A 63,034-nucleotide genomic window follows, 5' to 3' on the forward strand; every position below is an offset into this window, starting at 1 on the left:
TATCAGCCAGAACCATTAGTATGTATATTTGAACATTCGATGAAAATCATGATTAATAAAACATCAACACATAAAGAAATGGTCAAAATTGTTTTTTTGGAGTACTTTTGATTAAATATCAGTTAGCGCCATCTACTTAAGTTTTGGAGTATTAGTGTCTTCGGAAGATATGTCAAAAACATAACAACAAACAACTTTGTCGAAGAAATTTTTTTGATACGAGGCTTCTGTAAAAAGATAGAACTGATCTAGATCAGTTCTAACTTATCTAGATCAAATATCGAGTTACCAAAATTTGGTCCACATTACCCCAAGCCTTTTTGTAGAAGACGCCAAACCTCTAGGATGCATATCCTGTCTGTCTGTCGATAATGGCATCCTGCCCCAGTGTGTCACGTCCAAATATCTCTCTCGGTTCGCATCAGTACCACGTACTTTAGTTTCGTCGTCGTACCTTTCGTCGTCGCGCCGGCCAGAATCCGGTAAAATATGCCACATTTTGGTGCCGAAACCCGGGACGTCCCGGTGAGCTACTGTGTTCCCACAGAACGAAAAACTCGCCTGGAAGGCTTTCAAAAGTTATTGCCGTGGTACAATCCGCCATTCCGTGTGTATAATACAAGACAATCGGCTATTGTTCTCCCCCCGCTGGGTAGCATTGTTAGAGTGACCATTATACGAAGAATAGCCACATGGCTCAGTGAAGTGCGTGTTTGATTGGAGATTATTTGCGGATTCTGACTTCGATCAATTCGTACCAGCTCTCCGTCCGTGCTGCATTAGTCGACGATCTCGATGTTGTCCGACGCTTCCGACGCTGCAGCTCTACCGACGCCCGACACATTCCACCACAGACCACGCCGTTCCGTAGCGATCGTTCAGGTTAAGTACGGTCGAAGCAGGTTAGTGACCTCTTTCTAATATTGGGATAAAATGGCAACCGCCACGCGGAGTAAAAGAGCTAAACAGCTCAAGCAATTACACTGAACGAAAACCCCCGCCATGAATTGAATGATTTTTGCTTCATCCGAGCCCCATGCTTATTTTCAGACATGATTCGGATGATTTTCAGTTGACCCAGCTTCTTTTAAAATAAAAACAATTTGAAGGATGAAAATCCCAAAAAAGGATGAATTTCATTGCTTTTCTGAAAGATTGTGTTCGGACTAGGAGTGATAAGAAAACTTCTCTGAAGCGATTTTTGAGATTTCGCTCAAAGCTGTAAAGGGATAATGTATTTTAGAGTTCATTCTTTTTAAGGTTAAGTATAACCAGGTCTAACATTAATTTTCCCCTTCCAGACAAGTTCACGCACGAGATTCAGGCCGATGTCTTATCGCAGACCCTACTATAGATAGTTTTAATATTAGCACAGAGAACAGACGTCTATCTTTGCTTTCTGCCTTGTGTAAAACTTTGTAACGGTCATATCAGAGTATGTGGTTATGCTCCCGTTGCGTGGCGCTAGTGTCCCATCACTTACATTGTTGTGTTGTCATTTTTGTTTCCAGTGTTCGCCGTTTTTGGCCGTTTGGCGCTCGTGTCGCTTTGTGGGCTAGTGTATTTTAACGATGAACACTGCCATCGTGGGGTCAAATCGACTTTTTATGTGGGGCAGTCTCCGTTGGTGGCGTTGAGGTACACTTAAATCTTTTACACACGATTTCGACGAATTTTTGTTCGAGCTTAAATGTCTGTTCTCTGTGATATTAGGTTTAGCTAGTTTAATAATGAATTTTGTAGACTTACAACGTATATGGGTAAACGCACAGAGAACAGACGAACATGCTCGAACAAAATTGCTTTAAAATCTTGTGTAAAGAAAAAACAAGCTCAGTAGCGACATCGACGGTGACTTTCCCACTCAAAAACTTGTTTCGACGCCATGATGGCGCTTTCTGAAGAATTATTTCACTAGCGCACCTTTAAACTTTCCTACTCAGATTCTGAGCTATATTTGCTTAAATAACAAGATGTTTATGATTATTTCACTAATCTAGCAACAAAATTTGAGCAACCCATTGATAATTAGTTTCATTATTTTCAATAATAAACAAGTTGAACAAGAATTCAATTATTGTTTTCCAAGTAAAAACAACACATTCTCTTGGTGGAACTATACTAGGGTGCACACTTGGTGACACTAGCGCCAAAAGCTAAAACAACGGCAAATTTGTACCCCGATTCAAAATGTGACAGCGCCGCGTAATGGCCACATTCCCAGTTGTTTCAAAACAACCGTTGCAATGCTTTACACAACTGCACTACATGAGCTTGGACGTCTGTTCTCTGTGGTAAACGTATGGAAACGCAATAAAGGTATCTCATCAACTATCTGTAACCTAATCTAACCTACAGCACAGAGAACAGACGAACATGCTCGAACAAAATTGCTTTAAAATCTTGTGTAAAGAAAAAACAAGCTCAGTAGCGACATCGACGATGACTTTCTCACTCAAAAACTTGTTTCGACACCATGATGGCGCTTTCTGAAGAAATATTTCGCTAGCGTACCTTTAAATTTTCCTACTCAGATTCTGAGCTATATTTGCTTAAATAACAAGATGTTTATGATTATTTCACTAACCCAGCAACAAAATTTGAGCAATCCATTGGTAATTAGATTCATTATTTTCAATAAGAAACAAATTGAACAAGAATTCTATTATTGTTTTCCAAGTAAAACCAACACATTCTCTTTGTGGAACTATACTAACGTGCACACTTGGTGACACTAGCGCCAAAAGCTAAAACAACGGCAAATTTGTATCCCGATTCGAAATTTGACAGCGCCGCGTAATGGCCACATTCCCAGTTATTTCAAAACAACCGTTGCAATGCTTTACACAATAGCACTACATGAGCTTGGACGTCTGTTCTCTGTGATCATGGTGTCGAAACAAGTTTTTGAGTGGGAAAGTCACCGTCGATGTCGCTACTGAGCTTGTTTTTTCTTTACACAAGATTTTCAAGCAATTTTGTTCGAGCATGTTCGTCTGTTCTCTGTGGCTCTACGTTCCCACTGGAGCTTGGCCTGCCTCTCTTCAACTTAGTGTTCTTTCAGCTCGAACAAAAATACGTCGAAATCGTGGTGTACCTCAACGCCACCAACGGAGACTGACCCACATATAAAGCCGATTTGACCACACGATGGCAGTGTTCATCGTTAAAATACACTAACCCACAAAGCGACACGAGCGCCAAACGGCCAAAAACGGCGAGCATTGGAAACAAAAATGACAACACGCAATGAAAGTGATGCGACGCTAGCGCCACGTAACGGGAGCATAACCACATACTCTAATATCACAGAGAACAGACGTCCAAGCTCATGTAGTGCAGTTGTGTAAAGCATTGCAACGGTTGTTTTGAAATAACTGGGAATGTGGCCATTACGCGGCGCAGTCACATTTTGAATCGGGGTACAAATTTGCCGTTGTTTTAGCTTTTGGCGCTAGTGTCACCAAGTGTGCAAGATAGTATAGTTCCACCAAGAAAATGTGTTGTTTTTACTTGGAAAACATTAATTTAATTCTTGTTCAACTTGTTTCTTATTGAAAATAATGAAACTAATTATCAATGGGTTGCTTAAATTTTGTTGCTGGATTAGTGAAATAATCATAAACAACTTGTTATTTAAGCAAATACAGCTCAGAATCATAAGAATCATAGTATTCATGCAATGACAGGAAATGGAAGCCCTTCAATCACAGAGAACAGACGTCTATCCACAGAGAACAGACGAACATGCTCGAACAAAATTGCTTGAAAATCTTGTGTAAAAAAAACACAAGCTCAGTAGCGACATCGACGGTGACTTTCCCACTCAAAAACTTGTTTCGACACCATGATGGCGCTTTTTGAAGAAATATTTCACTAGCGCACCTTCAAATTTACCTACTCAGATTCTGAGCTGTATTTGCTTCAATAATAAGATGTTTATGATTATATTACTAATCCAGCAACAAAATTTGAGCAACCCATTGATAATAAGTTTCATTATTTTCAATAAGAAACAAGTTGAACAAGAATTCAATTAATGTTTTCCAAGTAAAACTAACACATTCTCTTGGTGGAACTATACTAGGGTGCACACTTGGTGACACTAGCGCCAAAAAGTAAAACAACGGCAAATTTGTACCACGATTCGAAATTTGACAGCGCCGCGTAATGGCCACATTCCCAGTTATTTCAAAACAACCGTTGCAATGCTTTACACAACTGCACTACATGAGCTTGGACGTCTGTTCTCTGTGCCTCAATTAGGGATTTTATCCGCAATTGTAAAACTTTTTCTCGAAAATCCCTGGGCTTGACTTATATCACAGAGAACAGACGTCCAAGCTCATGTAGTGCAGTTGTGTAAAGCATTGCAACGGCTGTTTTGAAATAACTGGGAATGTGGCCATTACGCGGCGCTGTTAAGTTTTGAATCGGGGTACAAATTTGCCGTTGTTTTACCTTTTGGCGCTAGTGTCACCAAGTGTGCACCCTAGTATAGTTCTACCAAGAGAATGTGTTGTTTTTACTTGGAAAACAATAATTGAATAGGAAGTAAGCAGCTGCGCCTATGATAAAGTGCCGGTAGTGGCGCTTTTCTGATAAATGCGGTAAACGTGATAACAGTGTAAACAAGCAGAAAAGTTTGCGCTACGGAATCATAGACGGCGCTCGTGTTCCATGTGTTTTTCACATATACAGCGGCGCCGCCTGGCACCTATCCACTCAAAACATCATGCGCAACACGGGTGAAAAATGCCAGTCAGAAAAAAAGAAGTAAACAACTTGAAATTTGTATGGTGATGTAATCAATTCTCTGTTACTGCAATGAATCCAGAAGAAACGCGTAGGGATAATGATTTTGTTTCTAATTTGCAACTTTTTGCCCCAAGCCACAAATCGCTGCGATGCGGAACAAGTGCAAGCCAGCGATTTGTCCATACAAGAAAAATGATTTTACTTTTAATGTGGTGGCGCCATCTCTGAGAAAAACAAGCTTTGATTTCCTACTATTCTTGTTCAACTTGTTTCTTATTGAAAATAATGAAACTAATTATCAATGGGTTGCTCAAATTTTGTTGCTGGATTTGTGAAATAATCATAAACATCTTGTTATTTAAGCAAATACAGCTCAGAATCTGAGTAGGAAAATTTATAGGTGCGCTAGTGAAGTCGCCCTATAAATTACAGATACACGTATTTCGACTACCACTTGTAATCTTCCTCAGTGTCAGTTATCCACGAGTGGATTCGAAGAGGGTATTCTGCTTAGAGGGTTCGAAAAGTCGATACAAGATCAACATTGTTGTTACTTCGTAAAATGGCTCATAAACGCATGCATTCTTACGTGATTATCTTTGAAAGAAACTGGACTTTTACGTGTCGCAAAAAATCGGGCATCAACAGCGCCGGTAATATGGATTGGATAAAATGTTGAAATTCCAAGAAAGCTGATTTCTACTGCGCAAAACATAGCCAGTAAGTGGCTTTGTTGTTAAGCTAGATAAGCTATCCAGCCTAAAAGAAAGATAGTGGAGCAAAGAGAATTATCGTGTGCTTGCCACATGCAGAACACCGAGTAGAAAAGCGTGCTCTGCCCACTTTTCTCGGAACGTAATGCCAACGGAAAAGAAAAGAAGATAGATAAGATAAGATACCTAAGCTAATAAGTATTGATAACTTGACTTCGATAATTTGGCAAGTGCTTTTGACAGTTTTGTGAAGACAGTTGCAAAGAACGTTTGTTTGGTGCAAGTCAGAGAAAAATCTGGTGGAGAATTCAGCTGACTGGAATTCGGACTCTACAAAGATTAGCGTCGAAACTAAACAGTACCTATTACATGTAAGTCGAGGAAAACATTGTCCATACCAGAGTTGTGATACAGATCCTGAAGACCTTCATCCTGTTGCCATTCATACACTGAACGGATGCTTGATGTGAAAATTACTACAGTCAGTTTTTTTTTACGCGGGGGATACGTACCGCGTAAAAATACAACTCAGTTCAAAATTCAAAAAAACCGCGTAAAAAAAGTCTCACCATTTCTCGACGAATCATGCAAAAATGAGACGATGAATTTTTTTTTGTATGGAGTTTTCATTTACGCGGCCGCGTAAATGAAAACCAGGTAAAAAAAGGCCTGACTGTATTCTGATGGTCAATTTAAATACACAACGCCATTAACTTTGTGCAGACTGAGTTTCGTTTCAATGGACTACCCGCTTGGCGCACACCCACAGTTGATCAGCAGGAGTAAATCCATTTGATTTTGTATGGTGAAAAGCATCTAAACTTGAATTACTTGAAATGGAGAGCTTTTACTGAAAAAATATTTGGTAGGCTTAATAGTAGTCACCATTGTGCACAACCACTGCCAAATATTTTTTCGAATAATGTATTCCACTTCGATAAATTTGCCTTTAGATGCTATTCGCCATACAATATTTTTGCGATTTACTTTTAGCAATTTTTCGCGCATAGAAGCTAGCGCCACATTGGTCGATGCGGAGAGTAGGAAAACAGCCGATGTAGTTAATTCATTGTTTGATAATACAAATATTTTCATTTGTCGAAATTTTTGACAGTTTGTTAAAACAAACAGAGATATGGTATTTTCAACATGAAATAATGGATTGACTCAAACGACTGCACTTTTGCCACTAACAAACCCGGAACGTGACTGTATTGGTGACTGCGGCAGTTCGGAAATCTATTTTTAGAGCGTCGGTAAGCGGATGGGGAGGAGAACGACTAAAAAAAGACAAAAAAGGCGAAACCGATCAACTTTTTGTGGATGCTGTCGTGAGTACCTGCGCGTTATCCATCACGGCCAAAGCTGCACTTGGAAGTTGGCGTGATGGATTTGCTACATCTTCTTCGTTGTGGCGATGTTGGGGTAAGCATTTTATAGCTGTGTGAGTGCTTTCGGACCATTTTTATGGTTTATATTTTGTTGAAACCAATGAAATTTTTGACATTATATAAAATGATGGTAATCGGTTGTTTTTATCGATAAACTCTTAATGAAAACAATTAAATATAACTTTAGAATAAGTAAATTCTTAGTTTGAAAATCAACCATGCGTTTTATTGTTTTAAACAAACGCCATTTTTCTGCGTGTTGTTTGCGTATTGCCCTCTGCTGTACACCACAAAAAAATATGAAAATTAAACTGCACGTAAATTGAAGATCTACTGTAAATCACGAGAATTTTACGTCAGCCGAGCATCCCGCTGCAGATCTGACGGCTCGTTTACAGATTTTAAACCATATTCGCTTGAAATTTACATGCATCTGCTGTAAATCATGCCAGCCACTCTTCGTCGCAGCAAATCGAACGGCTGCTTGCCTGCTCGCTGCTATGACGTTTGCTCCAGTTGTCTCTCTCAGTGCTCTCTACAGCAGCTAACACACGGCCGAGGCGGGTCGGCTATTTGTTCATTATGGTAGAAGCAGTACTCCAAGGATCCGAGTTCGATTCTCGCTCGGAACTCAATTTTACTTTTCATTTTCTAACAGACACCTGCAATGTAATTTTAAGACCGTCCTTTTGTTACATTTGATTCGTCATAAATTTACAGGTTTTGTTCGTACTGTGTACACGCTTAAATTATTATGCACACTGGATGTGTTATCCTCACACACTTTCCTTCATCGCCTGCAAAGCTGGCAGAATGTGTGAAAAAAATGTGTAAGGCAAGCTCATTCAATGAGTTGATGGGACCCACGTATATGACATCCCTATTCCCACCCAATAGGATTGTTTGCAGCCAACATCAATTGGGTTCCCCCATTGACAATGCATTTGAGTCACAGAGAACAGACATTTAAGCTCGAACAAAAATACGTCGAAATCGTGTGTAAAGGATTTAAGTGTACCTCAACGCCACCAACGGAGACTGCCCCACTTATAAAGTCGATTTGACCTCACGATGGCAGTGTTCATCGTTAAAATACACTAGCCCACAAAGCGACACGAGCGCCAAACGGCCAAAAACGGCGAGCACTGGAAACAAATTTGACAACACAACAATGCACGCTAAGAAAATGTTACTCTAAAATGAGTAAGATTCACACAAAACTGAGCTAAAGTGGGACAGCTCAAAAAATGAGTAAATTGCATTTCCAGCGATAGCGCTGGCCCAAGTGAAAAAATCCAACTGGTTGAGGCCGTATAATATTCTTCGCATCATCAAGAATATTATACGGCTTAAACTGATGAGATTTTCGCACTTGGGCCAGCGCTATCGCTGGAAAAAAAAATTACTCAATTTTGAGTTGTCCCACTTTAGCTCGAAAATGAGTGAATTTTCTGACCGTGTGTAAGTGATGGGACGCTAGCGCCGCGCAACGGGAGCATAACCACATACTCTAATATGACCGTTACAAAGTTTTACACAAGGCAGAAAGCGAAGATAGACGTCTGTTCTCTGTGTTTGAGTTCCCTAAACATTGGTACAAGATGCGGGAATCGAAAACGTGACGTCATCGCACCCTGGTGATGGGACCTTACTCATTTTTGTGCAAGCCGTCTGCAGTTGACAAACACTTGAAGAAGAGATTTTTGTTTACAAAGTTGAGTTAACCCTTTAATACCCAACCCCGCCTTTAGAAGGAGTAAAGTTTGAGCATTTTTGTAATTTTTGTTTCGTGGAAAATCAAAATTTTTATATTTTTGGCTGATATTTACGAGTATATCTCAAAATGGTTTTTGGTGTTTTTAAAGCGTATTTACTAGGCCTGTCCACCTTTTCGAAAATGTTCTCTGATTCTCAAGTCCACCCCCATATTTTGATTGACATCCTAAAAGAAGTAACTGGTCAAAATTTCAGCCAAATCCATTGAAATTAAGAGGTGCATCAAATCAATTTTGTTCTTTTCGACTATTTTTGAACTTCAAAAAATCATAACTACACTAAAACCTGTCAAAACTTAATTCTTTCGGCAGAAATTGAAAGATATACTTGTTTGCTACAACTTCTCCGAACAACGTGTGCCAATGAAATTGAAGGAAACATGTGTAGTTATCACATTTGTAATCAGAAAAACCTTAAAAAGTCGATTTTTTGATAGATTTTGTTCTGGAACACCCCAATATACACAGTACGAACAAAATCTGTAAATTTATGACGAACTGAATGTAACAAGTTGACCTCCATCGTGTTCGATATAAATTTATGTGTGATCTTAAAATTAAACTGCTGATTGCTGAGAGAAAAGTGTTAATTAGGCCAGCGTTTCTCAAACTATGGGTCGCGACCCACTGGTGGGTCGCAGGCAGATATTTGGTGGGTCGCGAAAGCTTGGCCGACATCATAATAAATGTGCTAATTAACTTGTGACAGCTAATATTGTTAGCCATTTTCAAATTTACAAATACTCTCTTGGAGAACCGACGGAGTTATTCTAGAAATTAGGTTTCTCCTTAACTTTTTGTATTGTTAATCTTGGTGTGGAATATATCAAATATTGAAACTACTTTCTGTGCTCTGAAACCAATTTTGAAACTATGAGTTTCAATTAGAAGATTCTCGTAAAATTTTAGTTTTTCTTTGTGTTTTCTAAAAAAAATGACAACACTTGATGTTTGCAATTATAATTTTTCATTACACACCTAGTTCAGCAGTTAAAATTTCAAAAAAAAGTTTGAAATATCAAAAATTCAACAAATTTCGACAAGAAACCAACAAACGTTTGGTAATATCCACCATTTTTTTGTTTTAACAGTAAAGCTTGCCTTATGTTTAATTTTTCTAAATTTTGATAATCTGACCTTTAAAAGAAATTAGAACAAAGTGGTTTCAATAAACACCGTGAATAAAAAAAAAGTAATTTCAACTTGTTTTGTTTGAAGGAATAATTTCTTTATCCTAGAAAGCACGATATAAAATGCTTGATATTGTAATTTTTTACAGATATTATTAAAGTTCCCCGAGACATTGCAATTATATTTTCAATAACTACCTTTGGGCTCTTTATTTAAAAAATGTGTGATAGAACTTCTAAAATTTGTGGTGTTTTCGTTTTGTATTGTTGCAGAACCAGACTTTTTTAAATTTGTATAAGAAGCTTGCAAACGTATTTCAAATTCTTAAGACAAAGAGTTCACTGAAACTGATCGTTGCGGCACCTTAACTTTATGTTGACTTAAAAAAATGAACAGAGCGAAATGAATTAGAAAAACCAAAAAAAATTTGCTACATAACGTAGTTTTATCAAAACTTATGGACCCGATATAAAGTATTTATTCATAAAATCATCCCAAATTTTCTAAAATTACGTTTGTTATTAAAATATGTGCTGGTGGGTCGCCAAATTCAATGAAAATCAAAAGTGGGTCGCAAGCTGAAAAAGTTTGAGAACCCCTGAATTAGGCCACAGAGAACAGATATTTAAGCTCGAACAAAAATACGTCGAAATCGTGTGTAAAGGATTTAAGTGTACCTCAACGCCACCAACGGAGACTGCCCCACTTATAAAGTCGATTTGACCTCACGATGGCAGTGTTCATCGTTAAAACACACTAGCCCACAAAGTGACACGAGCACCAAACGGCCAAAAACGGCGAGCACTGGAAACAAAAATGACAACACGACAATGAAAGTGATGGGACGCTAGCGCCACCCAACGGGAGCATAACCACATACTCTGATATGACCGTTACAAAGTTTTACACAAGGCAGAAAGCAAAGATAGACGTCTGTTCTCTGTGATTAGGCATCGACTTTTCAGAGAAACTTATAAACTTATATGAGAATCGAACTCAGATCTTCCGTTGGTACAATTAAATACCATCGGCCTAAAAACACGCAATAGGTAAAAAAAGCATTATCGATTACAACAAATTCCGGGAGGACTGATCCCGGGAAGGTCACCCGAAAAAACGCTGAAGGCGAGTGCACCTTTTTATTTCCTTTCAGGGTAGCCTCAGATAAGCGTTTACAGTCTAGGATAGCCACATCAGGAATTGACCTATTCTTGATCCGACCACAGCCGGTCTTGATGTCCTCACATGTCAGCGTTCCGTCGAGGATCTTCCCCTCCACCTCCACTTCTCCTGCTGGCACATAGACCGCATATCCAACAGAAAACGATTCGTGCTGAGCAATTTCATTTGCAGCTTTGTAGCTAGGTGCGGTAACACTCAGCTTGGATTCTTTCACTTGATGAATAACGGTCCCAGGATACTTAAGTGCCCCACACAATGCATACGTTTGCGTGTGCGTGACAGTAGTTTGACACATTTCCCATGGGAAAACTGTCAAAAAAACGCAAACCTCGACGGAACGGATGCTATGTGTTCCAGGCTTTATACGCGTCAGCTCTCGAGAAATCGAAAGCATATTGAATGGTTTGCATTTGCGCCACAAATAGACAACGCAACCCAAGGCCCAGGCGAAGATGGCTGATAAAACCGCGCCATGAGATTATTGAGAGGCGTTTCATCTCCAATCGAATCGTCCATGTGGAAGCAAATTTATGCAAAATATGTCAAAAGTGCAGAAAAGGAAGAGAAAAACCTTAAGTATTTACAGTTCAGTTTCTTCTTTAGGACAAGAACTCTTTGGTTCGGTCAACAATGTTAATAATATACTAAAAATTAAAGAAAAAAAAAACATGTGCTAATAATATAGGGACTCGATTCTTATTTTTATTTTTATCTCACTGAGCCACTCTTGCCGTTCATCACAAATACAATCACAAATATCTGTCACTTCGCGAAACCCACGTGTTTTTGTTCTGGGGCGGGAACATATTTCCTTTTGTTTTGCCTTGCGAGTGTCACTGTGACTGTATGCCTTGGGAGATTACGACCGCCGCAAGACCCTAATAAAAGATAAGCGCGACAATATCAGTGGGGAGACACATCTCCCTCGGTATCGCCGTTTTTTGGGTGTGTGGCTCGTGTGTTGCTAGTGCTTATCTCGGAAATTACACATTTCAAGCGAAATTGTTGTTTTGATGATTGTTTCTCTTTCTTTATCACCACTTTGCACGATATTATATGTAGCAGCGAAGCAGTGTCGATGTTTCAAGCGCATTTTTGTCATGAATAAAGCAATCAAAACAAAAACATTGGACGCCATGTTGAATCGAATGTTGGGTTGCTGATTCTGGCCCTTTGTCATCCCCCTGGAAAATATTTATCACAGGCAGGCAGATGGTGTAGCTGTCCGTCGCGTCTGCCTTCGCATCCGTCGCCGCCGTCCTCTTCGATGACGGAGGGGCTGATGATAGCGATAATGCTTGACTTCTGGATGCGATAATTTCTTGACCTTGCAAGGCCTTGATGCACGATGCTGAAGCAGCTCGCTTCCCGAGTTGCGCTGGATACCACCTTGCGACACTACACTTCGCACAAGCAGGAAAACACATGATATAAAAAACCTTCCGCTCATGCGGGGGAAAAACTCCACTTATACGAGGTCTATCGCGTGGTGAGATACACTCAGAAATAAAAGTATACATCGAATTACTATTATTTATTGGTTTTGATCTGCTCGTCGCATTTCGTTCGCGTTTGATTTTTTTTTTCTTCGCGATTCTGCTGACGGTTTGGCCGGTGCTACGCCATCCGGATGGCTCTTCCACGGGTGAGAAAGTGTGAAATATCATTTTCGAGAAGATTTGTGTTCAAACTTGGATACGTGTTACTGGAGCAGCTGGCAGCGCTACACCATCCGAAAGAGTTTTAGTGTCTTGTACGTGATTGAATACCGCAGCCAGCAGGCAAGTGGTGCCGAGGTTCGTATAGAAAGTGTCGAAATAAACCGTCAATCCCGCGTGTTATCATTAAGTAGCTTTTCTGTTATAAAATAGTTGCGATGTAATTTTGTTTGGTTATTGCCGACTACATCCCAAATTGGACTATCACACTTTTTTTGATACGCCTAAAAAATGTGATAAAAGTGCACATTTGGTTCGGATCGTCTCGACGTCTTCGGTGCACTTATTCCTCTATTTACAAGGAATAAGTGCACCGAAGACCTCAACTCGATCCGACGTGGTCCTGCGCTGCAATCACACTTTGAAGGTCTGTGCACACTATTGTGTCAGTCCAATTTGGGGTGCAGTCAGCAATACTGTTTTTTCGTAGTATTTCGCGTTTTTCGCCGATATTTCAAACCGTCAGATTTGCGAATCGATCGGTACACCACGCTATCAATGATTCGCGAGTGGTTCCAGAATCAAACAGTGTGGCCTCATATTCATAATTATGTGAGAGGTCAAGTGACATGTGTTCTAATGGTGACTGAATGCGTGCGCGATGGTGGTGAGACAAGAGCATGCCGAGGAGCAGCCGATCTGCGCTGTTACGACGTTCCCATGGTGATGGCAGCGCTACCTTGGATGGAATGTTCTGATTATCGTTACTACATCAAATTGAACTAAATACGCGCCAGTTTCGAAGATTACCTTTGAATCAGGAAGTGTGTTTGCATTATCATTATCCATTTGATAATGGTAATGCACACATGGTAATGGTATATACACACACACACACACACACACACACACACACACACACACACACACACACACACACACACACACACACACACACACACACACACACACACACACACACACACACACACACACACACACACACACACACACACACACACACACACACACACACACACACACACACACACACACACACACACACACACACACACACACACACACACACACACACACACACACACACACACACACACACACATCGAATTACTATTATTTATGCATTTTGTACCCGCATCTCTCTCACTCTCTTTCTGTTTTCATGCTATCTGCCGTTTAGCCTGGGTTGAAGAGAAGTGTTTCGTCAACCCAGGTGAAGCACCAGATAGCATGAACACAGAAAGAGAGTAAGAGAGAAGCGGATACAAAATGCATAAATAATAATAATTCCGTGTGTACTTTTATTACTGAGTGTACGGAGCACACGTCCGACTCGCCCAAATGCACAACAGGGATCGTACTTTTAATTGATAATCTGCTACAGTAGACGTTCGATAACTGCAACATGTTTACGTTTCACTTACCGAATGAAATTCGATAACTGCAACAACTGACAGGCGTCAAAGAGCTGTCAGTTGTTGCAGAATGCAGCGACAGTGCATTCGGAAAACATCGCACTGCATCAAAAGTGCATGTGAAAAACATCGCATCGCTGTTGACATTTCGTTCTGACGGATAGCGGTGCGATAACTGCAAAATTGGTGCACTTAGCGGACTTGCAGTTAAAAAGCATTGCAGTTAAAGCGTTTGCACCGATCGAACGTCTAGTGTATTTGAATTGGTAATCCGTAGTTGACTGATTCTTGAACCGTATCTTTATGTCATACTAGCTGCCTCGGAAAACTTTGTCCTGCCCACTTGTTTTTGGTTTGACAACTGTTGAGGTCATTGCAGCACCCCCAGCTCATAAAACTTCACTATTTTTATAATTTTCTTGACAATTTTGGTGTTTTTTCCTTTTATAAACACATCCACCATGAATACGAATCGAACCGTGCAAGAGTCATGCTGATCGGTTCATCCGTTCGTGAGTTTTGTTGCCTCGAAGAGATTTCAAACTCATAGATACATCAGCAGCGCTGGCAACTGGATTTATGTTTAATCATAATTCAACCAAACTACATTCGGCCGAATGGCATTTGGTTAAATGGCGTTCGGTCATACGCGTGGACATCTAAATTGATTTTAGAGAAATATTTTCATGATTATTAGGGTTTTCGGGGGAATGGTCTTTTCGGGCCGAATGACTTTCGGGAGTTTGGAATTCGCCGATTTTCGGGCGAATGTGACAGAACCATCCACCAAATTTTTGCTAATAAAAAATAAAAAAATCGTAAAAACATGCATTCTTAGAAAAAAAAATTTTTTGTTGCGGGATAATTTATATGCACGACAATTAGTGGCACCTCCTGATAAAAAATATCATAAAAATACGATAAATTTTAATGTTACTACACCATTTTTTCGAAAAATATTCACCATTAAACGTATTGTAATTTACACGCACACTCACCATCACCCCTATTGTTGTATACCATTCGGCGAATGGTAAATGTCACTTTTACAATAAAAAATGGTGGTCGTTATGTATCTTAACCATAAAATTTTGAAAAAAATTTCATACACTTTTTCGCGAAAAACAAAATAATGTATTGTGTTTTTATGAGACATTTTAGGGCAATTTTCAAAAGAAAACAATATATCTTTATATTTTTTCATTGTTCTTACAATACAAATACAATTGATTGAATGGCGTCAAATGAATCGTTGTTACAATGAAAATACAATAGCATTTGTTGTTATTTGCAAGCAGTTTTCCACATATCATAAGTGGAACTCCATAGTCAGAGCGAAGGAAAAAGTTGTATCCTTTTCCAGCACGCGAAACTGTTATATCTTTTATGAAAGGCGTCGAACTGTCATTCATTTTGGTAAACAAACAACATCTGATCCAACCAGTATTCCAGTTTTGACAAAGAATACAGGAACGAAGATTGGCATCTGAGTATGCGCAAAACTAGCTTCTGGAAATCCACTTATTCATTTTGTAATAAATTCATTGAAATCTTCGAAATAACACATCCGAGTTTCACATATCGATCTCCCTTTATATTTAAAGCTAGAAAACGTATTTTTGACTTGAGTTTACAAAGTTTATCACAATTTACGTCATATTTTAGATCTACGAGGTCTTTGTTCTACTTCACAGCAATGAAAAATGGTATACATGCTGAAAAACGGCAGGCATAAATGTTATAACGCATTTGACATTTCGATGCCCTGTATACCAGCGTACGAACTCGGAAAGGCATCAACTTTTTGACCCAGAGTTCCACTTATGTTATGTGAGTTTTCGCTTTTGAAAATCCATAGAATTTATATTTCTCGCTAGCATTTATATCCAGCATTTACGAGCACTAACGGCCGCTAGAATGATATGCACATTTTATGATAAGTATCAAACACTCTGATGTCAGTCTGGTATGTGTTGCTTGGCAGCTGTTGATAAGATCTATCATCAATCTTTTCAAATAACTGCCAAATATCACAAGTCAGACCTCAGGTCGTATGATCCATACCATAAATCGTTCACAATTCATGTGGCCATTAGTATCTGTAAATGCTGGAGAAAAATGTTACCGAGAAATATGAACTCTTTGGTTTATCAAAGGCGAAATCTGTTTACATAACAACAAATATTATTGCATGTTTATTTAAACATCGGTTCAATTGACCTTATTAAACTAATTGAATTTGTATTGTTATCAAAGTTTACTATTGGATATCAATCGAATCAATTAGTCACTAATAAAGCTAATGTTCACTTATTGTACGAACAATATGGGCTTGATTTCTATTGTAAAAAGTAGCAATATATCTACTATGTGTTTTATTGTGAACAATAAAACTAGTCATATGTTAATAATATTTTCCATGTAATGAATGGTAATTTTTTATCCGGGCCTATATAGTGAAAACAATTATATAAACGAGAAGAGGTTTTTGCAAATGTGACCATAGTATTATAACACATAAAATAAGTCGGGATTCGTGACAGAGGCCCTTGAGAAGTTAAAAACCAACATTATTTCTTGTGAGAAGTATTAGGTAGACTGTTTATAAAAATTAAGCGGAAACCTAACAGGATTATTGAATGCTTCAATTCTGACTGTGCTCAAAAAACGAAATTTATCGCAACCGTTCATTATACTACAGGATTTTTTACCTAAATTTGAGGACCCAATTCATCTAACAAAGAAGAGCCTATTCGTTATGAAAGCTTAAAATACTCAAATCGATATTTTTAACAGCTTCTTTTCAATTTCAGAATAAAATGGCATCCTCAATGGGGGATGTTATAGATCCGGAAACTATAAGCCTTGTGGCGTACGAAAGCAGTATCAAGTCTGGAACTCACGGCGAAGTTTACCAGAAGCAACTGGCCATAGCACTTTTGCTAAGGCTGACACGAGAAGGGAAGAACTACCGCTTAGCTTATGAACTGACATCCGCGGATAAGTTCGATGACGTGGTGCTGTACGATAAGACAGCCAAGCAATGGACTTTTCTACAATCAAAACATGCCGACCGAAAACAATCGAAGATAGATCTCAATGGCTTGCTACCAAAAACGAATCGAGAGAAAGGAGATTTTAGCTTGTACAAATATTTCTATTCCTATATGTTAATTCGAAATAGATTCAAAGGCAAAATCAACTTAATGCTGTTCATCAACAAAAAACTAGATGAAAAGTTGAAAACTGCTGAAGATTGCGTGACGATCAAGAATCGATATGTAGATGAATATCTTCGCTTTGCATCTGATGGAGCAACCCAAAAATTACTCATACCAAGTGAATCAACAATACAATCAATCGTGGAATACACTAACAAAGATTTATATTCCCTGAAGGACGCTATCAAGCAACTTTTTACTAAAGGAATCATTACAGATCAACTTAAAAAGTACAAAACATATTTGAAAGATGTTTTAAAGGAGTCGGGAAACTATCAAATAAGATTCTCAGAAACATTTGACGAATCACTGATTTTCATTTCTGAATTATACAAAAGGCTTCAATCAGAGCTACATACTTTTAAACCTATTGGTAAACCACCAGAACTCGATATCAAAGGAATAGAATATAATTCTACAAATTTGCTGTCGGTGGATTCCAAACATCTAGCTGATGCCATCGAAAATCTTTTTCGTAATGGAATTGTATCTGATTATTTGAAAAAGTACAAAGATCTTCTAGGTTTGATCTTGACAACGACTGCACATGACCAGCTAGCATTCAAAGAAACATTCAATAATAATGTAGTTCCTAAAGCTGAATTGTGTAGAATGCTTAAGGCTGAACTGAGTGACATGAATAAAGTGGTTACATTGAAGCAGAAACTTTTTGATGGAAGGGATTTACGGACCAAACACCATTCAGTATTGTTCTTTGCGGAGGCGTCTGATGTGAGACAATTTTTTGAGCTTCTTACCTTATCTGTGGATCAACCGGATGAGTTGGAACCCTTCATCATCGAAGAATTGCACTTATGGATGAGAATGTGGCTGCGACCTGACGTTTTAGGTAAGCTAACCGAATACCATTATAAAAATGCTGTGAAGGATTTAGATGATTATTTTGAATCAACGCTGAAACGCGACCAAGGTAATTCCGAACCATACCTAGACCAACAATTTGTGTCGCAGTATTGTAACAAGTTACGGTTGAGAATTGAAGATTGTTTCCCAGAATTGAATTATACGAATGAGTTATATATTAACAGAGTGCTAATATTTGAAAACGAGGATATCGACGAACCACAATATTTAAAAGCTTCTCAATTGGATGGATACACAACATCTCTATCTAAAAAAACTTGTGAGAAAATGACAGATATTAAATTTGCAGCAAATCTGAGGTTAAAGTTTTCACAGTACCAGTGTTTAGTTTTGACGGCGGACCCCGGGGTTGGTAAAACAAAACTTCTTCAATACCTTGCCTTTGAACTTCAAAAACTAATGTCAGGAACTGTTTACCTATTTTACTTAAACAGACTACAAGATACTGAGGAAGCTTCCGGCAATGAAGGTGCATCGTTGAATATCCTCAAATGTGTATTATCTGACAAGAATATTTTGCTGATACAAAAAGCTTTGGAAAATAGGTCCGATGATCACATTACAATAATATTTGATGGGTATGACGAAATACATAAAAAAAATATTAACAAAATAAATAGACTGTTGCAATTATTGTTCACATCAAAACAAATTCAGATCATAATAAGTGTAAGAAATTATGAGAAAAATACACTGCAAAGATTTTTTGAGGAATTCAAGATTATTGGCGGATACTTTTCTTTGGAGGCGTTCAGCAAAGAAAATATTGTTGAATACCTTAAACAGTCTTGGAAAGAAAACGTAGAGAGTGATATAGATTTCAAATTTTACTCATATTCCAAATTCTTGGTTGATAAATTCTATAGCTTGTGCAGAGTTCCATTGATGGTTGAAATGATGTCGAAAATATACAAACAGCGTTTCAAGTTATTCAAAGAAACTAGTATGGTCGATGAAGAAGATGAAATAGGCTATTTGGAAAAGGAGTTCTTAGAAGTTGAACACATTTACGAAATGTTCATAGAAAATTGTTTACTAGTAAAGATAGAGGATGCATGCCATGGCATCGGGAAAGTCGATCTGAAGAAACACATATTTGATGGGTTTTATCTTGATCATCAGCTGCTTGCAATAGAGTTTCTTGATGTTGGTGATCTCAAGTTTATCCTCAACAACCCAAAATACATAAAAAAGGGGGAAAATATTAAAAAAATCCATCTGAACCAGAGTGAAAAATCCATTTTACTGAATTTGGTTGACGGTAAATTTTCGTTTTCACATCATTCTTATGCTGAATATTTCGTTGCAACCTTCTTGTGGGATGAATGTATCTATTTTAAAAATATTGTCAAAAATGTTTTGTCTGGTTTCACAGGAATAAGAAAGTTTTTTATTAAAATAATCGAAAAAAACATCGAATTCGTAGCCAAAATCGCCCAAAAGACGTCCTTTGATACAATAGATGTCGTTTTTTGGGCATGTGAAAGCAATGCTGTAGAGTTGTTAAAATATGTGCTTTCAAAAAAATATCTGTTCAGGCCAAGTGAAACCAAAATGTTTCACATTGCCATTAAAAACGGCAGTGACAAAATATGTTCCTATTTGATCGATGACTGTAAAGTACACCCTGATGTTAAGTATCGTGGTGGTCTAGCTCCTCTACATTGGGCTATAATATACGATCATATGTATATGGTTCAGTTGCTGATAGGGAAAGGAGCAGACATTAATGTTCAGAACACAGATGGTTGGTCAGCTCTGCATTATGCAGTTTATCACAAACGAATTGATATTACCAATCTATTGATCGATAAAGGCATTAACGTTAATTGCCGAAGCAAAAGCAAATGGAATGCACTTCATATTGCCTGCAATAACGGTGATGTTGAGTTGGCAAAATTGTTAATAAAAAATGGAGCAGAGCTTCTTATGAGGACAAATGAAGATAAAACAGCCCTTGACATAGCTGTGTCGAGAGGTTACACAGAAATTGCAATCATATTAATAGAAAATTTGATCAACATTTATCCTTCGTACAATGTGGTTGCAACAACATACCGCACTGCTGTTTTGTTTGGCAACCATAATTTACAGGAAGCGCTAATAAGTAAATTCTCCAACTTTGTGGATATCGATGAAACGTCAATTCACATTGCGGCTCGGGAAGGCTTGTTTGAAAAAGCGAAGGAGTTGCTAAACGACGGTTTCAATGTAAATGCATTGAGTAAATCAAAGCTCACAGCTTTGCACCTTAGTGCATCCGCAGGGCACCGACTTGTTGTTGATCTGCTGTTAGATGAAGGTGCAAACATAAACGCTGTAGATGAAGATAATGTGACGCCACTCTATCTGGCATGCCAAAATGGCCATAAAGACGTTGCGAAGATCTTGATTGAAAGAGGTGCTAGTATTGACACACTAGCTCACAATAAATTGTCAGCGCTTCATGCCAGTGCTTCCAAGGGCTACTGGAATATTGTAAATTTATTGCTTAATGAAGGTGCTATAGATAGCGTCGTTGATGAAGATGGTGTTACACTGCTACATATGGTATGCGAGAATGGTCACAAAAAGGTTGTGGAGACTTTAGTTAGAAGAGGTGCCAACATTAACTCGTTAACTAGTGATAATCTGACTGCTCTCCACGTAAGTGCTTATGAAGGCCACTGCAATATCGTGAAATTACTGCTTGATTACGGTGCTGATGTGAACGCTGTTGAGATAGATGAATGGACACCTCTTCACTTAGCATGCCAAAATGGTCATACAGAAGTTGTGAAGACTTTGGTTGAAAGAGGCGCAAACATTAACGCACTGACTGCTAATAAATGGTCACCCTTACATGTAAGTGCTTATGGAGGTCACTCTGTTATAGTGAATTTACTGCTTAACAAAGGTGCCAATTTAAACTCTGTTGTCGAAGGAGATATAACGTTTGGCGCTGTCTATAAACTACGCAGACTCATTTATAGCCATCTCAGAACCGCCCCCACCTCCTCGTAGACAACCACAAAGAATTAGAAAAAAAATACAAATATGAAACGTTTCAGATATATTTCCTAGGAATTTCTACAGGAGATTTTTCTAGAAATCTTTACAAAACCTTATATGTATAGGCGTTTCTCCAGGTTTACCTACAGGAAGTTCTTTAGAAATACGTTTACAGATTGCTCCAGGAATACTTTCAGAAAATACTCAAAGAATTTTAGATCCTCTTCTGAATTTTAGAGATTTCTTCAGGATTATTATTTTTAACGTAACGTCCTCACTGGGACAAACCTGCTTCTCAGCTTAGTGTTATATGAGTGCAAACTGAGAGCTTCCTCTGCCAATGACCAATTTGCATGTGTATATCGTGTGGCAGGCTCGGAGATACTCAAGGAAGTCAAGGCAATTTTCATTACGAAAAATTCCTGAACCGATCGGGAATAGCACCCGTCACCCCCAGCATGGTCATGCTGGATACTAGTTTAATTCAAAAAATCGTTTTTGCTACCGCTTATTGAATTCCTAATCAGATTATATGCCTTCTCCCAAAATTTTAGCTCATTCGGTTGAGATTTGAGACTGAACAAGCCCGTCAAAGTTTGTATGGGAATTACTATGGGAAACGATGTTTTTCATTTAATCTACCGTAGCATTTCCCCAAGTGCCCTAGTGGGTTAGTTGACCCTTTGTAATCCTAGGCTACTCTATCAGCTACAACTTTGCCGAAGATCGCATTCAAATCGGAGGCCTCATTAATTAGTTACCGATTTTCATCCAGAATCGAAATCGTTACTCATGATGGTTAAACTATTCGGTGGGCATCACTGCATTTTGCCGTGAAACATAGTAGCCATGATTTCAGTGTGCTATCTTTGGTCTCCAGTTAGCCTAGTGGTTAAGGCTATGGATCGCCAATACGGAGACGGCGGGTTCGATTCCCGTTCCGGTCGGGAAAATTTTCTCGACTCCCTGGACATAGTGTAGGGAAGACTGAGGAGACTTGATCCCTGGGGAGACTTGTTCCCCCCATATTTTCTCGGAATCAAAAACAGTTTTCTTCTAGCATATTTTTTCCAAAACAACATCTGGACAGACGACAATGTTTTGGCTACAATTGATTTTAATTGTGTATTGCATTATATTTTAATCGCTGATGGTTTGTTTTCAGTCCTTCAGAAATCTTTTAGGCGATTCCGAAAAATCTCAATACCTTTGTGAAAATTGAACCAAATCGTGTCAAAATTTCACAGCACATAGTATAAAGAAAATACTATCACCAAATAAGTATGTTATATAAATATTTCAATTAATGTAGCTTAGCGTATACAACAGTGTATACATGTGAAAAATAAAATTCTATTTGGAAGCCTCTATTTACTCGGAATTTTAGTATATTCAATGATAAAACGTGTCAGATAGTAATTATTTTATTACACACCATTAAAAGAGGGATCAAGTCTCCCCATTTTCAAAATACGGCATATCCTTAACAATTTAAGGAAATCTTATAATTGCAACACCGTATTCATGAAAAATGCAAGAAAACTTGAAAAGAAAATGAATAGGAAGTTTCAGGAGTTGTTTTCCTTTTAAATTAAAATACATAATAAGACATGCCTCCATAAAAACAAAGATTTTTAATTTATTATATTTGATAAAAACACAGTTTTGAAAACTTTAGCAATGATTTAAAGTCCTTCTGTTGTGCATAAACTTGCAAAAGATGTTTACCTACCATTCTGTACGAAAAATGAATCTAGTTTTGTGTTTTTTTTTCTCAAAGTTACAGGCAAATTAAGAAAAAGGGATCAAGTCTCCCCAGTCTCCCCTATCATTGTACTTGCCTAACAATATACAAATTCATGCAATGTCAGGCAAAGAAAGCCCTTCAATTAATAACTGTGGAAGTGCTCAAAGAACACTAAGTTGAAGCGAGGCAGGCCAAGTCCCAGTGGGGACGTAGTGCCAGAAAGAAAAAGAAGATGTTTGGCGCCATATGCAGCAATGTTGCCTGCTGGGAAGCTGGAGGATGTTAAAGTTTGTCCAGTTGGATACATACAGTGGATGGCCAAAATGTTTGGGATAGGCAACTTTTTTTCTCCCACAAAAAAATAATAACTTTTCATAGAGTGCACCAAAAAATCTCCAATTTTGACTGTTTGTCAACCTATTATATGTGCATCTTTGGTACAAATTTGGGCTCGATTGATTAATCTTTCGTAAAGTTAGAATCGTTCGGGTAAAATACTATTTTTTAGACAACTCATTTTTGAGCTGTCATATCTCGGAAACTAGTGAATCGAATTGAATGAAATTTTGTACGTACACTAACAATATATAAATGCTACTCAAACTATTAAAACATTTATACTTTTTGAACGTTGAAAAAAGTTATCATGGATTGACACTTTTTGAATTTTTCTCGAAAAAATGTAATTTTTTTACGTCAATGTCAATAAATTTTAGTGTTGATGTCCAAAGGTTTTCCACTTCTGTTCTCAAGTTATCTTTAACCAGATATATTAGAGCCTATTTAGATTCAAGAAAGAACACATTTAGTAATTTTTGTGTGGTATTGTAAAATTGACTTATTTTCTTCTATATGGGTAAAAATTTCAACCCAGTAAAACTTAATTCGCCATAAGAAAATATTAAATTTTATAACGTTGTATTAAGTATCAATACCCGAGCAAAGGTTGGCAAATTGAAAACTAATTTTGATGTCTTGATGTCGTAGATTTTGATTACTCATGTTGCTGTCGTTTTGGTCGTTTTAACGGTTAAAACATCAAAATCGAGAGCAGAAAAATGTTCCCCTGAAATCAAGTTGAAAACTAGTTTTGCTATCAGTGATGGCAAATTGAAAACACAATAAGATATTGGTTTTTTATCAGCTGATAACAAAACGAGTATACAATATGATGCTGTATAAAGGCAATGAAAACAAAACTGAGACAACATATTTAGTTATCGATTTGCAGTAAAATGAGAACGATGAAAACAAACTTACAACATCAAATTTTGATGTACATTTGCTATAAAAAGAATGGACGGAAAACAAAATTTTGAAAACATAATCTGCTATCTTTTTGCTGTAAAAATATACTGACGATAACAAAAACAGGAATTGCGTTGTTTTTTTTAATTTAAATTAAATAATAGAAAAAATATTAGTTTTTAACTTGTCATTTATTTTACCAGATAAAACAATACAAGTCCAGCTATATTAATCAAATTAGTTTTGAGTTTATAACCTGATCATGAACTCTGATCATATTTGATAAAAAATTAAAACATGTAGTTCAAGTCAAAGTATGTAAAAACAACGTTTTCAATAAAACTAAACGTCGCCAGCGTTATGCAATCGGCCAAAAATGCCCGCGTGACAGCCGAAAGATTACGAAGAGGTTTTATACCGATTACAGTTACTTATCACGTTTTGCATAAGTCGGTTGCATTTAGAAGCAACTTTCTGAGCCACCAATGTTGTATCATTCAGCAGGATCCGACGCTCATGGAGACAATCTGTAATAAATAAATAACATAAATAACTCAGACAACTTGAATGTTCAATAATTATAATTTACCGTTGACAAATTGCACTTTGTTTTTCTCAAGCGCCGTGCGGTCAGAAATTGTTCGGAAATTGGCATCTTCTTGAGCATCATCGACATTTTTCTTGCCACGACCCTTTGGATTGTTCAAAGAGCGTCCCGTTACTGATTTTCCTTCAAACCCATCTGGACAGATAGCATACATGAGCAGCTTCACGAAGATGTAATCACTGTCTTTTGCCACCATGGACATCTTCGATACATTGTCTGCGCTCGGACAATCAGGATATCCAGTGACATTCTCAAACGGTTTGTGAGTCGAAGGCAAAAGCTTCGACATCAAAGCTTCCTGCATCCTTGCATGAGATCGCTAAATAGTGTCCTTACGTTTCTTCAGGTATCTGTTCTGTCTCTATAGTTCGAAGTTGTCATATTTCAGCTTGGCCACTTCCTCTGCCAATCCGCATGAGCATTCTAGGACCTTCTCTTGAGAAGTCAACGGTTCGTGCACACTCTTGTTTACCAGTTCATCTTCGCTGATATCCCATCCAAGAAAATCATTTTCCATGTCAGAATCCGCCGACGTGTCTTCATCTGAATGTTGCGGCTCCTCTTGTCCTGCACTATTTCCGACTTTTTGTCCAGTAAGGAATCTTGGTTTAGCGACAACCCAGCTCTTGGCATTCTCATTTGAATCAACAGACTTAGACATTTGCTGTAAAAATGAGAATACTGTTTGAAAACCATGGAAGATGCAGTGTCGGCAAGACATTTCTTGACCTGTTTCAATACGTGAAGGCTTTAGATAAGGAATCGCATAAGAAATATGTTATTGTATACGTAATATGTTCATTATGCAACTCAATTTGCATTATGAACCAGTATGAAAAAATTATGAAATTAAAATGATACTGAATCGCATAAAATTATTTAAGGAACAAAAATATCTAGAGCGATTCCTTTTGACACAATTTAATTTACGTTTTGTTCAATATCTTACCGTCATAATTGGAAGTTTTTTCGGAATGTCATGTTTGCCATTGTGTTCCAACTGTCCATCGTCATCATTACAACCAAAATGATCGGCTTGGTTGTCCGAATCTGAAGTTTCAGAAGCACCTTCCATGTCGTTTCCAGTAACTTCTTGCATAGAAGTTTGGTGGCGAAATCGGCATCTCTGTGAAGGTTCCTGGTGTTGCGTGATCGTTGTTTGGAGAAAATGTGCTTCCAGCTTCGGTATCGTTCTTCGTTGATTTTTCACGAAATCGTTTCTTGGCAGCGGGCTCGCAACTTGGGTCACCTAATCCAGGCATTTTCTGTGAAATTAGGTCAAAGGTTGAAGAATAACATTTCAAACTAATGTTTACCTACACTTGCTTACCCGGAATTTGTTCAATGGGAAAGGTTGTAAGTCCCTCCGATTTTTCGCCTGGCAAACCAACTTGCTTCATACTAGCCAGATTATTCCCGGAAAATGTGTGTTCCGGTTCGACGCCGCTCTTTGTTCGTTTGCCTTGGGACCGTTTTTTGGTGGCGGGCTCGCCACTTGGCTTGTCGGATCCAGATTTCTGTAAAATCGGTCAAACGTATAAAAATAACAGTTAAAATTAATTTTTACAATAGCTAACCCGGAATTCCGGAAGATCGTCTCCGCTATCTTGTTCAGAAGGAATCGTAGTAAACCTGACTGATTTTCCGCGTGACAGACCAGCTTGCTTGGTGCTGTCACTCCTGGAAAATGTGTGTTCCGGTTTAGCGCCGCTCCCTGCTTGTTTTCCAAGGATGGAAGATTTGTTGACGGTGGACTCGCTGCATGACTTTCCGGATACAGGCATTGTCGAATCCGGAAGATTGTTCCCATTGTTCTGTTTCGACGACGCCGTTGAAGAATTAATCGTTCTTTTGAACGATGAACTAGCCCGCTTAGCATTCGACGAATCACTTCCGGTTTTGACCGACTGACCGAATTTGACGGAATTTGTACCATTTTTTTCGAGTTTCGTCGAGGCTGGCCCAAGCGCTTTCTGTAGATGAAGAGAGGTTAGAAACTTGGCAAACTAGCTTTTCTTGTCAAAATACGGTTGGTTCTGAAAAGCCTTTCAGGATAAAATCCGAGTTCTGCTCGTTGGCCAGCGTTAACACGCGTTTTTTTGATGCAGTTGTGCGCTTACGAACCATTTTTTATGGATTAAACTTGCAAAACACCAAGCGAAACACGCACGCACTGCAACTGACGTGAACGCAACAAAATATGAACCGTTCACGATTTTGACGTTTAAGCGCTGCCGTGTTTACATAAAATGAACTTGTTAACATGGCCACTTAGATAACAATTCCTTTAAGGGTTCCTCAGTTAATCCTCCAAGAATTCGTCGGAAAATTTCCTAGAAGTTTCTCAGGAATTTTACCAGGAGTTTCTCGGGAATTCAACTAGCAATTACTCGGGAATTCCTTCAGGCGTTCCTCGGGAATTCATTTTGGAATATCAAGGGAATTTCTCCGGGAGTTCCTCGGGAATTTCTCGTCCAGTTGCTCGGAAATTCTTCAAGAGATACTCGGGTATGCATCTAGGAGAATACCTCTATGAGTTTTGGAAATTCCTCCAGGAATTTCTCAATAATTCTTAAAGGATTTTTTTTTATTTCTTCAGAAGCTCTTTGGAAATTCCTCCAGAAGTTCATCGAGAATCCCTCTAGCACGGGGGTGAATCTTCGTTGCGAAAAGAGCCGCTCATTTGATTGCTGGACACTAGCGAACCTGGTGGTGGAAAGCAAGCTTTTTTGTACAGCGAGCATAGGGCGGGAGCGAGGCACGCTTTGATGTTTTTTTTATTTCTCCAAAGAAATTCATTCCAATCTAGTTCTCCAAGTGAAAACTTTACGACTACCACCTCGAAACTTCAAATTTGTTCGAAGATACACATCTGTTCTGTGCCTCTAGCATTTTTTTCGGGAATTCTTCCAGAAGATTCTTGGGAAATGTTTCGGGAGTTTATCAAAAATTCATCTGGATATACCTGAATACCTTCAGGAAATCGTCGGGAATTCCCAGAAAACCCCTGGAGTAGATTTTCTGGAGACCAAGAAGAATTCCCGAGAAACTGCCGGAAAAGAACCTCGAGAAACTATGAAGAACTGCACGTGGAATTCTTTGAGGGAGTCCCGAGAAGCATGTAACTCCTCAGAATATTCCCGAGGAATCCCAGGAGGCCAAGGAACTCCAGGAGGTTTTCCCTAGAAACTTTTTAAGGAATTCCTGAAGGCATTCTCGATCAACTTCTGGAGAAATTCCCGAGGAACTCCTGCAAGAATTTCAGAAGAACTCCCGGAAGGAAATTACCGTGGATCTCCTGTAGAAATTCCGGAGGATCTCTTGAAGAAATTCCTGAGGATCCTTGGATGAATTCTAAAGGAACTCCTGCAGGAATTGTTGAGGATTCTTGTCAATTTCCTCCATGGATCTCCTGAGAGAATTTCCGACAAACTCCTGGAGGATTTTTCGATGATCATCTGAAGGAGTTCTCGAGGATCTCCTGAAGGAATTCTCGTGGAACTCCTGGAAGAATTAGCTCCGGGAGGAATTTCCATGGAACTCCTAGAGTAATTCTCGTGCAACTCCTGGAGGAATTTACGAGAATCTCTTGGAGGAACTCCCGAGATTCTCCTGCAGGAATTCCCGAAACTCCTGGAAGAATTCTCGATTCGATTGGACCTCCTAGAAGAATTCCCGATGAAGCCCTGGGAAATTCCCGAGAAAATCCTGTAGGGATTTCCGATGAACTTCTGGAAGAATTGCCAAGGAAATCCTGGTGGGAGCTTCTGGAAAAAATGTCGAGGAACTCTTAGAGAATTCTCGCGAAAGTTCTTGTTGGGGAGTGAGACATTTAAATGTCCCAGGATTTATCCTCACAATTCTATCAGGTTCGTATCACTCCACCATCCCCACTGAGAATTTCTCTCTATATATGAATAAGAAAAGGAATAGGGCTATTTTAGGCAAGTATAGCAGCTCTCGCTAGTAAGCAAGGCGCCACGACGGAGTCCAGTAGGACAGTTAAATTAAATGTGGAATTTTTCGAGGAACTCCTGGAGGAACTTGTAGAAGAATTCCTGGGAGAATTCTCGTGAAACTCAACTCATGAAGAAATTCTCGGGAAACTTATAACAGAATTCCTGTGGAACTCCTACACTCAGGAAAATTGCCTCATACTTAATGTCAAATATCCATGTGCCAAACCACATCCAAAGTATATGCAACCAATACCCGATTACGCAGGCAATTTAGCGCATGAATAGTATGTGCTCTAAATTGTGTGAGTCGCTGCTGTATGGTGCCTCATCAAAAGTATGAGTCGCACTAATGAAAAACATTTGTTTACCCCCATTGCAAAAATCCATGTCCCGGACACATAGAAGGAATGAAGATTTTTTTCCCAGTGTAGGGATATCACTGATAGGCTATCTTCAAAATTCGTTTAAAAATCAGAATTAAGGTTTACGTGGGTTTACCAAGATGATATTTTTATATAAAGTACAAAATAACAAGTTTTGCATGTTTATCACAAAAAAGTTTGAGTTTTGGCAAAAAAAAAACACTAAAATATCACAACAGTTGCAATGATAGTGTTCAAGAGTGCGGATCAATATCAGGTCGTATACACGGTCAGAAAATTCACACAAAACTGAGCTAAAGTGGGACAACTCAAAATTGAGTAAATTTTTTTTCCAGCGCTAGCGCTGACCCAAGTGCGAAAATCTCATCAGTTTAAGTCGTATAATATTCTTGCTGATGTGAAGAATATTATACGGCTTAAATTGGTTGGATTTTTGCACTTGGGCCAGCGCTATCGCTGGAAATGCAATTTACTCATTTTTTTAGCTGTTCCAGTTTAGCTCAGTTTTGTGTGAATCTTACTCATTTTAGAGTAACTTTTTCTTAGCGTGTACCCTGTCATTGTCGTTTTGATATTGAACGGCCTGGAGTGATAGTGACGATTGTGCAATATCAGTAGTCACCTGATAATACTGATATTGCGCAACTCTGTTTAGAATATGTTAAGCTTGTAAATTTAAATTAGAATAAATCACATTGATTGTCAACTCAACCAAACTCGTAAGTGTTATTATATTATTGGACTACAAGTGATGACATCCAAAAAATGTTCAACCTAATAAAACGAGATTTGTTGGTCCCTATTCAACATTCGCTACAACGGACCAAATGTTCGCCATCCGCCAGGTGTTGCAGAAATGCCGCGAATACAACGTGCCCACTCATCACTTGTTCATCGATTTCAAATCGGCGTATGATACAATCGATCGAGAACAGCTATGGCAGATTATGCACGAATACGGATTCCCGGATAAACTGATACGATTGATCGATGGATACGATGAATCAAGTGATGTGCGTAGTTCGAGCACAGAGAACAGACAAACATGCTCGAACAAAATTGCTTGAAAATCTTGTGTAAAGAAAAAACAAGCTCAGTAGCGACATCGACGGTGACTTTCCCACTCAAAAACTTATTTCGACACCATGATGGCGTTTTCTGAAGAAATATTTCACTAGCGCACCATTAAATTTTCTTCCTCAGATTCTGAGCTGTATTTGCTTAAATAACAAGATGTTTATGATTATTTCACTCATCCAGCAACAAAATTTGAGCAACCCATTGATAATTAGTTTCATTATTTTCAAAAAGAAACAAGTTGAACAAGAATTCAATTATTGTTTTCCAAGTAAAAACAACACATTCTCTTGGTGGAACTATACTATCGTGCACACTTGGTGACACTAGCGCCAAAAGCTAAAACAACGGCAAATTTGTACCCCGATTCAAAATGTGACAGCGCCGCGTAATGGCCACATTCCCAGTTATTTCAAAACAACCGTTGCAATGCTTTACACAACTGCACTACATGAGCTTGGACGTCTGTTCTCTGTGGTAATAGCACAGAGAACAGACATTTAAGCTCGATCAAAAATACGTCGAAATCGTGTGTAAAGGATTTAAGTGTACCTCAACGCCACCAACGGAGACTGCCCCATATATAAAGCCGATTTGACCCTACGATGGCAGTGTTCATCATTGAAATACACTAGCCCACAAAGCGATACGAGCGCCAAACGGCAAAAAACGGCGAGCACTGAAAACAAAATGACAACACGACAATGACAGTGATGAGACGCTAGCGCCACCACACAGAACAGACGTCCAAGCTCATGTAGTGCAGTTGTGTAAAGCATTGCAACGGTTGTTTTGAAATAACTGGGAATGTGGCCATTACGCGGCGCTGTCACATTTTGAATCGGGGTACAAATTTGCCGTTGTTTTACCTTTTGGCGCTAGTGTCACCACGTGTGCACGATAGTATAGTACCACCAAGAGAATGAGTTGTTTTTACTTGGAAAACAATAATTGAATTCTTGTTCAACTTGTTTATTATTGAAAATAATGAAAGTAATTATCAATGGGTTCCTCAAATTTTGTTGCTGGATAAGTGAAATAATCATAAACATCTTGTTATTTAAGCAAATATAGCTCAGAATCTGAGTAGGAAAATTTAAAGGTGCGCTAGTGAAATATTTCTTCAGAAAGCGCCATCATGATGTCGAATCATTTTTTTGAGTGGGAAAGTCACCGTCGATGTCGCTACTGAGCTTGTTTTTTCTTTACACAAGATTTTCAAGCAATTTTGTTCGAGCATGTTCGTCTGTTCTCTGTGGTGGTAGGGTGCCTACACACTTAAAACTGATTCTCGAGCTCGGCAGAAAAAAATACTGATTTCAACCGGCAACTCAGGATTTTGCTGAGAAAATCGGCAAACACAGATTTTGCCGAAATCAGCAAACGAGATTAACGAGATCTCGGCATTCATATAAAATCCTCTGCCAAGACACAAACGTCACTTTTGCAGCCAGCACGTAGCAGCAAAAGAAAACAAAATAAATTAGTGCTACATGGTGTTGAGGGGATTCTAATTACGGATATTACGCTGAGTGCTAAAAACAGTAAGTATTAAAGCATATTGGTTTTGTAAGCATTCAAATTCTAGCTAATTATAGTCAAAATCACATGATTACAGAATGAAGACCACACTAATTCACTCCAATCCACAACCACGATCGAGGAGCTGTTTACTTTTGTCTGACTAGAAGAGGTGACAAAAATGAAAGTGTTCGGCATTATTCAATATTTTTCGTTATATTTATATATTTATAAATGAAAATAAATAAACGTAGTTATAACTTTCTATTGTGTTTCCAATCGGGTGCGAAATTTTTCAATTTAATTTTAACTTTTTTTCTTCCATTTCAAAACAAAAACATAACAAAATGCCGAGATTCAGCAAATTTATTTGCTGAGATTTCGGAAAAAATACTAAAAGCTGTCAATTTTGTGATTGCCGAAATCTCGGTAAATCTAATTTTTGCTGAGATGGTTGCCGAGCACTCGGCGGTGCCAATCTCGGCAATCTGTTTGCCGAGATTCGGCGAAAAAAACTTAGTGTGTAAGAGATTTTCATGACCAATTTTATAAAACTTGCATTAAAACTGATTCACTGAGCATCTTATAGAGTAGCAAAAAAAACTGTTTTAAAACCTAGTTTTTTTTTCTATTCTCGAAAAAAAGGTTATGATGATTGTTATTGTTTTTTTTTCAACAAAAACTATGACCACAGAGCTGAGAGAGTTTATCTATGTGTGCATTTCCATGCACATTCACGTTATCTGATTCTTCAATATGGCGACGACCATAATTGACGAAAATTAAACAAAAGCAAGTTTACTTTTATGATGACGGCGCTGTCCATAAACTACGTAGACTCATTTTTGGCCATTTCAGACCCCCCCCCCCTCCGTAGACCTTTGTTCATACAAAAATTTGAAAATTTGTATGGAGCGTAGACTTTGGCCGGACCCCCCAACTCCCCCTCAGAGTCTACGTAGTTTATGGACAGACACTGACCGCAATAAACCTAGGAGTGTCATAGTTTCTGATTTTCCACCGAGTGTAGAATAAGCAATTAAGTTAAAATCAGGCTTGATAATCCTCCTCTAAATCAAAAGAGTTTAGCAACATGCTCTAGAGCGGTGTTTTGCTTTTGCCTCGTCGCGAGGGAGCGAACGAACCCCAAACAGAGAGGCAATAAAAACTGAGCGAGGAAGAGGGGAACAAAAAAAGAGCCGATGATTATTTCGGGTTTTTGAGTGCGATTTTCGCCTCGAGAGTCTTTCTTTGTATGGGAGTGGAACTCGCGAGAGCTTTTTGAGTGTGAGTGGACGTGAGAAACACAACAAGCAATTTTGAGTGTTAGACGAACTCCTCGCTGCGCGGCAAGCTCGCGCTCGCTGCTGGCTGTTGAGGATTTGCGTTGTGATTACTGAGTTTTATTTTAACTCCTCAGAAAAACGCCAAAATCGCTTCCTCATTTTCTCGCGAGTGAGTTTCTGTCAAGCCTGGTTAAAATACACATTAATAAAAACCAAAAAAAAGCTTTTCCAGCAACAGATGTCGTTACTAATCGTACGGATTGCCATCTGTTGAGAGTTTGAACAGTTTTATTGTAGTAATGATGAATGCTACAAAGATTACATTTCGGAAAGTTTTGCTTACTCTTAAAATCTGGCTATATGGATATCTTCAAGTATACTATAAAACATTTCATCAACGGTTTTCATAAAAGTAGTCATAAAGCTGTGAGTTTTGGTTATTACTGTAATAAACCCTAAACAAATCAAACAAAACCAACCAGCAACGGAATTGTTACTTGGTATGCTACTGAGCTTGTCCCGGGAGTAATAAGGAGCCACTGTGGCTGCGGAACAGACCTGTAATCACTTTTTTGGAAAGAAAAATAAAATATTTTTTTTTCAATGTATATTCTTCAAAAAGGCGCCATTTATTAGTCTACAACTTTGCCGAAATCACCTTACCGATCAAACAAGCCATTTCCGTGATACATTTTTGGCAAAATGGTACATATAAACGAATTCGATTTGAGCTACATTTCCGGTACTGGTGTGTGTTCGTTGGCTTGAAAACTAAAACCGCTCTCATCTGCAGTACCCAGACAAATTGCTGCCAACTTCAGCTTTTTTTACATTTCAGATCGAAAATGGCACACTCAACGTGGGATACCATAGATCCGGAAACCACAAGACTTGTGACGTACGAAAGCAGCATCAAGTCTGGAACTCACGGCGAGGTGTACCAAAAGCAACTTTCCCTAGTTCTTTTGCTACGGCTCACAAGAGAAGGGAAGAATTTCCATTTAGCTTATGAACTGACACCCGCGGAGAAGTTCGACGATGTGGTTCTGTACGATAGGACAGCCAAGCAATGGACTTTTCTCCAATCAAAACATGCAGACGGCAAAGATTCTAAAATAGATCTCAATGGCTTGCTCCCAAAAACGAATCGAGAGAAAGGAGATTTCAGTTTGTACAAATATTTCTATTCCTACATGAGAATTCGAAACAGATTCATAGGCAAAACCAACTTCCTGCTGTTCACCAATAAGAAACTAGATGAAAAGTTAAAGAGCGCAGAAGATAGCATGGCGATCGAAGATCAAGATGTAGATGAATATCTTCGCTTTACATCTGAAGGAGCAACCCACAAATTACTCATACCGACTGAATCTACAATTCAATCAATCCTGGAATATGCCAACAAAGATTTGTATTCCCTGAAGGACGCTATCAAGCATCTCTTCACCAAAGGGATTATTACAGATCAACTCATAAAGTACAAAGTATATTTAAATGATGTTTTGAAGGAGTCAGGATACAATCAAATTAGATTCGCGGATACCTTCAACCAATCACTGATTTTCATTGCTAAATTGTACAACGTTCTTCAACCACAGCTACACAAATTGAAACCCATTAATAAACCCCCAGAACTCAACTTCAATGAAACAGGATATGATTCTTCAAATTGGTTATCAGTGGGAGGCCCGGATCTCAAGCACCTGGGTGAAGCCATCGAAGATCTTTTTTGTAGTGGAACTGTATCCGATTATTTAAAAGAGTACGAACATCTTCTAGCTCTGATTCTAACAACGACTGCGAATGGTAAGCTTGCAATCAAAGAAACATTCAATAGTGATGTAGTATCTAAAGCTGAATTGTATAGGATGCTGAAAGCTGAACTGAGTGACATGAATAAACAGGTTACAACGAATCAGAAACTATTTGATGGAAAGGATTCACGTAACAAGCCTAAGTTAGTATTATTCCATGCGGATGCATCTGATGTTAGACAATTTTTCGCGCTACTTACACTATCAGTGCAACAGCCGGATGAGTTGGAATCCTTCATCATCGAAGAATTGAACTTATGGATGAGAATGTGGTTGAGACCTGACATTTTAGGTATGCTAACCGAAAACGATTATGAAAAAGCGGTGAAAGATTTAGATAATTATTTTGAATCAACGCTGAAACGCGGTCAAGGTAATTCCAAACCATACCTAGACCAACAATTTGTGTCGCAGTATTTTAACAAGTTACAGTCCACACTTGTAGAAAAGTATCCGGAATTGAAAGATATGAGTCAGATATATATTAACAGGGTGCTTATATTTGAGGAAGACGACATTAGTAAAACAGAACATTCACTAGCATCTCAATTTGACGGAACCATAAAAACTAAGCTTAAGCCAAATTCAAGGATGACAGATAAACAGTTTGCAGCAAATCTTAAGGTTGAGTTTGCACACTATCAATGTTTAGTTTTAACGGCGGACCCTGGGCTAGGTAAAACTGAATTTCTCCAATATGTTGCTCTTGAACATCAAAAAGTAGAATCTGGAGCAGTTTTCTTATTCTACTTGAACAGACTACAAGTTTCTGAGCATGAATCTCCATTAGACATTCTAAAATATGCGTTATCTGATAAAAACTTTGAATTCATTTGGAACGTTTTGGAAAAACATCAGACATATTGCACTTCACACATTACATTATTGTTTGATGGGTATGATGAAATACATAAGAAAAATAGAAATAAAATGAACAATCTTTTGAAAATATTGCTGAGATCAGAACATATCAAAATTGTTATGAGTGTTAGAAGTCATGAGAAAAAAACATTGCAGCACATGTTTCAGAAACAATTTAATGTTGGATATTTTTCGTTAGAGCCTTTTAGCAGTAAACATGTAATTGAATATCTTTCAACATATTGGGAAGAAAACGTGGATTTTTCACTCTTTTCCAGAATCTTCTATCACTCAAAATTTATAATGTTTTCCAAATATATGCTTACTAAGTTTAATGGCTTGTGTAGCGTGCCACTTATGGTTAAAATGATGGCAAAAATATACAAATGCCGTTTCAAGCTCTTCAAAGAAACTAAGCTTAGTGATATTAAGGGTGAATTATGCTATTTAGTCAGAGAGTTTTCAGAAGTTGATCACATCTACGAAATTTTCATAGAAAATTGTTTACTAGTAAAGATAGTAGATGCATGCAATGGCATTGGGCGAGTCGACCCGAACAAACAAATTTTTGATGGGTTTTGCCTGGACCATCAATTGCGGGCAATAAAATTTCTTGATATTGGTGAGCTCGAATTTATCTTCAATAATCCAAAATACAATAAAAAGATGGACTATATGCATGATTGCCATCTGAACCAACTTGAAAAATCTATTCTTGTGAAATTTGTTGACGGCAAGTTTTTTTTCTTGCATCATTCTTACGCCGAATATTTTGTTGCGAAATTTTTGTGGGACGATTTCTTTTATTTGAAAGATGTTACTAAAAATGTTTTGTCTTCTTTCCCGGGAATAAGAAAATTTTTTATAAGAATAATTGAAAATAATATTTCATGGTTTGAATCAAAAATCGCTCAAGAAACATCGTTTGCTACAGAAGAAATTGTTTTTTGGGCTTGTGAAAGTAATGCTGAAAATTTACTGAAATATGTGCTTTCAAAAATACCAAAATATAAAGTAAGTGACGCTAAAATGCTTCACATTGCTATTTACAACGGCAGTGACAGAATATGTTCCTATTTGATCAAAAATTGTAAAGTACATCCCGATGTTGAGTATGATGGTGGTTTTCCTTTACACTCGGCCGTAGTGTACGGGCGTATAAACATAGTCCAGTTACTGCTACGAAACGGAGCTGACATTAATATTAGAAACGCAGAAGGATGGTCTGCTCTGCATTATGCAGTTCATCACAAACAAATTGCAATTATAAATATTTTAATCGATAAAGGTATTGATGTAAACTCCTTAAACAATAACAAATGGAATGCACTGCACATTTCTTGCGATAATGGTGATGCTGATATGACGAAAATGCTATTACAAAAAGATGCACAGGCCGATTTACAGACAAATGAAGACAAAACTCCTCTTGATTTAGCTGTATCGAAAGGGTATACAGAAGTTGTTGACATTTTAATCGAATATTTTATTATGAAATTAAATTTTCATATAACTTTCAGGGTATTTCAGAATGCTGATCGCAATAGTCACTATTATATAACACAAAAACTAACAAGGGATTTTTCAGAACTTGCTAATGGAATAAATTTCAATGAGAAATCAATTCATATTGCGGTTCATAATGGACTAAAGAGAAAAGTAAAAGGATTGATAAACGACGGTGCCAATGTTTATGCATTAAATAAATCAGGGCATACAGCTTTACATCTTAGTGCATCTGCAGGTCATCACCTTGTTGTTGAGCTATTGGTGAATAGTGGTGCAAACGTAAACGCCGTTGATGAGGATAACGTTACGCCTCTTTATATAGCATGTCAGAATGGTCACAGAAAGGTTGTGGAGACTTTGATTAAAAGAGGAGCCTACGTTAATGCATTGACTCACAATAAATGGACAGCTCTTCATGTAAGTGCTTTCGAAGGTCACTCTGTAATTGCAAAATTACTTCTTGACCAAGGTTCAAACGTGAACGCTGTTAATGAAGATAACGTGACACCACTTTATTGGGCATGCGAAAATGGTCATAAAGATGTTGTAGAGACTTTGATTAGAAGTGGCGCCAACATTAATGCATTAACTAACGATAATAGGACAGCTCTCCATGCTAGTGCTTCCACTGGTTACTGCGATATTGTAGATGTACTGCTTGAAAATGGCGCCGTTTCCAATACTGTTGACAAAAATGGACATACACCACTGAGTTATGCATTGCAGAATAGGCACCAAGATGTAGTAGAGTCCTTATTCTTCCTGCAAAACAAATAATTCCAGGTATTGGATTCATTTCATTCATTTCCGTTTTGTCTTGGAAGAATTCAAAAACGTCAAACTTCGGCTGCTATTTAATAGATTAAGTTAATGCTAATGCCGTTTTTCTTATTGATCCAGTTCCAACCTGGGTTGGACATGGAACAAATCAGAGTTTCAACCCTAACCTAAGTTACGCTCACTTGTGCGGTAATTTGTTTGACGTTTTTTTGTTTGCACATTTTCCGCCGAACCAGTTCCAACCTAGACCTGGGTTCAAAAAGAAAAACGGTATATTATGTTTTCAGTTAAAAAAAAAAAAAGAAAAACGGTTCTGTTTTCAGTTCAAACACAGAGAACAGACGAACATGCTCGAACAAAATTGCTCGAAAATCTTGTGTAAAGAAAAAAACAAGCTCAGTAGCGACATCGACGGTGACTTTCCCACTCAAAAACTTGTTTCGACATCATGATGGCGCTTTCTGAAGAAATATTTCACTAACGCACCTTGAAATTTTTCTACTCAGATTCTGAGCTGTATTTGTTTACATAACAAGATGTTTATGACTATTTCACTAATCCAGCAACCAAATTTGAGCTACCCATTGATAATAAGTTTCATTATTTTCAATAAGAAACAAGTTGATCAAGAATTCAATTATTGTTTTCCAAGTAAAACCAACACATTCTCTTGGTGGAACTATACCAGGGTGCACACTTGGCGACACTAGCGCCAAAAGGTAAAACAACGGCAAATTTGTACCCCGATTCAAAATTTGACAGCGCCACGTGATGGCCACATTCCCAGTTGTTTCAAAACAACCGTTGCAATGCTTTACACAACAGCACTACATGAGCTTGGACGTCTGTTCTCTGTGGTCCAAGCTCATGTAATGCAGTTGTGTAAAGCATTGCAACGGTTGTTTTGAAATAACTGGGAATGTGGCCATTACGCGGCGCTGTCAAATTTCGAATCGGGGTACAAATTTGACGTTGTTTTACCTTTTGGCGCTAGTGTCACCAAGTGTGCACCCTAGTATAGTTCCACCAAGAGAATGTGTTGGTTTTACTTGGAAAACATTAATTGAATTCTTGTTCAACTTGTTTCTTATTGAAAATAATGAAACTTATTATCAATGGGTTGCTCAAATTTTGTTGCTGGATTAGTGAAATAATCATAAACATCTTGTTATTTAAGCAAATACAGCTCAGAATCTGAGTAGGAAAATTGCAAGGTGCGCTAGTGAAATATTTCTTCAGAATGCGCCATCATGGTGTCGAAACAAGTTTTTGAGTGGGAAAGTCACCGTCGATGTCGCTACTGAGCTTGTTTTTTCTTTACACAAGATTTTCAAGCAATTTTGTTCGAGCATGTTCGTCTGTTCTCTGTGGATGGACGGTGTGCGAAACTGCGTAAGGGTTTCGGGTGAACAACTATCCAGTTCATTTGAATCTCGCCGGGGACTTCGACAAGGTGATGGACTCTCATGCCTGCTATTCAACATCGCTCTTTTTTTTTCTTCTAAACCATAGGCACAGAGAACAGACGAACATGCTCGAACAAAATTGCTTGAAAATCTTGTGTAAAGAAAAAACAAGCTCAGTAGCGACATCGACGGTGACTTTCCCACTCAAAAACTTGTTTCGACACCATGATGGCGCTTTCTGAAGAAATATTTCACTAGCGCACCTTTAAATTTTGCTACTTAGATTCTGAGCTGTTTTTGCTTAAATAACAAGATGTGTATGATTATTTTACTGACCCAGCAACAAAATTTGAACAACCCATTGATAATTAGTTTCATTATTTTCAATACACGCTAAGAAAATGTTACTCTAAAATGAGTAAGATTCACACAAAACTGAGCTAAACTGGAACAGCTCAAAAAATGAGTAAATTGCATTTCCAGCGATAGCGCTGGCCCAAGTGCAAAAATCCAACTGGTTTAAGCCGTATAATATTCTTCGCATCATCAAGAATATTATACGGCTTAAACTGATGAGATTTTCGCACTTGGGCCAGCGCTATCGCTGGAAAAAAAATTTACTCAATTTTGAGTTGTCCCACTTTAGCTCGAAAATGAGTGAATTTTCTGATCGTGTAAGAAACAAGTTGAACAAGAATTCAATTAATGTTTTCCAAGTAAAACTAACACATTCTCTTGGTGGAACTATACTAGGGTGCACACTTGGTGACACTAGCGCCAAAAGGTAAAACAACGTCAAATTTGTACCCCGATTCGAAATTTGACAGCGCCGCGTAATGGCCACATTCCCAGTTATTTCAAAACAACCGTTGCAATGCTTTACACAACTGTACTACATGAGCTTGGACGTCTGTTCTCTGTGCCATGGGGGATAATCTGCAAACAGACACCCTAATATCAAGGATAGGCACAGAGAACAGACGAACATGCTCGAACAAAATTGCTTTAAAATCATGTGTAAAGAAAAAACAAGCTCAGTAGCGACATCGACGATGACTTTCCCACTTAAAAACTTGTTTCGACACCATGATGGCGCTTTCTGAAGAAATATTTCACTAGCGCACATTTAAATTTTCCTACTCACATTCTGAGCTGTATTTGCTTAAATAACAAGATGTTTAAGATTATTTCACTAACCCAGCAACAAAATTAGAGAAACCCACACGCTAAGAAAATGTTACTCTAAAATGAGTAAGATTCACACAAAACTGAGCTAAACTGGAACAGCTCAAAAAATGAGTAAATTGCATTTCCAGCGATAGCGCTGGCCCAAGTGCAAAAATTCAACCAATTAAGGCCGTATAATATTCTTCACATCAGCAAGAATATTATACGACTTAAAGTGATGAGATTCTCGCCCTTGGACCAGCGCTATCGCTGGAAATAAAATTTACTCATTTTTGAGTTGTCCCATTTTAGCTCGAAAATGAGTGAATTTTCTGACCGTGAACACATTCTCTTTGTGGAACTATACTAACGTGCACACTTGGTGACACTAGCGCGAAAAGGTAAAACAACGGCAAATTTGTACCCCGATTCGATATTTGACAGCGCCGCGTAATGGTCACATTCCCAGTTATTTCAAAACAACCGTTGCATTGCTTTACACATTAGCACTACATGAGCTTGGACGTCTGTTCTCTGTGCCGATGCCTCTGTACGAAAAGTGGCGTAGAGAGACCGAGAACCTCCGGAAAGAACACAACGAGAGGCAACAACAGCCCGAGATGGAAATTGAGATTCGGCGCAAACGTGAGCTGGATCTTAATAAAAAAAAAAAGGTCAATCAGCTGAAGCATAGCCAAGAGGAACAGTTCGAGCTGCAGTGTCGACGCGAAGCCGAGCTTTTCCGTCAACTGCAGCTTCGTAAAAGAGAATAAGCAGAGATCAGGAAGCGAAGTCAATAAGGCCTTAAGGAACAGGATGCAGAGTTGCAACGTTTGCGGGGAATAGAGCGAGCGTTCCTGGAAATTCAGATTTCGTCGCGGCAGAAGCACCAGTCTGGTGCGGAAGACCATAATCCAAACGACGTAGCTACAGCGGAACCAGTACATGAAACCACCCGAGCACCGAGAGACCGACTTTTTGGCCTAATTGATAATCTTATAATAAAATTTCCCTTCTTTCAAACATAGGCTGTTCTTTCAAGATGAAGTGTTCAGTTAATCATCAGTAATTTAAGGGCTGCTACATTTATTAATGATTTTTTTGTTTTCGATTACGACTGTTCTAGTATCTATAGGCATTATATGTAGTAGAAATCTTCATCAGAAATTCTCCCTTCTTTTATCATATACTGTTCTTTCAAAATATGTTGTCGAAATATTGGCGGCAGTCTAACCACAGAGAACAGACGTCCAAGCTCATGTAGTGCAGTTGTGTAAAGCATTAAAACCACCGAGAACAGACATTTAAGCTCGAACAAAAATACGTCAAAATCGTGTGTAAAGGATTTAAGTGTACCTCAACGCCACCAACGGAGACTGCCCCACATAAAAAGTCGATTTGACACCACGATGGCAGTGTTTATCGTTAAAATACACTAGCCCACCAAGCGACACGAGTGCCAAATGGCCAAAAACGGCGAGCACTGGAAACAAATTTGACAACACAACAATGTAAGCACAGAGAACAGACGTCTATCTTCGCTTTCTGCCTTGTGTAAAACTTTGTAACGGTCATTTCAGAGTATGTGGTTATGCCCCTGTTGCGCGGCGCTAGCGTCCCATCACTTACATTATTGTGTTGTCAAATTTGTTTCCAGTGCTCGCCGTTTTTTGCCGTTTGGCGCTCGTGTCGCTTTGTGGGCTAGTGTATTTTAACGATGAACACTGCCATCGTGGGGTCAAATCGACTTTTTATGTGGGGCAGTCCCCGTTGGTGGCGTTGAGGTACACTTAAATCCTTTACACACGATTTTGACGTATTTTTGTTCGAGCTTAAATGTCTGTTCTCTGTGATGTAAGTGATGGGACGCTAGCGCCGCGCAATGGAGGCATAACCACATACTCTGAAATGACCGTTACAAAGTTTTACACAAGGCAGAAAGCGAAGATAGACGTCTGTTCTCTGTGTTAAAACGGTTGTTTTGAAATAACTGGGAATGTGGCCATTACGCGGCGCTGTCAAATTTTGAATCGGGGTACAAATTTGCCGTTGTTTTACCTTTTGGCGCTAGTGTCACCAAGTGTGCACCCCAATATAGTTCCACCACAGAGAACAGACGTCCAAGCTCATGTAGTGCTAATGTGTAAAGCAATGCAACGGTTGTTTTGAAATAACTGGGAATGTGACCATTACGCGGCGCTGTCAAATATCGAATCGGGGTACAAATTTGCCGTTGTTTTACCTTTTCGCGCTAGTGTCACCAAGTGTGCACGTTAGTATAGTTCCACAAAGAGAATGTGTTCACGGTCAGAAAATTCACTCATTTTCGAGCTAAAATGGGACAACTCAAAAATGAGTAAATTTTATTTCCAGCGATAGCGCTGGTCCAAGGGCGAGAATCTCATCACTTTAAGTCGTATAATATTCTTGCTGATGTGAAGAATATTATACGGCCTTAATTGGTTGAATTTTTGCACTTGGGCCAGCGCTATCGCTGGAAATGCAATTTACTCATTTTTTGAGCTGTTCCAGTTTAGCTCAGTTTTGTGTGAATCTTACTCATTTTAGAGTAACATTTTCTTAGCGTGTGGGTTTCTCTAATTTTGTTGCTGGGTTAGTGAAATAATCTTAAACATCTTGTTATTTAAGCAAATACAGCTCAGAATGTGAGTAGGAAAATTTAAATGTGCGCTAGTGAAATATTTCTTCAGAAAGCGCCATCATGGTGTCGAAACAAGTTTTTAAGTGGGAAAGTCATCGTCGATGTCGCTACTGAGCTTGTTTTTTCTTTACACATGATTTTAAAGCAATTTTGTTCGAGCATGTTCGTCTGTTCTCTGTGCCTATCCTTGATATTAGGGTGTCTGTTTGCAGATTATCCCCCATGGCACAGAGAACAGACGTCCAAGCTCATGTAGTACAGTTGTGTAAAGCATTGCAACGGTTGTTTTGAAATAACTGGGAATGTGGCCATTACGCGGCGCTGTCAAATTTCGAATCGGGGTACAAATTTGACGTTGTTTTACCTTTTGGCGCTAGTGTCACCAAGTGTGCACCCTAGTATAGTTCCACCAAGAGAATGTGTTAGTTTTACTTGGAAAACATTAATTGAATTCTTGTTCAACTTGTTTCTTACACGATCAGAAAATTCACTCATTTTCGAGCTAAAGTGGGACAACTCAAAATTGAGTAAATTTTTTTTCCAGCGATAGCGCTGGCCCAAGTGCGAAAATCTCATCAGTTTAAGCCGTATAATATTCTTGATGATGCGAAGAATATTATACGGCTTAAACCAGTTGGATTTTTGCACTTGGGCCAGCGCTATCGCTGGAAATGCAATTTACTCATTTTTTGAGCTGTTCCAGTTTAGCTCAGTTTTGTGTGAATCTTACTCATTTTAGAGTAACATTTTCTTAGCGTGTATTGAAAATAATGAAACTAATTATCAATGGGTTGTTCAAATTTTGTTGCTGGGTCAGTAAAATAATCATACACATCTTGTTATTTAAGCAAAAACAGCTCAGAATCTAAGTAGCAAAATTTAAAGGTGCGCTAGTGAAATATTTCTTCAGAAAGCGCCATCATGGTGTCGAAACAAGTTTTTGAGTGGGAAAGTCACCGTCGATGTCGCTACTGAGCTTGTTTTTTCTTTACACAAGATTTTCAAGCAATTTTGTTCGAGCATGTTCGTCTGTTCTCTGTGCCTATGGTTTAGAAGAAAAAAAAAGAGCGATGTTGAATAGCAGGCATGAGAGTCCATCACCTTGTCGAAGTCCCCGGCGAGATTCAAATGAACTGGATAGTTGTTCACCCGAAACCCTTACGCAGTTTCGCACACCGTCCATCCACAGAGAACAGACGAACATGCTCGAACAAAATTGCTTGAAAATCTTGTGTAAAGAAAAAACAAGCTCAGTAGCGACATCGACGGTGACTTTCCCACTCAAAAACTTGTTTCGACACCATGATGGCGCATTCTGAAGAAATATTTCACTAGCGCACCTTGCAATTTTCCTACTCAGATTCTGAGCTGTATTTGCTTAAATAACAAGATGTTTATGATTATTTCACTAATCCAGCAACAAAATTTGAGCAACCCACACGGTCAGAAAATTCACACAAAACTGAGCTAAAGTGGGACAACTCAAAATTGAGTAAATTTTTTTTCCAGCGCTAGCGCTGGCCCAAGTGCGAAAATCTCATCAGTTTAAGTCGTATAATATTCTTGCTGATGTGAAGAATATTATACGGCTTAAATTGGTTGGATTTTTGCACTTGGGCCAGCGCTATCGATGGAAATGCAATTTACTCATTTTTTGAGCTGTTCCAGTTTAGCTCAGTTTTGTGTGAATCTTACTCATTTTAGAGTAACATTTTCTTAGCGTGCATTGATAATAAGTTTCATTATTTTCAATAAGAAACAAGTTGAACAAGAATTCAATTAATGTTTTCCAAGTAAAACCAACACATTCTCTTGGTGGAACTATACTAGGGTGCACACTTGGTGACACTAGCGCCAAAAGGTAAAACAACGTCAAATTTGTACCCCGATTCGAAATTTGACAGCGCCGCGTAATGGCCACATTCCCAGTTATTTCAAAACAACCGTTGCAATGCTTTACACAACTGCATTACATGAGCTTGGACCACAGAGAACAGACGTCCAAGCTCATGTAGTGCTGTTGTGTAAAGCATTGCAACGGTTGTTTTGAAACAACTGGGAATGTGGCCATCACGTGGCGCTGTCAAATTTTGAATCGGGGTACAAATTTGCCGTTGTTTTACCTTTTGGCGCTAGTGTCGCCAAGTGTGCACCCTGGTATAGTTCCACCAAGAGAATGTGTTGGTTTTACTTGGAAAACAATAATTGAATTCTTGATCAACTTGTTTCTTATTGAAAATAATGAAACTTATTATCAATGGGTAGCTCAAATTTGGTTGCTGGATTAGTGAAATAGTCATAAACATCTTGTTATGTAAACAAATACAGCTCAGAATCTGAGTAGAAAAATTTCAAGGTGCGTTAGTGAAATATTTCTTCAGAAAGCGCCATCATGATGTCGAAACAAGTTTTTGAGTGGGAAAGTCACCGTCGATGTCGCTACTGAGCTTGTTTTTTTCTTTACACAAGATTTTCGAGCAATTTTGTTCGAGCATGTTCGTCTGTTCTCTGTGCTTGGACGTCTGTTCTCTGTGGTCCATCGTTGCTTTAATCAGTCTAGTCTGCTTCTCAGGAAAGCCGTTTTCGTCCATGATTGTCGTATGACGCTTTGAAGTCGACGAACAGGTGTTGCGTTGGGACCTGGTGTTCACGGCATTTCTGGAGGATATGCCGTACGGTCACAGAGAACAGACGTTTATCTTCGCTTTCTGCCTTGTGTAAAACTTTGTAACGGTCATTTAAGAGTATGTGGTAATGCTCCCGTTGCGCGGCGCTAGCGTCCCATCACTTACATTGTTGTGTTGTCAAATTTGTTTCCAGTGCTCGCCGTTTTTGGCCGTTTGGCGCTCGTGTCGTTTTGTGGGCTAGTGTATTTTAACGATGAACACTGCCATCGTGGGGTCAAATCGACTTTTTATGTGGGGCAGTCTCCGTTGGTGGCGTTGAGGTACACTTAAATCCTTTACACACGATTTCGACGTATTTTTTGTGCGAGCTTAAATGTCTGTTCTCTGTGGGGCAGTCTCCGTTGGTGCACGGTCAGAAAATTCACACAAAACTGAGCTAAAGTGGGACAACTCAAAATTGAGTAAATTTTTTTTCCAGCGCTAGCGCTGACCCAAGTGCGAAAATCTCATCAGTTTAAGTCGTATAATATTCTTGCTGATGTGAAGAATATTATACGGCTTAAATTGGTTGGATTTTTGCACTTGGGCCAGCGCTATCGCTGGAAATGCAATTTACTCATTTTTTGAGCTGTTCCAGTTTAGCTCAGTTTTGTGTGAATCTTACTCATTTTAGAGTAACTTTTTCTTAGCGTGTGGCGTTGAGGTACACTTAAATCACAGAGAACAGACGAACATGCTCGAACAAAATTGCTTGAAAATCTTGTGTAAAGAAAAAACAAGCTCAGTAGCGACATCGACGGTGACTTTCCCACTCAAAAACTTGTTTCGACACCATGATGGCGCTTTCTGAAGAAATATTTCACTAGCGCACCTTTAAATTTACCTACTCAGATTCTGAGCTGTATTTGCCTAAATAACAAGATGTTTATGATTATTTAACTAACCCAGCAACAAAATTTGAGCAACCCATTTTAGTTAGTTTCATTATTTTCAATAAGAAACAAGTTGAACAAGAATTCAATTATTGTTTTCCAAGTAAAATCAACACATTCTCTTGGTGGAACTATACTAGGGTGCACACTTGGTGACACTAGCGCCAAAAAGTAAAACAACGGCAAATTTGTACCCCGATTCGAAATTTGACAGCGCCGCGTAATGGCCACATTCCCAGTTATTTCAAAACAACCGTTGCATTGCTTTACACAATAGCACTACATGAGCTTGGACGTCTGTTCTCTGTGCTTAAATCCTTTACACACGATTTTGACGTATTTTTGTTCGAGCTTAAATGTCTGTTCTCTGTGGTACGGTAAAGGTCTGGTCCATTGTCGACCGGTCGTCGATGAAACCGGCTTGAAAACATCTCACGAACTCATCCGTTTTAGGTGACAGACGACGGAAGATGATCTAGAAAAAAACTTTGTAGGCAGCATTCAAAATAGTGATCGCCCTGAAGCACAGAGAACAGACGTCCAAGCTCATGTAGTGCAGTTGTGTAAAGCATTGAAACGGTTGTTTTGAAATAACTGGGAATGTGGCCATTACGCGGCGCTGTCAAATTTCGAATCGGGGTACAAATTTGCCGTTGTTTTACCTTTTGGCGCTAGTGTCACCAAGTGTGCACCCTAGTATAGTTCCACCAAGAGAATGTGTTGGTTTTACTTGGAAAACATTAATTGAATTCTTGTTCAACTTGTTTCTTATTGAAAATAATGTAACTTATTATCAATGGGTTGCTCAAATTTTGTTGCTGGATTAGTGAAATAATCATAAACATCTTGTTATTTAAGCAAATACAGCCCAGAATCTGAGTAGGAAAATTTAAAGGTGCGCTAGTGAAATATTTCTTCAGAATGCGCCATCATGGTGCCGAAACAAGTTTTTGAGTGGGAAAGTCACCGTCGATGTCGCTACTGAGCTTGTTTTTTCTTTACACAAGATTTTCAAGCAATTTTGTTCGAGCATGTTCGTCTGTTCTCTGTGGCAATATCAAACTGTTTTGCATTTACAGTGTACATCGTTGTGACATTTGAACAGTTTTTAATTCGACATGTGTCGTATAAGCGGGGTACGAATTAAAAAGTGTCGTATTAAAACGTGTCGAACCAGAGGGGTAAGACGGTATTTGAGTACTAGCTGTCGTGACAAATGTATTGCTATTTTAGGTTGTGGTATTTAATGTGGCAGGCGTTAAGTTCATTGCAGCACCACACAGTCTAGATCGGTTTTATTGCGATCGTGTTGAGTTTCCGATCAGCTTCTATTCTGTTCAAGAACATTTCAGCACAGAGAACAGACGTCCAAGCTCATGTAGTGCAGTTGTGTAAAGCATTGAAACGGTTGTTTTGAAATAACTGGGAATGTGGCCATTACGCGGCGCTGTCAAATTTCGAATCGGGGTACAAATTTGCCGTTGTTTTACTTTTTGGCGCTAGTGTCACCAAGTGTGCACCTTAGTATAGTTCCACCAAGAGAATGTGTTGATTTTACTTGGAAAACAATAATTGAATTCTTGTTCAACTTGTTTCTTATTGAAAATAATGAAACTAATTATCAATGGTTTGCTCAAATTTTGTTGCTGGATTAGTGAAATAATCATAAACATCTTGTTATTTAGGCAAATATAGCTCAGAATCTGAGTAGGAAAATTTAAAGGTGCGCTAGTGAAATATTTCTTCAGAAAGCGCCATCATGGTGTCGAAACAAGTTTTTGTGTGGGAAAGTCACCGTCGATGTCGCTACTGAGCTGGTTTTTTCTTTACACAAAATTTTCAAGCAATTTTGTTCGAGCATGTTCGTCTGTTCTCTGTGGTTCCACCAAGAGAATGTGTTGGTTTTACTTGGAAAACATTTATTGAATTCTTATTCAACTTGTTTCTAATTGAAAATAATGAAACTAATTATCAATGGGTTGCTCAAATATTGTTGCTGGATTAGTGAAATAATCATAAACATCTTGTTATTTAAGCAAATACAGCTCAGAATCTGAGTAGGAAAATTTTAAGGTGCGCTAGTGAAATATTTCTTCAGAAAGCGCCATTATGGTGTTGAAACAAGTTTTTGAGTGGGAAAGTCACCGTCGATGTCGCTACTGAGCTTGTTTTTTCTTTACACAAGATTTTCAAGTAATTTTGTTCGAGCATGTTCGTCTGTTCTCTGTGGTCTAACTACCAATATTTTCTGCAGAAATTGCAATTTAAAATGTTACTTCGGTCATGATAAACTTGAATCAATTTATAAAAATTCTGAAGAGTGCTTGGTTTAAAATCTATTTGTCAAACAAATTTTACTACTTGACGGTTCAAAGCCTGTTAATAAACAATAAAATTGAGCTCATGGACTAAGCAAGCATACTTTATATTACCGCGATCTCGTGTGTTATACTTAGTATACAACTTATATGCTGATAATGAACGTTATCAGATTACCACAATTACAACTAGGTACTCGTTTTAAAAGTATTATTGTTTCTAAAGGGTGTTTTCATCGATTGAATATTAAAAAATAACACGAAAGAACAGCCTATGAATAAAAGAAGGAAACATTATGATGAGCGTGTTCTTAGTTGAGTGCCATATCATATTCAATCAGTTCAACAGAAAAGAACGACCCATATTTAAAAGAAGAGCAAACTCTATGAATCATATTTTATCTCGTAAAATCCATGATTAGAGGGAATGCACAACATCAATGAGGTGCGAAAGTTTCTATGATCTTGATGTCTTCATCTAATCCTAAATTTTCTCAAATCTAAGGAGGTAAAAATTATTGAACAGTCTTTCTAAAGCCTGCATATCAGCCCTTTTTGTACTCAGGCGCTCAGGCTAACTTTCCGCAACTTCATTCCAACAAGGAGGTCGAACAGTGAAAATAATCAAGAAAATGAGCAGAAACCATTTCTAAAAATAGAATAATAAATATTTCGGGGAAACGGTTCGTTCGGGGAATCGTGTTTCGGAGAAAAAACTTTCGTAGAAACTTCATTCGGGAAAATGTCGTACAATCAAAGGTTGATATTCAGTCTAATTCGTGCAATGATATACTGCTTGTGGTTACTTGGGAAGATAATTAAAGCGATCAAATATAGGTAACAGTTCTAATGCAGTACAGCCGAAATAAAAAAAAGTACCTACATACGTTGCAATTGCATCTCGAATGTTCTGCGCAGTTGGATTTGAATCTGTAATCGTAACGACTTGTTCAGGTGCTTGTTTTCGCGTACTTTCATAGTCAATTCACAGAGAACAGACATCCAAGTCCAGTTCCGAAACTGTGTAAGGAATTTAACGGCTATTTGAAATCGGCAACACAAGTGGCAATAGCGTGGCGCTGCAATCGGTTAGTTTCCCATACAAATTTAATTCACCACTTGAAATGTTTCAATTCACCACTGACTGTGGCAATATGGTGTTTGGTGGCGTTAGTGTTGTCATCGTGTATTGGGTTGCAACCTTACTTAAGTGAAGACTCAAATCCTTACACAACTTTTTGAATGAAATTTGTTCTAGCCTGGATGTCTGTTCTCTGTGGTCAATTCTTGAAGCCAACGCTGGTTTATTTTATCATTGTTTACAAAAAGTTGTGCAGCAGCAACATCACTTCACAACGAGTGGCACTTTATCAATTCTGTTGTCCAAACCCTTGCCGATTCTTCAGAAACGTGCCTTCAAGTACAGAGAACAGACATCCAAGTCCAGTTCCAAAACTGTCATTTGAAATCGGCAACACAAGTGGCAATAGCGTGGCGCTGCAATCGGTTAATTTCCCATACTAATTTGATTCACCACTTGAAATGTTTCAATTCACCACTGACTGCACGCTAAGAAAATGTTACTCTAAAATGAGTAAGATTCACACAAAACTGAGCTAAACTGGAACAGCTCAAAAAATGAGTAAATTGCATTTCCAGCGATAGCGCTGGCCCAAGTACAAAAATCCAACCAATTTAAGCCGTATAATATTCTTCACATCAGCAAGAATATTATACGGCTTAAACTGGTGAGATTTTCGCACTTGGGCCAGCGCTAGCGCTGGAAAAAAAATTTACTCAATTTTGAGTTGTAAATTTAAAGGTGCGCTAGTGAAATATTTCTTCAGAAAGCGCCATCAAGGTATCGAAACAAGTTTTTGAGTGGGAAAGTCACCGTCGGTGTCGCTACTGAGCTTGTTTTTTCTTTACACAAGATTTTCAAGCAATTTTGTTCGAGCATGTTCGTCTGTTCTCTGTGCCTGGATGTCTGTTCTCTGTGCTTCAAGTGCCCAAAGGCGTTCTCAACTACTCTTCTCGCTTTCGATAAAAAATAATTAAAAGTTCGTTAGAAAATTCCAGGAAAGCTTTCTTAAAAAGTTCCTGGAGGAATTTCTCTAAGAAAAAAATATCAAAGGAAGGAAGCTATGGAAAAATTCTTGAAGGAATTCGTCGATGCAACCTTGCAAAAGTATCAGCAAAAAAATCTAAAGGAATCGTTGGAGGAATTCTTGAAACATTTCTTGGAACATACCCTGAAAAAGAAAACAATCTGAACCATACAAAATGCCCATGGAAGAATTCCCGAAGGAGAAACTCCTGGACAAGTCCCTTGAAGAATTTCTGAAAGAATACCTGGAGAAGTTCCTGAATAAATGCCTAAAGGAAATTCTGGAAGTGTCCTTGAAAGAATTCGTAAAGAAATTTGAATTGAATATTTATGAAACCGTACTTATTACGTGCGCATTCCAATGAATTGGAACGAACTTTTAATTATTTTTTGTCGAAAGCGAGAAAAGTTGTTGAGAACGCCTTTGGGCACTTGAAGGCATGTTTCCGAAGAATCGCCAAGGGTTTAGATAACAGAATTGACAAAGTGCCACTCATTGTGAAGTGCTGTTGCTGTTGTACAGTTGTTTCGGTAAACACTTACCTTTGTTAGCAGGCTGCTTTAATCATCGTGATGGTCTTGTTGGTGAGCGTTCTAATCCCGATGTCCGTTTAAACGTCTTCAAATCAGGAGGGCGTCGATAATGGCACAAAAACAAAACTATTCGGGAGAACCAAATTTTACTGCTCATGGCGGCGATCAGTGAGATTTTTTTTGCGCGGCAGACAGTTATACAAGAGTAACAATAATTTTATGTTAAACGTGATCCGTTTAAATTACTAAACGGACGCAGTATAACCATTTTGAAACGATCGTTACCAGTGCTGTGAAGTCCAATCAAAACTAAATATATTAAAAAAAACTTTAAAAAACAACAGGTAATGAAAAGGCAGGCCAAACACAAATGGTTAGGCAACTATATACACGGGAGACGATAGGCACTACGACCCTTGAGAAAGGCCAAAACCCCTCGGCCGAAACGTCGGGAGAGTAGGAAACATTTCGTTCTCGACTTAAAGACTGAGAAAGCCACCCAAAAGATCGATCAAACTGTGGGATATACAGCAGGTCGGTTAAATAATTAATTCTGATTTACTACACTAGCATAACGATCAATTTACTCAATAATGAGTATAACTGTAAAGAGTGTATAGATAAATGCTTAAGTTGGTTTAGAGCTTTATCCAAGGCTTTATCCGAATTGAATGGAAGCTTTCCGATCAGCAAAGCTTTCACGAAGGTGCATGTATACGCGACTAAAAGAAGAGAAGTTTCCGGTGTAAACTAAAGAAGAGAAAATATCGTAGACTCAGTTTCGCTCGCAAAATTATGAATACAACGAATTCGGGTAAAAAGAGCATAACATGAAAGCTTCGCAAGAGAGCGGGAGAACGAGAGAAACTCTCATCGCGTCTTCGGGATCCGGAAAAGATTCAAAGGTCATTCAGTGTACGATTTCTGGTTCGGACGCACGTACTCCGGCTGCTCTGAATAATTTTCCCCGGACTGCAAAAAAAGATTGAGGGAACACACGTGGTTCCGAGCATGGAGTCCAGAAAATACGACAATGGCGTGGTCATTGCTCCCCCAAAGTAAGTATAAACCATCCAGTGTAAAACAGAAGAAACGTGGACATATCTGAAAAGAATTCAGGAATTATTTGCAGTAACAACGCGGTTCCTACGGTGGCAAAAAAAATAGATAAGCCGAATGAAGAAGTAAAAGAAGTGGCAAAAAAGCATGGTAAGCCATTTTGAAATTGAGGCAAAAAATAGAGGTAAGCCGATGATAGTAGCAAGCAATAGGCAAAAAAAAAACAAAGTGAGCCTAGAATTGGAACTGAAAATGGCAAAAAAAAAAGGTGAGCCATATAAATAATAAGAAGCAATTGTTACTGCGAAATAAATCCAAAAAAAAAGTCCATCGTAAACCTTTAAAAACTGAAGTGATAGGAAAGAAAAACAAATTATTTACAGGAGAAAGAAGAAATCGAAGCTGGACGCTGCCATGCAAGAGCTTTCAGAGGCCAACTCCAGTAATTCCCATCTCGCGAAAGAACTCGCGAAAGCACAGGAAACCATACGGTCACTCCAAACCTGTTTGTCATCCGCCAGAAGCGAATGTGGTGATGTTAACAGTGTCGAGTTCGATCACGATCTCGGGCCAAGCAGCACGAAGCAACCTGCGAGACAACGAAATGAGACTGCCATTGAACTGTCCCAGTTTGCTTCTTCGATGAACCAAATGGCGGTCTCATCGATCAGCGTCCCAGAGTGTAAGCCAAGATGGCGAAGACATTTCGAGAGTGGATTTTGAAGCGTGGCAGGATCTACTGGCCAATTCGTTGACGCTAGCGGGCATCGGTGATGAGGCGACTCGATTCATCATCTTCAAAGTCAAAGCAGGACAAAAGCTTCTCGAAGTGTACCGTGCAACGGATTCTTCCGGTGACGCACCAGATGAAGGGACGTGCCCGTACTCTAATGCCATGTTTCGGCTTAAAGTGTACTTCGCGTCAACATCCGACGTTATGCTACAACGTCGAAAACTTTCCTTAATGACGCAGCAAGCGAACGAATCGGACTTGGCGTTCATTAGAAGAGTGGGACTGGCGGCGAGACAATGCGAATACCCAGGAGGGTAAACAGATTGAGGAAATTTTGAGTACCGTTGCCGAACAGGCTAAACATAAGGAGGTGAGGATCGCAGCCCTCAAGATGATGAGCCGCAAAGGATCTAATTTCGCAGACCTAATCGATAAAGTTCGAGAAACAGAGACCATTCGCCTTAACGAAGAATACGTCCGTAAAAAGCAAGCAGTGGCAGACCCAAACGCAGCGTCGATAAATGCGGTTCAGAACGCTGGACCATCACGGTACGTGCCTAGCAACTCGACCCCGGCATATGGTAGGACTCCGTTTCAGAGGTCGAACGTTCGTGGCGGCCGAGGACAACGTCCCATGAGAGGAAACATGGTTTGGCGGGGATCTAGCTCGCAGGTTCCAAATCGCTGTACTAGGTGCAACAGCATTTACCACGCTGCGGAGAGATGCTTTGCCATTAACATGGTATGTCACAACTGCGGAGGTGTTGGTCATCTCTTGAGAGCATGCAACTTGCCAGTTGGGAAGCAGAGTAAGCGATTTGACAACGACGGCAAGCCAGGTGGAGACCTGCTAGAGGTGGCTACAGCTGGAGCTAAGCAGGAGGCAATGCTCGACGAGGGAAAGACGGAAAAGTCTGTAAGTGAAATTGTAAACTGATTAGAACAAGTGTCACTGGTGGGCTGACAAGTTTTATTTTTCTGTTAATTTCAATAAAAAGTGAATTCGATGCAAATTAACTACTCTTGCATTTTTGCAATTACTTTATTAATTCACAAATAGACTCTTGAAAAAGCCCATTCAGGTGACAGTTCGCAATTAGAAATAAACTGATTTTCTTGCATAAATAGGTTTCCGAACTTGCCTCAAACGCCGCACTGGCGGTAGCGTGCGACACAAGGGATAGTGCCATTATAAAAGCAACGGTAGCGGGAATGCCATGTGAGTTTTTAATTGATTCGGGAGCGCAAGTTAACACCGTGACGGAATCCATATTCGAACAGCTGATCGCAAGTAACAGGTACAATGAGGGATTACACAACATCCAACAAGGAACCGATCGTCCGTTAAAGGCATACGCAACTCCAGGCGGCATTGACGTCCTATGCACCTTTGAAGCTTTTCTGCAAATCTCGGAAGACCGTCCGCTACTTCTTGAAAAGTTCTACGTTGTCAAAGAATCGCGTTCTTTACTTAGCAGGGCCACAGCAACGAGATACAGCGTGTTACTTCTTGGACTGAGCGTCCCTGTTAACGAGACCCCCGCTGCTTTCGAATATGGCAGCTACGGGCAGAATGTTGCATTCGTATGTCCCAGCACAACATTCCCAAAATTCAATATTCCTGCCATTAAGATCAACTACGACACCACAAAGCCACCGTGCCGCAACGTCTATATGAACATACCAGTTGCAATGAAGAACGTGGTTCGACAACGTCTCGATCAGCTCACGTCCGCAGGGATAATCGAGCGTGTCACGGAAGAGATGGACACCGCTTTTTGTTCGTCGATGCTTGTAGTTCCCAAAGGACCCAACGACTTCCGATTAGTCGTTGACTTACGCGGTCCGAACCGATATATCTTACGTAGCCCGTACGCGATGCCTAGCTTGGACAAAATCCTCGTGAAACTAGAAGGCGCCAAATGGTTTTCAACCATCGATCTAGCCAGCGCATTCTTCCATATCGAACTTCACAAGGATTCCCGACACATTACCAACTTTATGACCGAGTTTGGAATGTACCGATATGCACGACTCCCGTTCGGGTTGTGCAACTCGCCGGACATTTTTCAAGAAGTGATGGAGCGGACTATTCTGGATGGATGCGAGGGCGTAGTGAACTACCTCGACGATGTCCTCATTTTCGGTCGAACAAAGGAGGAGCATGATAGGAACCTAGCTGAAGTTCAAGCAAGACTCGTCGACCATAACGTGCAAATCAACTCCTCCAAATGTGTTTTCGGCAGCCAAAATGTTAAATTCGTGGGCTTCGAATTAACAGAGGCGGGCTGGAGGATTGAACAAGAAAAGATGAGTGCAATCAAAAACTTCAAGCGCCCTACATCATGCGCTGAAGTTAAAAGCTTTCTGGGACTTATAACATATATCGATAGGTTCCTCATTGACCGAGCGACAAAAACAGAACGTTTGCGGACGTTGTCGAATGCTGCTAACTTCTACTGGACCGATGAAGAGGAGGCTGAGTTTTCTTCAATTCAATCCGGTGCGATAGAGGCAATAAGAACCTTGGGATACTTCAGCGATTCCGATAAAACCGAACTGTTTGTGGACGCATCCGCTGTGGGATTGGGGGCTGTGTTGATTCAATACGGTCCAGATGGTTCACCGAGGATACACGCTAACGCCGCTCAGCACAAAAGTGCATAATTTCCAGACTACACCAAAAATGTGTAACCCTTGCACATTCACAAAATCAGCTCCTGTGTCCGCAAAATCGTTAAATTCGCAAAAATTTTTGTACAGCAATCTAGCTAGGTTTACTAGTGACCTTGGAAAACAAAAAAAATATCGACATTTCGCATCTAGACGAGTATACGAGCTGTTTTTGAAAATGTGTAACTGCAACACATTTTTGTGTGGTCTGGAAATTATGCACTTATGAGTAGGGCTTACACATTTTAGTGCTGAGCGGTTTTACTGTGTAATTGCATGTGCTTCTAAAGCACTCACCATCACAGAGCGGAATTATCCTCAAGCCCACCGAGGAGCCTTGGCAGTCGTGTGGGGCATTGAGCGCTTCACTTTCTACCTGACAGGTAGGTCGTTCGTTGTACGCACTGACGCTACCGCGAATGAGTTTATCTACACGGAACTACAAATGAACCCAAATTTAAGTTGTTTTGACGCAATCCTGGTCTTCCGTGGAATTACTCAAATTTGCGTCAAACAGCGATAGTGGCGAGTGAGTAGTTCTCGTTTGAGAGCGGCAAAAAAATTAACCCAGTGGTAAGATATTTTCACCCAACGGAGTTTGACTTAACTCAAGAAAACTCAAGAAAACCCAAATTTGGCTTCTTCCACGGAAGAGCAGCGGATGCGTCGGTGCTTCTCTCTTTGTTTTCGAAAACATTGCGGTGGGGCGAGGGAGAAAACAACCCAACTTTGAGTTAAAACTTTGAGCAGTTTAGTCAAATTTGAGTTTTTAAAACATATTCTTTGGGTTATAATATTTTTCCGTGTACCATTCAAACTACCGCATCGGCAAGCGTGCGTTCACAAGAGCTGAGGGGTATGCACTAATGGCTGGTTTCCACCTGATAAGTACTGTGTAAAAGGATAGGACAAGTAATGCTCACGTAAAACTTTTGCAATCAAAATTACTTAGGCGTTCGCAGTTGATAAGTAATTCACAGTCAGAAAGATTTGCCAACAGATGGCACTGTCATGGGATGCTGTCAGTCATGTTGTTGATTTTCCGTACGGAATAATATGTCGATGTATTATTCCGTGAGTAAAAGGGACATTTCTCTTTCTTTGTGTTTCTTCTTTCGCGCCTGCGCGTTCACAGTGTGCATTAGTATTTAGCCGTGTCGCTCTATAATGTGTGCTCCGTCGTCCCTCAGCATGGCTGCATCTGAACACGAGATTGAATTTCTTGAGGTTGAATATTTTGCCGTTACGTAGTTTAAAAATTTATAAAGACACCCCAAAACTGAATTGTTTATGAATAGTTCGATTATTGAAAAAAGTAAATAGCATTTGAGTTTAGCTGATGAGGAGACAATGATTCTAAAAACTGTTGCATCATAATCATTTCATTTCGTTTGTTGAATAAAATGTTCTATGGTGCACTAGAACCATGAGAAGTAAAGACTGTATTCGATGAAATTTGGACACAGAAAATAATGTATAGCTTTTGATTGCGTTCACAAAATCAAATATTTTTTTGATCAGGAATAATATATAATGTGTAGCTAATACCATAACAATGACAACAAATTCAGTTTGGTATTGGCGCAGATATTGTTAATATCATAAAATAAGATTTTAGCTAATTTTTTCATCCGTTTTAAAAATTGTAAAGGCTATAATTTTGATGTAACTCGTCAAGACGTCTGAAAATTTGACTCGTATCAATAAACTGGTAAAAAAATCTTAAAATCGGTTCAATACGCTTTTCTAGTATTCGAAACTCAAATCGCTTCAAGGCATATTTTAGGTACATTTTTACCATTTTATTCCGTGTGTACTATTTTTTTTGTACAACTGTCATGACTGTTCCGATTTTTATTAGCATTTGAAACTGTAAAACCATTATAAAAACTGTTCTTAGCCAAATTGCTTGAAAACTTTTCAAGTTATAACTGTGTGAATGTCACGATACAAAAATTTTTTTTTGATTATTGTGACTTTGTGCCACATATACGGCTATAACTTTAATACGGCTAGATCAAATTGAATCAAATTTTTACACAATATTTCTACATGTATACTTTACATACAGAACAGTTTTGATTGAAATCGGTTCAATATTTTTGAATCTAGAGCTATAACGGTGAAGAAATGATATTTTTAAAAACGTTCGTTTGCTCAAACTTCTCAAATGGCAAAATTCTTGTTTCAACGATATCTCTACCAATATTCAACCGATTTTGATGAAATTTGTATAGTATTAGCTTTACGTAATACACTATTCCTGGTAAAAAATTAGTCATTTACCATTTTATTATGAAATCTTTCTGAATTCCAATAATTCGTTCCGAGATCCCTACGAGAATTGCTCTGGGATTCCCTCAGAATTTCTGCTCGAAATTAATTCAGGATTGCTCCAGGAGTTCTTTCTGGAATACCTAAGGGAGTTCCCTCAGATATTATTCCAGCAATTTGTTTAGGATTTGTTCAGAACTTCCAGGAGTTCTCTCCAGGATTACTCCTGTAACTCCATACGGGATTCCTTCAGAGGTTCCTTCATGGAATTCTCTAGAAATTCCTTCCGAGATTCCTCCAGAAGATTCATATAAAGTTATTCTAGAAGTTCTTTCAGGGATTCTTTCACGAGTTTTTTTTTATGATTTCTCCAGAACCTTTTGGAATGTCTTCAGATTTTTATCTGGGAAGAAACTATTGAAAGAATCTCTGAAATCGCTCGTGTAGATATTCCCTGCAAAACTGCTGGAGATATTCCTTAAGAAGCTGTTGGAGGAATTTTATAAGGAACTCAAGAGCAAGTCTTGGAGTACTTCCATAAAGAATAAAAAAAAACTTCTGGAGTATTTCCATGAGCAAAATTTAAGAAACTTCCAGAATGAATTCCAAATTATGTAATCTGCAAGGAATCCCAGTAGAGTTTCTTGGAGGAATCCCGGAAGGATATCCTGGATAAATTATTGGAGAAATCCCGGATGAAATTATTGTAGAATAGTTTGTAAAAACTCCTGGTAGAATCTTAGAAAACACCTCTGGAGAATACCCTGAAGGAACTCCTAGAAGATCCCAAAATAAAAAAAAAACAAAATAAATAAATCCTGAATTAGAAGATGCCGTGAGTGATTTTTTGTAGAACTTCTAATGAAAATCTCAGAGACATTTTATAAGAATCCCCTGCGAACTTCAGGTGGATTTTTCGGTGGAACATCTGGAAGAAATTCAAGAGGACTTTCTGTGAAACCCCAAAGAAAACCTTCGTACGGAATGCCAAAAGATTCATCACAAAGAATCTTTCGTGGTTCTTCATTAAATTCCCCGTGAAGCTTTGCCCTACCTCGTATTTCATCTAAAACTCCACAAGGTAACCGTTAGAGTCCCAGCCGAATTCCTCCCACCGTAGTCCGAACTTCATTATTGCAGAATTTATCATTAGTATCCAACCATAGTTCTCGCTGTAATACCATTAAAAGATTTTTTTTTAAATTTCTTTTTATTTGTGAATTTTAACTAAGGCTAATTCTTCACACACCCATTAAAAGTTCCCTCAGAATCCCAGCGTCTCTCATTAGCATTTCCCTTGGAATTCCGTTGCACGGTGTCAAAATTTCGATTATTATCGAACTTCCATGTACCTCGGATCTTTCTTCACAGAAAGTCAGCATTTTGGCTATACAGTAAAACCTCCATGAGTCGATATTGAAGGGACCATCGACTCAAGGAAATATCGAGTAGTGGAACAAAAATCCTTTGGGAAGCTTTTTGGGGGGACCATCATAGTAACCCAGAAATAATTTTTCAGTATGGAAAAATTTACCTCCATGACTCGATATCGAGTCAAGGAACATCGACTCATGGAGGTTCGACTGTACTTTATAATTGGATAGTTTTAAAATATTCCATCGGGGAAATTTTGGCTATTTTCCATACTAAAATTAATTAAATACTGATTTTAACCAAAAAACGTCCCATACAAAATGTATGGGAAAATTTTCACCGATAAAATATTTTCTCGTCTTCCGATTATGAATATATAGCCCAAATACTAACAATTTCCGTGGCGTTGAAATCTCACTATCTGGATTTTCCCCATACACGCGCAAAAATTAAATTTAAATTTCAATCACTTCCTGAGGAAACGAACAAAATTTCTCTAAGTCCAAATCGTAAACAACAAGGTCACGAACAACGAACAATTTATCTAGCAACCGCCGTATGCAGTGCCCTTTTCTTCACATCCTTCTTACAGCATCGTTTCGTAAAAATGCTGTCGGTTAAACAAATGTCAAAATTACTTACGGAAAAAGGAGGAATTTTACTTGAGCGCTCTACTTGGGAACTGGAAACTTACCATAAGGCTTCAACCATACGACTTCACGTTGGAAAGGGTCGAGGGACAGCACAATGTGGCAGACGCGTTGTCGCGATTGGTTCGCGATTCGCAGACCCCAGACCAATTCGAAGACGAAAACGAATACCACGTACTATGCACACTGGACGCCGGATACATGGAGATCACTCTTAGCGAGATAGAACGTTACTCGGAGCAGGACGATGAGATGTGTAGTCTACGGTTCGCATTGAAGCACGACGTCTGGCCCGAAGAACTACGGAAATATGAGGCACACAAAAAGAACATGCATGTCCTAGGAGCGCTATCATGCAAGGGTGACCGGATCATTTTGCCGCATCAGTTGAGAACAAAAGCAATGACTTCGGCTCACAGCGGACACATCGGCATAATGAATTAACTACATCGGCTGTTTTCCTACTCTCCGCATTGACCGATGTGGCGCTAGCTTCTATGCACGAAAAATCGCTAAAAGTAAACCGAAAAAATATTGTATGGCGAATAGCATCTAAAGGCGTATTTCTCGAAGTGGAACACATTATTCGAAAAAATATTTGGTAGTGGTTGTGCACAATGATGACCGGTTTGGTGCCTACCAAATAATTTTGCGGTAAAAGCTTGTCATTTCGAGAAATTCGAGCTTAGATGCTTTTCGCCATATAAAATAAAATGGATTTACTCCTGCTGATCAACTGTGGGCGCGCACCAAGCTGGTACACTCCGTCCTTATTTTACGTCCACTATCGGGGGGGCGTAAATCAAATTGGACGTAAAAAAAATCACAGTACTTACCTAATTTCGTCAAAATACCAATGTTAGATGCAAGTTTACCTTCTCCATGTGTTCAGCAAAGTTTGAGTACTGACCAAGGGCTATCATGTGTGGCCATTCACTGTTCGAAATTTTGACCTCAGATGGCAACACTGATCGATTTACATAAAATAGCCCATTATCTGGGGGTGTTGCTTCAAGGCACCGGTAAACGTAGTTACCAAGTAAAGTTTTAGACTTCCCTAACTCGTGATCCAAAGCAGATAGAAATGTGCCGTCTTCGGCAAAGTTGTTCAGAAGGATAAGAACATTCTGTTGATTTACCAATTAGTTGGAGATTTCGCCGCTAGGTGGCGCTAGTTATCAAGTGAAGTTTTAGACTTTTCTATCTCGCGATCCAAAGCAGATAGAAAAGTGCCGTCTTCGGCAAAGTTGTTCAGAAGAATAAGAGCATTATGTTGATTTACCAATTAGTTGGAGATTTCGCCGCTAGGTGGCGCTAGTTATCAAGTGAAGTTTAAGACTTTTCTATCTCGCGATCCAAAGCAGATAGAAAAGTGCCGTCTTCGGCAAAGTTGTTCAGAAGAATAAGAGCATTCTGTTGATTTACCAATTAGTTGAAGATTTCGCCGCTAGGTGGCGCTAATTATCAAGCGAAGTTTTAGACGTCTCTAACTCGTGATCCAAAGCAGATAGAAATGTGCCGTCTTCGGCAAAGCTGTTCAGAAGTATAAAAGCATTCTGCTAATTTACCAATTAGTTGGAGATTTCGCCGCTAGGTGGCGCTAGTTATCAAGTGAAGTTTTAGACTTTTCTATCTCACGATCCAAAGCAGATAGAAAAGTGCCGTCTTCGGCAAAGTTGTTCAGAAGAATAAGAGCATTCTGTTGATTTACCAATTAGTTGGAGATTTCGCCGCTAGGTGGCGCTAGTTATCAAGTGAAGTTTTAGACGTCTCTAACTCGTGATCCAAAGCAGATAGAAATGTGCCGTCTTCGGCAAAGTTGTTCAGAAGTAGTCCATTGCAATGAAACGCATTATGCGTGAGTTTTTTTGGTGGCCAAGGATGAATGCTGAGACAGAAAAGTTTATTAAAAACTGCGACACTTGCACGCTGCTGTCAAGGAAAAATCCTCCCGTCCCCCTGGCGTCACGGGAACTACCAGAGGGGCCATGGGAGATAATCCAAATCGATTTTCTGATGGTCCCAGGATTTGGCTCAGGCGAGTTCCTTATGGTCGTGGATACGTACTCACGCTTTTTAGTCGTGATTGAAATGCAGCGAATTAACGCAGATGCTACAAATGCTGCTTTGCAGGACGTCTTCAAACGCTGGGGATTACCGCCCATAATCCAGAGTGATAATGGGCCTCCGTTTCAGAGCTCTTCATTCTGTGATTATTGGCAAGAAAAAGGAGTGAGAGTACGTAAATCCATCCCCTTGAGCCCACAATCGAATGGCATGGTAGAAAGGCAGAATCAGTCAATCATTAAAACATTGTCAGCGGCCAAAATCGACGGCAAGGATTGGCGGAAGGCGCTTGATGTATTCGTGCACAATCACAATACACTGATTGATACCGCATTCAAGATTGAACGTTACTCCCTTCGAACTACTCGTCGGGTGGAAGTTCCGCGGAACTTTCCCTTGCCTTTGGAATGAAGCAAATGGCAAGGAGGTGGACCGTATAAATGTTCGAGAGCAGGACGCAGACCAAAAACTGACGAGTACGAAGAATGCAGACCGCGTACGAGGGGCGAAACCTTCGA

At 39.0% G+C, this 63,034-nt stretch overlaps 3 protein-coding genes across 4 annotated transcripts; 2 read left to right on the forward strand and 1 right to left on the reverse strand.

Annotated features, from left to right (window-relative positions):
* Positions 1-5,199: 5,199 nt before the first annotated feature.
* On the forward strand, positions 5,200-29,801 carry LOC109403828 (uncharacterized). Of its 2 annotated transcripts, none has more exons than XM_062844527.1 (2): positions 5,200-5,842; positions 16,841-29,801. In XM_062844527.1, exon 2 carries the CDS (start codon positions 16,864-16,866, stop codon positions 21,151-21,153), a length of 4,290 nt encoding a protein of 1,429 aa, XP_062700511.1. In that variant the 5' UTR covers positions 5,200-5,842; positions 16,841-16,863; the 3' UTR covers positions 21,154-29,801. The 2 variants fall into 2 exon arrangements, with proteins under 2 accessions (XP_062700511.1, XP_062700510.1); XM_062844526.1 differs by having other exon boundaries at positions 16,858-29,801.
* LOC115264779 (uncharacterized) lies at positions 24,536-26,870 on the reverse strand. The gene is given in 5 exon segments (XM_062853098.1): positions 24,536-24,663; positions 24,726-25,517; positions 26,074-26,260; positions 26,522-26,716; positions 26,766-26,870. Coding segments are annotated over 5 exon segments (1,407 nt in total).
* A 2,586-nt stretch (positions 29,802-32,387) lies between the features above and the next one.
* LOC134284929 (uncharacterized) lies at positions 32,388-38,790 on the forward strand. The gene has a single exon (XM_062844508.1). It carries the CDS (start codon positions 33,815-33,817, stop codon positions 37,928-37,930), a length of 4,116 nt encoding a protein of 1,371 aa, XP_062700492.1. The 5' UTR covers positions 32,388-33,814; the 3' UTR covers positions 37,931-38,790.
* Positions 38,791-63,034: the final 24,244 nt, after the last annotated feature.

This window comes from Aedes albopictus, chromosome 1 (genome assembly GCF_035046485.1).
Source record: "Aedes albopictus strain Foshan chromosome 1, AalbF5, whole genome shotgun sequence".
Lineage (NCBI taxonomy): Eukaryota > Metazoa > Arthropoda > Insecta > Diptera > Culicidae > Aedes > Aedes albopictus.

What these genes read in the sequence shown, in the direction of transcription:
- LOC109403828 (XM_062844527.1), top strand. Translation starts at nt 16,864, where the DNA reads ATGGCATCCTCAATGGGGGATGTTATAGATCCGGAAACTATAAGCCTT.
- LOC134284929 (XM_062844508.1), top strand. Translation starts at nt 33,815, where the DNA reads ATGGCACACTCAACGTGGGATACCATAGATCCGGAAACCACAAGACTT.